The sequence below is a fragment of the Glandiceps talaboti genome, chromosome 4 (assembly GCF_964340395.1).
Source record: "Glandiceps talaboti chromosome 4, keGlaTala1.1, whole genome shotgun sequence".
Classification (NCBI taxonomy): domain Eukaryota; kingdom Metazoa; phylum Hemichordata; class Enteropneusta; family Spengelidae; genus Glandiceps; species Glandiceps talaboti.
The window spans coordinates 7,187,182-7,259,270 of NC_135552.1; the positions used below are offsets into that span (position 1 = coordinate 7,187,182).

The following is a 72,089-nucleotide window of genomic DNA, read 5'->3' on the forward strand; positions in this document are numbered from 1 at the left end:
AGATTTTGTTTCTTCCTTTGTTTTTCCATTGAAATTCAGTGGTACGAGCTGGAGATTGTAACGCATATGTACCTGTATGGACTACCTTCATTTCATAACGCTTTCAGACATTTCGAGTTTTGGCCACACTTGATGACATACGGGACGTTAGTACCTGACAGACTTTCGTCACAGGAACCGTGGCAGCCGTTTCGATTGTTTCCCAAACTTCCCGAGCGCATACAAAAATACACACACACACACACGCACACACACACACACACACACACACACACACACACACACACACACACACACACACACACACACACAAATGCACAAATGCGCGCACGCGCGCATGCATGGACGGATACATGCATGCATGCACGCACGCACGCACGCACGCACGCACGCACGCACAAACGGAGATCCCAACCACCCATTATTGAATGCTGAGTTTAAGACGTAGATCGAAGTCACTCTGTGGATAACATTCACAGTGATGCACAAGCTGATAAAAGTGTCATGATAATCAACATCAGAGACAGCCAATGTTGTTTGTATACCTGCTCAGTAAATATCTTGTGTTTAAATGTGCCTATGCATGAAGTCTTTCCTTAGATTCACTTCATGGAACCAACGTCAACGCTATTCAATATTGTTGTACATTGTTTCCTTAGCTCACTTTATATAAGCGAAGTCAATCCTATTTTGTCCACGTCCACAGTTTGCACATTTGCGAATAGTATTTGCTAATAACTCACCAGTAAGGAACCCAAAGTTTTCTTATTTTTTTCTTCGCCAAACCTTACTTTATTGTCAAACAGTTTGTATATTTTATCCAGTGGTTGTAGCTTCAAAAGAAAACTGTCTTCAGGTTTAAGAGACAACCACCATCCTACAAGATAGAATATAATGATACTTGGTAAACTAAGGCACCCAGTGGTTGTTGTTGTTGTTAAAGTCAACAAATGATTAATCGCACTCGAAGTCTCGTCACTGTGTTCTATATTCCTCCTTTTAAAAAAACGTCGTCTTCTTTCTCTCTCCACACCATTTTCAAATGTCTATGTCTCTGTCTATATACCTGTCTGTACATATGTAGTCTCCGAGCCCGTGTCGTATCCTATTTTGCCCGTGCGTCTGTCTGTCTGTCTTTCTGTCTGTCTGTCTGTCTGTCTGTCTGTCTGTCTGTCTATCTAGTATCTATATATCTAACTATCTGTCTGTCTGTCTGTCTGTCTATCTATCTATCTAGTATCTATATATCTGTCTGTCTGTCTGTCTGTCTGTCTGATTGTCTGTCCTCTGTATATTCGTTTGTATGTCTGTCTGCTACTATCTCTCACTTTCTGTCTGTCTCTGTCCATGTCTGTCTGTCTGTCTGTCCATGCCTGTCCCTCTGTCTGTCTGTCTGTCTGTCTGTCTGTCTATGTCTGTCTGTCTGTCTCTGTCTGTCTGTCTGTCTCTCTCTCTCTCTCTCTCTCTCTCTCTCTCTCTCTCTCTCTCTCTCTCTCTCTCTCTCTCTCTCTCTCTCTCTCTCTCTCTCTCTCTCTCTCTCTCTCTCTCTCTCTCTCTCTCTCTCCCCAGTTATGTACTCACCATCATAACAAAATATTGGATAATTAGTCAATAATCCACCGTCAACATAATAATCGTTCTTGTATGTAACAGGCCTGTAATACCCTGGAAAGTGCACATTTAATATAATATATATATATATATATATATATATATATATATATATATATATATATATATATATATATATATATATATATATATATATATATATATATATATATATATATATATGTAAATACTCCTCCGTCAACATAATAATCGTTCTCATAAGTAGCCGGCTTAAAAAATCCTGCAAATATTAATTTTTGAAAAGGTCAACATTTGAATCAAGTATTAGCATATGATGATGATGATTATAAATGTCAATCCTATCAAATCTAATTAAATCTAATCAAATCTAATTAACAGTTGATTATACATATCATTATACAAAAAAATTGCAAATGTGAGACGTCTTTTGTGCACTGGGGTATGACATTCCGGGAACGGAACTTCGGAGATCTCACGATGCAGAATTTGTGAAATTACCTTCTATGTCCCCAAGTATAGTAAAATTAAAGATAAAACCAGTTTTGCGAATGTTTCCCTTTAATATTACATTAAACTTTAAACGGTTCCCATGGTAAACTACAACATCGACTTACCAGGAAAGGAAATGGACATTCGGACAGCAAGTGCTACTGGCATATCGGGTGTTGTTTTCACATGACAGTAAACAGCGTGCATACTGTTCACATTTGTTGCCGTTATACATAGTTCTTTGCCTGTCATCTCGTAGAGCTGGATTACAAAAATAATGACCAGATATAAACCATAGATTAGTGTGTTACTACACACGTACACATTGTTGGGAAGCAAACTTCTGAGCTATAGCTATTATACATGATGTGCCCCTTAATTGGCAAATTAATAATGCCAACTTATATGAACTTTGAAGCTTGCGTAATTGCGTAAGTTTTGAAAATGATTAATTATGCAAATAAATCATTAAGATTATAAGGTACATCAGTAGGATTTAGATGACATGTGCACTTCTTTACCATCAATGCATGTGTACACCAAACTAACTGCAAGTAGTTGGAGATTGCATTTTAAAGATATTACCTAATTATAAAATGAAATTGATTAATTCTGCAGATTAGACGTTACAATTGAAAACTACATCAAAAACTATACCAAACCATAGTGCAGAATGATGAACACATGTGAATTGTCACCATCAATGCATACATCAAATTATGTGAAACTGACTCATTTAAATTACAAGGTATGTTACCAAACTTTATATAGGACATGTGTGCATTATTATGGTTGATGAACCGCCAAAGTATATGAAATTGGAAGCTTGCCTTAAAGTGTTACATTTTTACCGTGTCTGTGTCTGTGTCTGTGTCTGTGTCTGTGTCTGTGTCTGTGTGCGCATGAGTGAGTGTGTGCGTTCGTGCGTGTATGTGTATATGACTGTTTGTGTAGTCTATTTACTGAAAATCATTACTTATGCAAATTGCACGTACAAACGAAAAGCTAGGCAAACATGCGTTATGGAACATGAGCTCATTGTTATGGTTGATGTATGTATCAATTTACAATGAATTTGAAGTGTCCTTTCATGACTCAAAATTGTTAATTATGCTAATTACCTATCAAAACTGAAAGCTACATCAAAAAGCTTTGTACGACAAATGCGCTTTGTTATGGTTGATGCATGTACAAAATTATAATTTGAAGTTTGCATTCTTAGATATAGCATAATTACTGAAAACCATTACTTATACAAATGACTCGTTAATATTCAGGGACACGCACACATGTACACACATACACACACAAATGCACATACATACATACATACATACATACATACATACATACATACATACATACATAATTATTTACATAAACAAACAAACAAACAAACAAACAAACAAACAAACAAACACAAACCGATGTGATTTCGATGTGTTTAGTTTGGTTTTTTTTGGTTCTGTACTGAGTTTCAGTACACGCCAGAATTCCAATAAGTATTTGCATTGTACACTGTATGTGTACCTCAACAAGATATGTGGCCAAATCAACACTCTGTAATAACTCAATATCCATGATAACACTGATAGCATACCTGTTTGAAAGTCGTGTGTCTATTTCCTGTCTTTGCTTCTACTTTTTTCTCACAAAACTTCAACAATTTGTTGCCAGGATTCCAACCGTAGTCACCAAGGAGATTTGGTAGTAAACTGCAGTATCCACAACTATGGTCTAAGAAGACGTATGACGGTTATTATTTCTATAATACATATTGGTTCGAAAGTATATATGTTACAGCGAACACACTATTTGAATCGTTTCGTTCATTTGTATTGCGACTGAAGAGATCATATAATCTTTATGCCCTTTTGATGGCGATTGTCTACAGCGCACAAAGAATGCCAGATAACGATGACAAAAAACTGTACTTCTGACTAACATAGTATACTTTCAAGCAGCCAGCTATTCGCAAACCATAAACACGCATTCACAAAATACATTATTAATTTTTGTCTCTCTGTCTTTATCTCTGTCTCTCTGTCCAGTTGTCACATTATGAAAAGGAATTAGTTGACTGATATGTGCCCGATTTCATCTCTCTTTTTAGGAAACCTACGTCATGTAAAAATAAGGCGATGGCGTGTACAGTAACTTGTATGGTAGGTAATACAATTATATGTTATATAATATTAAAGAAAGTAGGTAAGCAAACAGGGAGTCATTGTAGACAAGTCATGCCATGGTAGAAACGAACTGTCCCATCACAACCCAACACTCAATAACCCCCCCCCCCCCCCCATTTCAAAACTGGATAACCACTACTCACAATTTCAAAAGTAGGGTTACCCCTCCGTTTATCTACCCATCGCCACTCCCCCTCTCCCACCCTGGCTGCAGAAATTGAGTAGTAACTAAATCTGACCGATCAATCAAAACTCAAAACAAAATGGCCTATTGCTCATCCGTAACAAATGTACCATTTTCTCTATGGGCTCAGCCGACCTTATTGAACCACAGACAAGGCAACGTATTTGTACTTGTTCCATAACACCAGCGGCGATAGGTTATTTTTTATGACATCGTTTACACTACAAGTTTCAAGAAAAAACTAAACTTTACCAGACGTGGCATTCAGTAACTCATTACGTCCTAATACTTCAATCATTTCATATGGAGTGTAACCAATAGCAAAGGCACAAGCCAATAAACCGCCAATGCTTGATCCAGAAAATCGTTTCAGTTTTGGTAATATTCCTGCACTGTCGAGGACCTGAAATGAGAAAGAGCAAGTTAGAAGTAGGATGGAGTGGAGTGGAGGGTAGAAGTGAAATAGAGTGGCGGATAGAAGCAGGATAGGATGGAGGAAAGGAGTAGGGAAGGGTGGAGGGTGGAAGTAGGGTAGGGTGGGGTGGAGGATAGGAGTAGGATAGAATGGAGGGTAGAAGTAGGGAAGGGTGGAGGGTGCAAGTAGGGAAGGGTGGAGGTTGGACGTATGGTAGGGTGGAGGGTGGAAGCAGGGTAGGGTGAACGGTGGATGTATGGTTGGGTGGAGGGTAGAATTATCGTATATAAGGCACAATGCTTGACAAGGATAAAACAAATCATATAATGATAGCATAATGATAGCAAAAGATTTCAGGTCAAGTTTAGATAGAACTTATTCAGTCACATTGATACTATCTCATGCAATTTGTCTGCATAGCTACAGTTAGTAAATGTATACAATTTACGGTTAAACAAATGGTGTAGTTCCTCTCACCCTCTCTTCTAAAAAATGTAAAGCCCACCAAATGAAACTCGGGCATTATTTTAGCCACCCCTTCTGTCACCTACACTACAGTGTAGATATAAAATCATATGGTACAATGATGCATAATAATATCAGTGATAGCCAACTATAATAATACTCCGAACGAGATTACTTTACACAGGATGTAGATTTCACATGCATAAGGAGATGTCTCTAATTAGCTCTAACCTTTACAGGGAGGTACTTAGCCAGACACCTTCCATCTTGTTTTGGGAGAAAGACAATTATCATCTTGATTACTACTGATTGGAAGGAGACAACTCCAAAGGTGAAAAAAAAATTGAAAATAAGACAGTGTATATTGTTACATGTACTATTCAGAAAATATAAAGAAATATCCTTAATTTTGAAAAAATGTGAAGCTCGCATGAGGATATATTGCCCATCACCAGAAAAAATATATGGGTATGTTGAACAGCTTTTTCATTTTTTTCTGGCCTAATGTCGTATCTTTCAAAGTAGTTGCCGAAAGGATGTCACATTCAAAGTATAAAAAAATGGATGGTGCTTTCTCAAATAAGTAACACTACAAAATAATCATTTTTTTTACCCAACTCCCAAAACTTTTATGGCCTCTTTTATGTCAGAACCCAAGGTGAACTTAGTGAATTCTCCTTGTCATTATCATTATAATGGAAATTGAAGTTTGGATTTTGGTTTTCGAAGGTACAGCTCTGTTTACAAATTCAAGGCCATTCTTTCCATAGCAAATTGTCGCTTCAAAATGAATTGTGGAATAACGCTAGTGTCAGTGTGCAATGAGATAATTATCTCAAACAACATTTTAACCAAAGACAACGTCAAACACAATTATTGAAAGTGGATCTTCAAAGAGTAAATCTTAAACTGCGTACCCAGTTTAATAGTTTTTCAGGGCCACCAAATATTCCAAAAAGAGATCTGCCGTTTTATCAGTATGAAATGTTTTAATATAAGGAACAAGATGTAAATGAGATCGAGCGCATATTCGGAGTCACTGCATGTAGCATAGCAGGCGACTTCACGTTGAACGACTTTTTCCGTCTTTTTTTTTTGAGTTTCACTCGCTGACATTATAATTGCGACTTGCCATCTTCAAATGAAGGAGACTTTCAAGACTACGTACTGTTACTCGCGGAAAATGCGCAGTGCATGCGCACTTCTTTTTGTACTTTCCCGCGCAAAGAATTTTTAATTTGCTGCAAAAAGTACAATGTTTACCTGAACAGTTTAACTGGACAGTTAAGCCAGCGTACAATAGAGATATAAGATACATATTAGCGAGGAGTCAGTGTACAGTCACTTTAGTGAACCATCAATTTAAATCGCGCATGCTAGGAATCGTCACGTAAATAACGATTTTAATAACATCGCTATGTATTCAAAAAGTAGCTTTTTTCTTGCTTTTTTCCAAAATCTCAGGGGGCAGCTGCCCCCCTTGCCCCCCCCCACAGGCTACTGTACTGGTGGATGGTAGAAATGGCGTACAAAGGAGGGTAAAAATAGGGTAAAAAGTACGCTAGAAGTGGGATAGAATGGAAGGTAGTGTTGGATGGAGGATTAAAGCAGGTCAGAGTGGAAGTAGGCCAGGGTAGGCTAGGTTGGAGTAAAGAATTTGGACGACCTGAATCTCCCTTCCTCAGTACTCAAAGCACATACGTTATTGAATACTTTTGTATGTAAAGTTAACTTACCTTGATGACTCCTACGTGTGCATAGCCCTTAACTCCTCCACCATCAAGGACTAGATTTTCAAAGGGAAAGTCATACTTTGCTAGATCATCGTCCGTGGCTTTAAAAGTGTCGGTGGTACGAAGGTGTCTTGTCAGTTTAGTTTCACTGTTGCCCATCTTTTTCAAAAGAAGAAATTCTAAAGTTAATTTTAGATGTATGTATGTATGTATGTATGTATGTATGTATGTATGTATGTATGTATGTGTGTATGTGTGTATGTATGTATGTATGTGTGTATGTGTGTGTATGTATGTATGTATGTATGTATGTATGTATGTATGTATGTACGTACGTACGTACGTACGTACGTTCGTATTTATTTATTTATTTATTTATTTATTTATTTATTTATTTATTACAAGTAATGCAAGCAAACATATGAAATCTCACTGGAAGTAGTTAAAACACGACGTGTGTATTTCTTCATACATAGTTTATTTATAAGAATAAAAAGTAAGCTTTCATTATTAACGCTTTCCAAAAATAATGATTAATAATGTTAATATTTTGTTGTCACTTTACCACTGCGGGACGAACCGGTACCTATTTGTTTCCTATTCCGCGAAGCTCCGACCGTGCCTGAAAGGTCAACAACGGGGTCAAATTTGACAAACAGCTAATGAATATTCATAAGGCAGTATATTACCGTCTGGTTTACAACGATTTTGTTCGTACTTGCCGCATGAAATATACATGTATGTCGACAGGCCCTATATTATTGTGCCAGTGTATTAATGTTTATGAATCAAGGAGATGCCTAAATTGCATAATTTTCTTGCAATAGTCCTTTATTTATGTCTGCCCTGCATTTTGGATTTTTGGCGCCGTTATTTTAGAGACGACAAGCCAACATGTCGCAACATTGTATCAATTTCCAGCGAAAAGAATATCGATCAATAGGTCCACTGTTGAGTTACAGTGGAAAGTTCGTGTGTATATTATTTACACTCAAGCTCCTTGATATTTTGTCGTGTTAGGACCTTATATCTTACGTATATCAGCCAACATTTGGTCGTTTTGATTTTAGGATGAAGTGCCCGTGTAATTCGTACTTTTTATAACACTTAGGGAGCGATCAGTTTTTACGGCCGGGGGGCCGGCAAATCAGAGGGGGGTCACCTTAATTTGGGACTCATAGAAGGGGGGGGGGGGTCATCATTTTTTGGAAGTGAATAAAGGGGGGGGGTCACCTTGTTTTCAACTAAACAAAATCATGAGCCACGCTCCTATACTTGAATCTCAATACATTTAATATCATAACTATGCCAAAGCCCCTAGCTCGCACAGCTGGGTAGATTCATTTGTGAGCGGCTGCCTCACGATGATATCATAGATAGTGCTCTCGGCATGGAGATTGCACATCGTACATAGAATGCGCATGCATAGTCATAGTACCGCAATGCATCATTGGGTAAAACCACCAAAAACACATCCCATAGTATATAGGATGCGCATGCATTCTAGTCATTGCATGTTGCCGCTTGCGGGCGCTGTGCACGCTATTAAACAAAAAATGTATGTGCATAAAATAAACCATAAACAAATAGCTATAAATATACATTCAAATATAACATAAACTGTATATTGATACATGGTCCAATACATATAGTATGGCACCACAACACCACCATAGATATGACCTCTCTATTGCACGCCATGAGTTGCATTATGTCATCTTGTGGTCATTAAAACATAGTTCACTCAATCTAAGAGATATCCTAGAACGTTTTGTTACTAAACCATGAATATTTTGTATGTCCGTGAATAGACAATCATACTTCTCATAGGGTTCCTATCTAAAGAGCTTTATACATGTGAAACAATGGATTTTGGTTAGCAATTTACCAGATACACTTAAAATTACTGAAAATGTAACATGTAAAATTAACTATGCAGTGTGCAGTATTATGCATTGAGAATAGAGTGTCTTTTGCAAGAACAAAAGAATGTTTCCTGTCAACAGATGGGGGGGGGGTCATTGTGTTTTTTTATTTGTCAGAGGGGGAGGTGGATTGTTCTGTGGGTGAATTGCAGGGGGGTCACTATTTTTAAGTACAACATGAACAAAAAGTCACCGTCCCAGCCCCGGCCGTAAAAACTGATCGCTCCCTTACTGGCCTATTTTCATAATTTCAAGCCTACTTTAAAGTGTACATGCAAAAAAAAAATTCGTAATTATGTTTATTTTGCCATAAAAATAAATGAAATTGCATTCACACCTCTAAATATTATGCGCATTGGCAAGAAAGTCGCAAAAATACTTGCCCCCTTTAATCCCCTATGTGCTTCGACTAACTTCGGCACCTCAACCAGCTCACGAAAGGTGTCGAGGTCCCACGTTTTACAAAAGCCTTCTAAGCCTTTGTGTAATGTTTACTTATGAATAACTAATTACGCTTGCCATATAGTATTATCTGTAACTGTACATACTGTGGTGTACCAGTTTAGTCTTCAGACAACAATGGTTCCTTGGTGTTTTGTCGTCAGCACCTGCAGTGAAACGATCACACTACACACATTTCCGAGTGACATAACTGAGTACTCATTTTGTCAGTGCTGTAGGTAATAATGGGTGAAGGCAGTTGAAACAATTCGTAAAAACCAGCCAGTGACGCCATACAGTGAAAGCCGGTAAATGTTACTGGGGCCGGGGTTCTCCTCGCCACCGGTGTTGCCATGATCAAAGCGAAAAAAAGGAAAACAAATAAAATAATTTGAAATGATGTTTTCAAGAAAGCAAGTTAGCTTCATAAAAAATTTTTTGGAAACAATGTGTAGTCCGATTGTATGTTTTGATTTCCATGTTGCTGGGAGTCAATCGTTTTCATTGTGATACATCACATGTACATACAGTCACAATCATATCAAATAAAAAAGACGCAACGCGCATTATAATGTTGCTATTTTTGTTTCCATTGTTTTGTCTACCTGAACAATTACTGTGTCATGCCAATCACGTGTCAAAAGTAAAGTACAGTCAGCACTTCACGCTCCCAGGTCAAATAACTTCCACAACATAAGACATGTCTATCTATCAAACACTCAAACAAAAATGGTCTGAGACAATACGCAATACACCACAATACGGTCGGCTACAGTGAACACGGGCCGTGCTATAAAAGAAGATGAAACCACTTCATGTCACTGTGTGGATGGTAATGAACACAGTAAAAAAATGAAATAAAGTGTGTGTACACATACATCGTAGCTTTCAAGAGGGATGGTTATCCAACAAAACGTTCTGCTCTAACGAATTTGTGGGTCTCCTTTTGCGAAGATTTTGAATGGTCATACTCGATCGAATGTACTGTTACGACACATGCTACATCTGAACAACTTGAGAGAATATTATGGGGAACTCTTGAAGCCATTCTCATCCGATCTCTGTATGTCCATGGGTACGGAAATATTAGATAATTTTCGTTTCGATTAGATTGTCTGAGGGAGCTTTTTTCCACCCATTGAATAGTTATGTCAACAAAGGACGCTGAAAACAGCCTTCACTTTATGTAAACAACACAGCTTCACTAGGACGTAAACAATAGGCTGGATGGTCTATGTTGTGGTACAAGACAGCAAGGCATAGTCAGAAAACAAACACTAAGCTTGCATGGTTGATATTTAAACACAGGTATACTATTACATATAATGTGTACTAGCCATGACGACATTTGTCTGTGAAATTTACATCAGAAAAAAACCTTATAAAGCAGAGTCATTCAGTCTCTGTGGTTGACCAGACCTTCCTCACTCATTCACTACCAGAGGAGCTATCGTTACTGCTAACAGTCGATTTGAATGAATTTGGCTAAATCACACCATCAGATGTTAATGCTAGAGTATATTGCTCTATGCTTGAGGTATCTGACCAATATTCAACGTCGGGTTCTGGCGAAAACGGGTTGTGAAGTTGACCTTCTGGTTCGACCATAATGGCTTTGCATGTAAAGATACACTGACAAAAGCTTTTGTGTTCCTGCAGTGACGTCATAAAGTTCCAAACTCTGTCCTATCCATATGCAAATGAAGGTACTTGCCTGAAGGTGCTCTGCGGCTGAGCCGAGAGTGCCTCATTTTTCGCGCAATTTCTCGTATAGAATTATATTGTATTATTACAAACCCGATTTCCTTTACTTTTATGGCAAAATAAAAAAAATACGAAAAGAATTATCAACCTTTGCATGTGCACTTTAAAGATGCGTGTTGGCTTAAATATCGTTAGTTTTGTCAATGGCTAAGAATATACTTGACGAAAAAATCATACTCAAATACAGATTACAATAATATAGAGTATTAATTCAAAATTCTAAAACGATACAAATTTTGCCTATTATACTGAGAAAATGGATGCAAAATTCGAAAATCATAAGTCGCAAATTGAAAAAATTGAACCGACGAGAAGTTCGCACCCTGTTGAATTTAGTAAACGCCATTGTGGTCTCTGGGAAATTACGCAAAGTCACGGCATCGCCGTAGATACTGGACACCTCATAAAACCCCTCGGTTTAACTATTTTATTTTTGTGTTACTTCAAGCAATATCTGAGATGACGTGTCTCACTATGTCGCCCTAAAACTCTATCGTTTTACTTTTTCGAATTTTAATCCCATTCAGGAAAAAATTTTAAGTTTTCCGTCTTTCACTGGGCGGCCGCGTATTTTAGTACGCCAGGCATATGAATGTTTACGACCCTATGAAATATTGAAATTATGTAACTATGGCTTTCATAATACCATATATTATAGTACAGAACATCATGTACATGATACACTAAGTTTGAAATTGTATTCCGGTTTGCAGTGTAGTAAATATGACCGTACTCTTCGACTATGCTAAATTTAATTTACTGAGCCGTGAGCGCGTCACGTGATTGTCCAGTGAAGGTGATGCGAGTAAAAGAAACAAATAGAGTGTTCGACCTGCAGTGTACAACGTACGCCCTTGACCGTAAGTTGAACCCTGGTTCACAATTCACTGGTTGGATCAGCCTTGACCTTAGAAGCAGCTATTCGAAACATTTCTAATGTAAAATACAATAGGTATACATGAATAGACACCGGTGGAAAGATAAACAACAAGGGGCAGCAGCCCGACAAGTTCACAGGATGGCAGGATTAGTCCATCTCACCCTTGCTAGACTAGATTAAGATAAATTACACACTGTCTCACCCCTTGCCAGGTTAGGTGATGATAATACTGAGATAAAAGTGTATACATTCAGATGGGGACACACACAGCATGCAGTGTTCACGGCGAAACAAATAAACCATACAACATTCTCCCCTTATACCTCCATGCTCATATGAAGACCTGTGTAAAATTCGTTTTTATATGTTTACCGTATCTTTTGAAAGGTATTAGTTGTGCCTTCCTTACTGTGCAGTCACTGCTCCATTTATGGGGCAGTAGTATGACCCCGGGGAGTATGATTTATTGTTAATACTACTCTCCACAACTCTTTTTCTCCGTAGTTAAGTTCTCCTCGTAATTTTGGCAAAATACTTTGGTCCGGGCCGTACTCTTGCATTTCATTTTTCAGACCAGGGAGGCTCCCCATCTATACGTCCATGTTCAGGCATACGCGTACGGTTTCTTGACTTTGCTTGCTGGACTGGTTTTAATTGAACTACAAAGGTCAACCCAATCCACAACTTCTAAATCTCCTTTTGTCTTACACTATCCAATACTGATAAGACTTCACCAGCAACTCAGACAATGAGTTGGTTATAACCCGCTACTCAAACTTTAATATTAGCTCCGGTAGAGGACTGCTAATCCTGTACATGTGAAACACCGAGTCAACATTTTGACAGCTAAAGGGTATAAATTATCATAACGAATACACCGCATGTTATTAAACAATTTTTACGACTAAATACTCGAAATATTAGCATCGTCTCTTTATGTAACATTCAACTTGATAACAAAACCTACCTTAAGTTACTAGCCTGCTGTTAAACCAGTGCTGGACTGTGTAGAGAGATTTGTTTGGTATAACGTGTAATAATGTACGGGTAAACGTATCACATGATCTAACCAGTAGCAAGGTGGCTGTTTATTCATGACGTATTCATTATTTATGCAGTTACTGTCACTAGGATACGTACACAATTCCTTCTACGTTTCACATGTGAAATCATATTTCTACTAGCGCATCCTTACTAGGGTCAAGTCCCTGTCTATTATCTGTGAAACTGAGTCAGCTATATTCACTGTGCATCACTGTGAACCCGTGTATTTATCATCATTTATGAGTCCCTTTATGTTTTATATGTGAAAGTGTGTAAGTACCCATCATGCATCACTGTGAATTGCGTATTTATCGTAGTTACATTACAGTTGTGTTCTAGTTCATTTATATTTTATCTGTGAAATTGTGTCGGCTTATATATCAACTCTCCATCACTGTGAGCCACGCATTTATCTGGGAGGGTTTTTCTGGTATTTTTCTGGCAGTGTTTTATCTGTAAAACTAGGTCAGCTAAGTCGTTAGCCACTGTGCGTCATTGTGAACTGTGTATATTGTCAATACCTTGTTGTCCCTGACAACCAATCAATGTGACCTTGTTCGTTTGTAAACGCTATTGTATATGCACTGCAGACCGAAAACTCCCTATTTTGTTTCTTTTATACACCTTCACTGGATAATCATGTCTTGACGCGCTCACGGCTCAGTAAATTTATTTTAGCATAGTCGAAGAGTACGGTCATATTTACTACACTGCAAACCGGAATACAAATTTCAAACTTAGTCTTGAACATGATGTTCAGTACTATAATATATGGTATTATCAAAGCCATAGATACATAATTTCAATATTTCATAGAGTCGTAAACATTCATCATGCCTGGCGTACTAAAATACGCAGCCGCCGAGTGAAAGACGGAAAACTTAACATTTTTCCTGAATGGGATTACAATTCGAAAAAGTAAAACGATAGAGTTTTAGGGCGACATATTTGACCCGTTGTTGAGCTTTCAGGCACGGTCGGCGCTTCGTGGAATAGAAAACAAATAGGTACCGGTTCGTCCCACAGTCTCATGGCAGTCACTCTTCTTATACTAAATAAAGGCTTAAGACCTACTTAAGCCTTTATTATGTAAACCACCGTTCCGATTGGTTCAAATCATGAGCAAAATATTTCAAATCGGAATCTGCCCAAAAATGGACATACGTGGAGCACAGAATTTTTTGAACACTAATTCCTAAATTAGTATCCTGCAAAAATTGCAGAGTGTAGCCGATTATTATTGCCCGTTATCGACCCCTTATATACTACATCCCTGGTCTGTGGACAAATAAAGAAGAATGTGCACTCACGATTGAAAAATAAAAATCAGGAGTAAGTTAAGGGGTCTAGTCCTTAGCCACAGTCCTTTAAGGCTTTATTGATGTTGAACAAAGAACGAGTTTTCATCTGTCAAAATTGTCAAACATACGTATAATATAAAGTACATCTAGCTCACCTTTTTGAATACTGCATATGCCGATACTAATAACAGCTTCAGTCTCGCAGTGTAGGTGATCGGCATATGGTAAACGATGCCAAGGCTTAGATACAACATTACTTGTCACCAAGAAAAAAATGACGATAAATTTACATAACAAGATATCAACCCATAAAATCATAACATTGATAAATGAAACTTCAAACAATACAAAATTTAAAAAATGGAAATAAGTGAAATGATATGTAACGTGTCCTTTATTCAAATTACAGTTTGTATCAAAAAGTTGTAACAATTCGAGTACGTACATAGAGGACGGAGTTTACATTAGTCACTGGACACCCTGTCCTGTTGATGCATACAAGTAGAACCGTTAACCCAAATAATCTTTCGATGTAAATGTAAAACACATCCCGTCAAAACATTTGAATGAAATAATTGAATTATCGATAAATCTCCTCTTCAAGATTTACTACCAAACCAAAGTGACTGTATAGTTTCGATAATGCCAAATAAAAAAATAGTGCGTTTCCAATAACCAAACCGACCCTAGTTTAAGCCCCCGACCCTAAACATTTTTTTTTTTGCATGCATAAAGGTAAAATGGTACTTTTATTTCTTGTACAGCTTCATGCTTTTGACTCACCTGTAGTCACGTTAAAAAATGTACTCCATAGAGAAACCAGGCCGTTTTAAACTATAACAGTACAGTCTGCATAACGTGTTTGTCTACCTAACTGTGTATAACTTATAAGTGTCTTCATTTATTTCACTTTATAAATTAACCTAACACACATTCATATTCAAAGAAATTAACAGTTATATATCATTTTCGTTAATGATTGGTCAATTCTGAAAGCAATTACTACAACTAGCCTAAAGAGAGATTTTAATGTCAAGATCAAACATTATAATAACAAAAACATTTCAATATCAACTCCAGTAGAGGATTGATAATCCCGTACATGTCAACACTGTGTGAACATTTTTGACTGACTACAATAACAAAAACAAAAGTATGTGATCACAATTGCCATGAGGGCGCGATCATGCCTGCGTACCATATGCGTGTGGCTAATGTCACAGGGAGATTTTTGCTCTCGTATAATTTCTTAAGATAAAATAGCCGTTGAGAATGTTAGAGAAATTGGGTTACGTAATAGCAACAATAGGTCTAATATGAAAAATATCGCAGGGTAACCTACTTTACAAGTTAGAGAACATTCCAAGATGTAGCCATAGCAACAAATCGTGATTTCTTCACCATTAATCCAACCCTAAACAAATTTTGCATGCCGCCATAAAGGTAAAATGCCACTATTTACTTCTATTTCCGTGTACACCTTCATGCCTTTGCCTCATCTGTAGTCACTTAAAATTCGATAATCCATAGAGAAACCGGGTCTTTTTTTAGATTATAACAGTGCAGTCTGCATAACGAGTTTGGCTACTTACACGTGTCACTTATTTATTGTCATTTACTTCACTTTAACCTAAACACACATCCATATTGACAGAATTTCACAAAGTATCTGTTAAAACGTTATACATCATTTTCGTTAATGATTAATCAATTCTGAAATCTTGTAAATAATTACTAAACCTAGACCACAGAGAGATTTTAATGTCAAGATCAAACCTCAATATCAACTCCGGTAGAGGATTAATAATCCCGTACATGTCAACACTGTATGTACGTTTTGAGTGGCTATAATAACAAAAACAAAAGTGTGTGATCACAATTGTCATGAGGGCGCGATCATGCCTGCGTATACTAAATGTCACAGGGAGATTTTTGCTCTCGTACAATTTCTTGAGAGTAAAATAGCCGTTGATAATGGTAGAGAAATTAGGTTACGTAATAGCAACACTAGGTCTAATATGAAAAATATCGCAGGGTAACCGACTTTACGAGAGAACATTCCAAGATGCATGTAGCCATAGCAACAAATCGTGATTTCTTCACCATTAACATACAATACTGATTTAAGTTCTTTTGTGTTCAGAATCAAATAGCACATCTTACAAAACGAGCGTTTTTTCTTCACCCACCCACCCACCCACCCACCCACCCACCCATCCACCCATCCATCCATCCATCCATCCACCCATCCACCCATCCATCCATCCACAATTCTCGTTTCCTTTTTACACGTTTTTCCTCTAAAAGTGTATCAAGTTGATCACGGATACACTAATTCTCGTGTATTGTAAAACCCTATGGTATCGGAGTACCAAAGTAAACCCGTTGAGTAAATCTTTCCACTTTTTCAGTACGTTAACGAAAGAAAATACAAATCTTCAGGGTCTTTATTCAAGATTAAGAAGACGGTGACTACAGAAAAAAACTATATCATTTTGTCAGCTAACGATTCGAACAGTGTACAGTGAAGACGTAACAATGTAACAATATCGTGCCTAGTATATGAAGAAATGGTATATACAAACAGTCCCTGAAGAAAGACGTTTCCAGCAATGTGCTAGTGAAGGATGATGATAATAGCTGTGCCAGCATTCAATATGGACGGCGATATCATGACCACTATGTCGATTTCGATGGAAGTGACTCCCGTGCGATATACTGGGCCAGAAAAGTTCTTGTCGCTTTCATTCCTTGCTGTACGTATATAAATCAAAATAAAAAGACGATACCATTAGAAACACATGTCGTTTTGATCTTTCCATCTTTATCTAGTTTTCTTGTTTTTTGTCAATCACTAAAGAGACACAGTCCGTAACGTTATGATTCTTTATGGGTATAGTGTTATTGTATGTTGTTTGCAGAAAATCTCCCTGGATAAATATATGAAAATGGCATTATGACTTAATTTTTTGAGAAAATTCGAAAAAAAATTCAGTCTCTGTGGCACTAAACCTCTTTATTTGTACCTATATCTTGACTTTTAATGACATCCCAAACTAGCTTGGATGTGTATCATGTATGTATATTTTTGCAAACTGACTTTCATGAACTTTAGATCCTGGTTACAAGATGATACTATGCAAATACGTGAGACAGTACATCTGTTACGTCATGGTGCTATTTTTTGTACTAGCAATGGTACTATGTACTAGCAATGGTACCATGACTTGTACTAGCAATGTTACTATGTCTTGTACTAGCAATGGTTCCATGGCTTGTACTAGCAACGGTACTATGTCTTGTACTAGCAGCGGTACGATGACTTGTCTAATACTAGCAATGGTTCCATGGATTGTACTAGCAACGGTACTATGTTTTGTACTAGCAGCAGTACTATGGCTTGTCTAATACTAGCAATGGTTCCATGGCTTGCACTAGTAATGGTACAATGTCTTGTACTAGCAATGGTACTATGTCTTGTACTAGCAATGGTACACTGTCTTGTACTAGCAATGGTACACTGTCTTGTACTAGCATGGTACTATGTCTTGTACTAGCAATGGTACCGTGTCTTGTACTAGCAATGGTACTATGTCTTGTACTAGCAATGGTACTATGTCTTGTACTAGCAATGGTACCATGTCTTGTACTAGCAATGGTACTATGTCTTGTACTAGCAATGGTACCATGTCTTGTACTAGCAATGGTACAATGTCTTGTACTAGCAATGGTACTATGTCTTGTACTAGCAATGGTACTATGTCTTGTACTAGCAATGGTACAATGCCTAGTACTAGCAGTGACACAATGTTTTGTACTAGCAATGATACTGCCTTGTACTACTAGGAATGGTACAATGTTTTGTACTAGGAATTAATGGTACAATGTTTTGTATCAAGCTGTCAGTATTGTGGTAAGCAGATACTGTTTGAGTAATGGGAAAAACTGTGGCGGGAGATTTTTAAATATCTCCATATATCTCTTATATCTGTAAGTAAACACGACACCTACCTCTATTGCGAAAGCTTTATCTAACATGTCCAATTTCATATCCAGAGTATCTAGGTAATCAGCATCAACTACTATCGAACGCTCCAGGTCAGATTCCTTCGTGTTAAAAAAAATGTAAAAGTTATTACTACGGAAAACAAGCTGTAGGTAAACTAACAATTCTATTGTTGTTATATATGATAGATTACCCATTAGTGGGTGATAGCAGTGCCATGGTTATATCAAGTCAAAAGCGCCTTTAATCAAAATAGTGTAAATATTGAATGAAGGTGAATGCCCCGCCCTTTGAGGAATGGTTGCTATCAGAGGCGCCACTCTGCTGTGAATGTAATTTAGTGACTATTCATTGATAGCTTATATATAAACATCTTGGAAGAATAGTTTTAGTTTGCATCTATCTTAGTTGCCTTATTTTCTGTACTAATATTTTGTACCATACAATTGAGAATCCAGTCTACAAATTTGCTATCAGTTAGAGGACGCGATGCAAGTATGTTTATCAGCTACACCATACGCAAAGCAAGTTCACGTGTTCGAATAGAAAATAGGGTATTTATTTCAAATCCCACGTCCAAGTCATTACTTTTGTGGTGCTCGAAATGTACATACACGTTCATAACCGCCAATATTTTCTTAATGTATAGTTACGTAATTCTTAAATAACTGGTCTTTATGTAGGCAGAATATTCGTGAGAGACTGAAACTTGCGCACTAGCAGCTGTAACTGGCACATTTTTTTCATCAAATAACCAAAGATATAGTCACTGTTGGTGAATGTTACATAAAAACAATGTACCTGTAGGTAGTGTAGTGGCAAGTTTGAAACTTGAAAAAAATCTCGGTTTTGAATCTGTCGCTGCTTATTAAAAATGTACTAGTTGTAACTGTCAGAGCATCATTTTTTATTTATCTATTTATTTATTTATTTATTTATTTATTTATTTATTAAGCCTTCACAAGAAGAGAAACCAACAATGAAAAAAAAGAAAACACGATACATTACAATCATACAAAATAATATGTCAAAATGGCATCAACAACATGCTACGAATTTGACAACTCTGTGGATCCTTCGCATATAAAAGCTGTCTGACACTGTCCGTCAGCCCATCTGACATACAAGATGTTTTCAGATTTCTTAAGACAGATTTAGAGCATTGCATGTCAAACATATAGCGAAGAAATGAAACATTATTTTTGACACAAATTGCCCGAGTACGGGACAGTAAATCAGTGTGTCCCTTCAGCTTAGCACAATACTGCATATTAAACAGATGCATATAAAAAACAACGTGCACGAGAATTATTACTAAAAATCGATTTGATAAGTGTAAGGGAATTGATTTCCACTGACTTTTCAATTTTTAACACATTAATTGCATTCAGAAAGGGAGTGCTTCTACAATATTTATGAATGCCAAATGCAGCCTTAAGTAGTTTTGCCTGCATTTTTTCAGCCTCATTCAAAGATGATTTAGATACATGTACACAGTTAATACCATATCTTAAAACTGATCTGATAGCAGCATTCCACATGTAAACTAACATATTACTATTATAAGAACAATTATTAAATCCAGTACTTTTAAATCCATAACATGCCTTCCTGCATTCATTTATTCTAGTCGTAATGTGTTCGTTTGGATTAGAACAGGAAAGCGTAATGGTTACCCTAAATAATTCACGCTGTCACACTGAGCAAGTCTTACACCATCCAGTAACCAATATGGATGAGGACTAAGTGTACAACGACCGAAGATGACACATTCTGTTTTTTGAGGATTGAATCGTAAACCATGATTAGTGATATATCTCTGTGCAACGTCAATCATATTTTGAAGTCCAGTAACTGACAAACTGGCAAGCATTAAATCATCAGCATAACAGAAAACATTAAAAGACATATTGTTAATGTTGATACCACCAACACATGCAGATAATTCATTAACTAAACCTTGATAAAACATATTTAAAAGGAAGGGGGATGATAATTCCCCTTGACGGGTACCCACACGCACCGTAACTGGTTTGCTCAATCTAGCGGCCCATTTAATCTGTACTGTAATATGACTGTATCAATATACCAACATTATCCAGCAATGATCAGGAATCACATCCATAGCTTTATAAAACAAAATATCATGAGGTGCAGCATCAAATGATCCTTCTGCATCAAGAGAACAGGTGTAAACAGGTGACCCTCGTTTGGTACAATAAGAAATAACATCATTTGCAAGTGCAGCTGCAGTAGATGTTCCTCTGCCCGCAATAAAGCCGAACTGTAAATCACTAAATTCATGTTGTCCAGATACATCAAGTATATACAGTTCAAGAATCTTAGAAAAGGTACATGACAAAGTCAAAGGTCTGCAATGTTTTGGTATCGAAGGATCCAGTGTCGCTTTCTTCAACAGTACTAGTGGTACAAGCAGACCTTTAGTGAATGTTAAAGGAACAATACCAAATTTAAAACATATCGAATACATTACACTCAAGTGAAAAATAATCTTAGAGTTGATCGCATATTTCAAGTGTTCAGACATAATGCCATCTGCACCAGGCGCACAGCCAGATCTAAGTTTCTTAACATACTTAACAAGCATTGATTCGGACATAACAAAATCAGATAAAACAACATCCTTAAGGTTGTTACATTTCCTTACCTTGGCTGATGATATAACGTCGCTAGTGCAACTTGACGTACTAAATTTACTGGTGAAATGATCATAAAACTGTTTAATATCAATACAGGTATCATTATTTTGATGTAAATTACTTTTCGACTTTCGAATACAATTCCAAAAATTTCTTAAAGAACGCCAAGTATAAAGTGAACTGATCAAATGAGGTAAACCGTTCAACCTACTGTTCATTGCTCTTTTATAGGTATATCTATATGCCTTTTTTAGCTGCTTTGTAGCAAAGATAAATTTGACCTATGCCAGGTCTGTCACAAGATTTCCAAATATTAAACCAAAAACGTTGTCTATTTCACGTCATAAGACAATCATTATTCCACCAATTATTTTTCTTGACACTCCCTTTATATCGACGATTATTGCCAGACTTGACATTTTTACATGAATCGTGCATGATATTTACAACATCATTACACATAGAATCTACAACTTTATAAGCTACATCACAGTCACTGATGTCATCAATTTTTCGATTAGAATATTTTCATTGTCAGAACTAAAAATAGTTAAAATGCCAATAATTATAAATTGTACATGTTAATCATTTAATCATGTTGATATTATCCATAAGCAGCACAGAAACGGGGTGAAATCGTGCTCATCTTTGAGGGTGCTATTTTTTGGGTGCGAACCCAAAAATCAATTTGATTTCATTTTAATGTCGGGTACACAGCTACAAAAAATACGTTTAATACCGACAGGTGGAGCTAGCAATACTTTTCACACAGTACGATATTACGAATAAGTTGCTGTACCTAACAAAATATTTTTCAAAAAATGTTCCAGTTGCAGACAGTGCAGCTTTAAATTACATTTGTACTTGTCTTCGACTCATAGTGACAAGAACTTTATACCCGAATTTCGTCGGCTGAAAATCAGTTGGGACTACTATCTTAATATGCTCTCATTTACACTCTTTTTCTTGCATGGCTTCATTTTGTTGAAAATCAATATAGCTTGCTCTTGAGTGAAAGGAAATATTCTACTTACGGTCATATTTCCTCTTTGCAAATTCAACAACATTGTGTTGATAACGGCACCGGCGAAACCAAAAGCACTGTAAATGTCTGTTCGTCTATCACCGGTAAATCTTTCTAGGATATGCACACCTTTAGCTTCGGCAAACTTGACAAGTTCTTGGTATGTAATCTGCAAAAGAACACACGAAGAGTGTTTTGAATCTTAAAAATTTACTTCCGTCAGATTGAGTGCTGAGTGTTTCTCTTTCTGTTACACTGAACAACTTACAAGACATGCATTTCCGACACATCGTACCAGTAAAAACATCTTTTCCTGTCCATATTTTTTTATATTGTGAGCCTTTTGGTTTCGAAAATTGTCTAGTCTCTGTTTATTGTTCTTTCGGTTTTTTTCCTTCCGTAAGGAAGGAGACCTACATTATAATAGGGCTGAAATGTGTGTGTGTGTGTGTGTGTGTGTGTGTGTGTGTGTGTGTGTGTGTGTGTGTGTCATCGTTTTCTCCAAAACGACTGGGTCAATTAATATGAAATTTGGTACACATCTTCCTTATGGGAAAAGGAAGATCTGATTAGTTTTGGTAAACATCCAATAAATTTTAATGACTCATTTGCATAATCAACAGTTTTCAGCAATTAGTCTATATCTTATGTATTCAAGTTTCAAACTTCATGTAATTTGGTACAAATATCAAAAAACGTATATTTAAGCAATAACCCCCACCGAAGGCGGGTATGCACAAGATTTTAGTACAATTCGCGACATATAGCACGAGCCGAATGGCGAGTGCTATATGGAGCGAATTGTACCAAATTCGAGTGTATACCCGACTTTGCTATTATATTATATCAAAATATGTGTCTATTTCTTCTAAATGTGATTCTGTGGTTATTTATATGCCTGAAAAGGCGAATTTTGCACCTACAGAAAAAGATCGTCGGTAATAGATCGTCGGGAACGAGCATATTTTGATGAGTGGATACGTTCATGTCGCCCGCACAAATACACATACTGCATGAACACAAACCATACACTACATTGCATTGCATTGATAAATTACTTTATTTACATCATGATAATGCATAACGAAAACGCGTTGAATACTAGCAACAAAGAAAACGGGGCAAGAGGTCAAAGAAAGTAACAATTTTGTTTGGATATTTACATAAGAACAATACAATCTTGTACACTGCTAAAAATAGATGTCTCGGCGTTGAATCAGTTGAATCGGAGAAAGCTTGAAACAGTAATTCAGAGACGCGACGTTACACAGTCTACTTTAATGTAATGGTTAACAAATTGAACATTGACTGAACCTGAAAATGTACAGTTTTGAAATAATCCTGACGCACTTGACTGATGGTTAAAAGTTAAATTGGTGTTGCTTGATTCAGCGAGAGCAGGACGCTGAGACGGCTCGTTGCATGGGAGAACTTGTATCTTATCAGCCATGGCCAGTGATGTTGAAGCCACTGATCGATCGTTGCTTTCGATCGCAAGGTCATCAGTGGAATTATTTGGACTACTGTAACTCAAACTATTGGACATGATACCTGACATACCTTTACTCTGAAGAAGTGTTAACTTATTGGTATAAGAACGAACACTAGCTTCATTTTTGTGAGTACTATTCATATGCTAGTTTAGGGGCCCATTTTACCACGGCCAGCCGTGGTAAAATGGGATTTTTGCCACAGTTATTATCCAATCAGAATAGCGCATAGTAGCATGATATAATATAATATATATTATTATGCTTTATCAAGCTTGTTGATGTAACTTTAAGTCTTAAGGAATCATTTGCATAATTAATGAATTTAGGCAATTAGGCTATAGCTTAAGACTGCATACTTCAATTTTGATATAATTTAGTTTATTCATTAAATATAACAAAATACATTTGTCCTATAAGATTTGTTGATGTACCTGACAGTGTTAATGAATAATTTGCATAATTAATGAGTTTCGGTAATTAGGCTATAACTTAACAATACATTCTACAATTTCAATACAACTCAGTACATACGTTAACCTTAATAAATCCCATATGTCCTGTAAAGTTTATTGATGTACCTCACAGTGTTAAAGAATAATTTGCATAATTAATGAGTTTCGGTAATTAGGCTATGTCTTAAGACTGCATACTTAAATTTCAGTACCATTCGTACATACTTTAACCATAACAAATCATATGTATCCTATAATGTTTGCTGATGTACCTTACACTGTTAATAAATAATTTGCTTTATTAATGAGTTTTGGTAGTTAGGCAATATCTTTAGACTGCATACTTCAATTTCCATACAATTTAGTATATACGTTAAATGTAACAGAGTGCATATGTACTATAAAAGCCGTCGATTTCACCTAAAGATTTAGGGAACACTTTGCATAATTAATTATTGTCAATACTTAGGCTTTGTCAAAAAACGTTCATTACCATAATTTTCTTGAATATCATTTTAATGGGTAATTTGCATAATTGGGGATTCCCTTACATGAGGCATTCAATTAAGATCTCATAGATTTTCGATTAGAAGTTTAGGAAGTATGATATTAACGTCGAACTTTCTAATTTTACCTTGTTGTTTTGCAATTTCTCCCAATATCAAGCTACTGCTGTTTGGTGTGAGCCATGGGATCCTGTAATTAACGCAGTATCTCGGGAAATATACACTTTCATTGAACACATTCACCAGGTGTAATAAAGTATGATTTATAACAATATTATGAAATCTATAAGCCTACGGAAATAAATTGTTGATCTTCAACACTGTTGTTCTCGATCTAGCCTACGTACGTGTATTACTTCGCAAAATTGTAGTAATACTGGTGACCTTTACATTGACCTCTATATATTCAGTGCACAGTGAGGGCGCAATGTGTGGTTTGAACAGGGAGTTTGAAATATATTTATGATAGCAAGACGATACCCTTACGGAAGGACATTCAATTTAAATCTGGTGATAATTGTATTGTATGTTATTTCAGTTTTCGACCAATTGTATTAAATTTCCTAACACCCTTGAGCTATATATATAAGCCTGACAAAAGACAATATAGTCCACAATCTTTGGGGCCGTTTGGTTTTCTATTCTCTATCCAAAGATACAAAGATCTCAATAACTTCAATCAATATACTCGTGGCCCACGTACAAAAAATATAAAAGAAAGAAATATTATATGAACATATTCATAAACTTCATACACACCTTGCCGTCTCTGTCAAAATCTAAACCACCACTGACAGTATTGACATCCCACTTGTCGCCAAATAGACGTTTTCCATGTTCAACAGTAAATGTACCATTCTGTATGGCCTGGACAATGTGAAGACAGTGCAAATGTCAAATCATAGTACAATAATTTATTGTATCATTGATACAATACAGCAAGTCGAGCAATATCATTCCGGATCAACATTCTACTGCATCTATGCTGTAATACTTCATCACTATTACTTCGTGTACGTTGTAATTATTATATTCCAATTATATGGACGGTCTGAGGGTTGGATGGATGGGTAGATGGGTAGGTGGGTAGGTGGGTGGGTGAAGGGATATGAAAAGATAGATAGATGAATATATAATAAGAGATGGATAGATGCACATTGTACATGTCAACACACCCTGACCATTTCACTGATCCACCTAGAGAACGAACATAATTACTGGCAAGGGGGTGGGGTGCGTGTGGCCGAGGAGAGTATTTTGATGAAAATATATTTCGCAGCCCCCTCACACTCTCAACAGGTTCACCCCTCCCCCGCTCACTCCCGAAATGAACCCAAGAATTTTGGTAGCCCCGAAATCTAGGTTGAGCATATATTTTATATGTGCAATTATATTGCACTCGGTCCCCCTCCTGCATTCTACATATGTACAATTGCATGGTTCACGATATTAAAATAATAGCTAAGATAATATAGTTCAAAAAGTTGTGTTACTCGATAGATACATAGCGAGATAGATAGAGACAGACAGACAGACAGACAGACAGACAGACATACAGACAGACAGACAGACAGACAGACAGGCAGGCAGGCAGACAGACAGACAGACAGACAGACAGACAGACAGACAGACAGACAGACAGACAGACAGACAGACAGACAGACAGACAGACAGACAGACAAGAAATTTTGCAAATGTCAATCGCTCTTTAGGTTTACTTTGGTTCAAATCATTTCATGTCCCTTTCGGACTATCAAAAGCGCGTATTTACCTTTGACAGTGTACTTTCAAAGTCTTCTCTGTCGATGGTCTGGTCAGTTTGAATATTACTATCGGCAAGGACTTGTAGTAACTGGTTCATTGCACCTGCTAGTTTGCAGTAGTTGTCTCGGTGTACGACGCCGTGTTCCATGTCAAAATCAGTCTTGTTTCTATTCCAGTTGGAAGAAAAGTACAAATAAATGAACTCAGCCTGGTTGAAAAAGCAATGGAGGAGTTGATCGGGGACTATGATTTATCGTTACTTGACAAGGTGACATGTGTTATAGTAATCACCTTTAATGTCTTCGTTATTCAAATACATTATTCAAACCAGAAACGAAGCTGCAGGAAACACATATATTACTCGAGGACCATGACCAACTTCATGATCCGTTATCACTGGATATTGAATGTATAGCTATGAGAAATGAAACAATTCACAAGAACGTCTGTATAAGTACACATATTATTGTTTGAGTTTTAATACGTTTGCGTACCTTGCCAGTTTGGTATCAGGTCTATAGACTGGTGGTGAGTTACATCCCTGCATAACGTTTCTATACACTTCTTTGTCACGTTGTGATATCTGGAGAGAGAGAGAGAGAGAGAGAGAGAGAGAGAGAGAGAGAGAGAGAGAGAGAGAGAGAGAGAGAGAGAGAGAGAGAGAGAGAGAGAGAGAGAGAGAGAGACAGAGAGAGAGAGAGAGAGACAGACAGACAGACAGACAGACAGACAGACAGACAGACAGACAGAGTAAGCATTTAGTCATAATTGCTCATTTCCTGAAAGGTCCTACAGTTATATATTTTCATACATTTCATATGAATAACTCACCAGTGTGGAACCCAATGTTTTCGTATTAAGGTCTTCGCCAAACCTTACTTTATTATCATACAGTCGGTATATTGTATCCAGTGGTTGTAGCTTCAAAAGAAAACTGTCTTCAGGTTTAAGAGACAACCACCATCCTACAAGACAGAACATACTGCAATGGTTAACCGTGACACAAAATGATTCAAAATCAATCAGACAGAACGAAGATTGGGCCAATGTTTATTGAATTCACAATATGATAAACCGCACGGGGTCGTACACTTTTTCTTACCCTCCTTTTCTCTCTTCTTTGTCCCTCTCCTCCCTCTATTCCCCCCTTTTTGTGTCTCTGCCTATACGGCTGAGGTGTGTCTGTAGGTTCCTGCCTGTCTTGTCCTGTCGGTCTATCCAAGGGTCAGTCAGTCTGTCTGTCTGTCTCCCGCCCGCCCGCCCTCCCTCCCTCCCTCCCCCTCTCTCTCTGTCTCTCTGTCTCTCTCTCTCTCTCTCTCTCTCTCTCTCTCTCTCTCTCTCTCTCTCTCTCTCTCTCTCTCTCTCTCTCTCTCTCTCTCTCTCTCTCTCTCTCTCTCTCTCTCTCTCTCTCTCTCTATCAGTTATGTACTCACCATCAAAACAAAATATTGGATAATTAGCCAATACTCCACCGTCAACATAATAATCGTTCTTGTATGTAACAGGCCTGTAAAAACCTGAAAGTGCACATTTAATATATATATATACATGCATACATATTTGTATTATGTATCATCAACATGATAATTTTGTAATCATTTTTGGAATGTTCATTCCGAAGACATATTTTAGCATAACAAATCAATTTGTGACTTATTATTACTTTATTTGTTATGCATCTTTGGTGAATCAAAATAAAATACAAATCAATATACACCTAAATTCTTATTGAAAGCATTCTACATTTCACAAGCTCATCCATGGGGCCAAATGTAAATAGACAAGTTCCTTTGAAACAACTTCCAAGTAGCCATATGTGGAAGATAAATTGGTATTTAGTTGTTTTCATCCTAATTGGCAAAGCAACTTTACTGTTTTTCTACTTGAAAAAAGGTGAAACGAGTAAAAGAAAGTCCTGCAATTGCATATGTATATTCATTACTCCGAACAACAAAAAGTGTTTTAAAGATATGTAAGGGACAATCGCACAATGTCGCACAAGCTCATTAAACATCTTTCGTTTAGGACAAAACCCCCTCCCCTTCCTATCCCCCTAAAAGAACTTTCACAAGTGAGACATAGCACGTTTACATATGATGTAATCTATCACCAAAACTGCAGTGGTCACACCACTACGGTCACTCTAATGTAAAAACATGATCGTAAAAGTGAAGTTCCAACCTCATGAACCTGTTTACTGAGATGACGGTAATAAACACATCAAAATCCAGCACTGTATCTCGCATTAGTAGTAAATCTTTATAAACTTAGGCCAAATGTAAAGAAAGTTGCTTGGTTCTGGTTACCCGACCCCACCCAGTTTTTCACGCCGACCGTAAACTTCTTTTTATGTATTCGAGAAAAATAATAATAAAATCGCGAAGTCTCGCAAGAAATATTGGGTGCGGACACTAACATCAACTTAAAAGACTTCCAATCTGTAATGGCTATACATTAGATAGGAAGAAATAAACAGCACAGAAATCTTTTGGAAAACCTGAATTAGACACTCACACATGAAAAATAAATATAATAAAAAAGAAAAAAAAGTCTACCTACCCACCTATTTTAAAATTGAAAACAATCGGAACCACACAATGTTTGTTTGTTTGTTTGTTTTTTGTTTTTTTGCCTTATCAACATTTCACTTGTAAATACAGAAGCTTTTCAATGAAGGCGTGAAAGTTTTCGAAATTTGGTTTGAAGTGTGAAAATGAAGTTCAGCAATAGTATTGACGCCAGACCCCTTCCCCCTTATACAAACGAAGTTCGCTTATTAAGCTTGTGTGACATTGTGCGATCATCTCTAAAAAGGTTGTTTTTCTACGTACAGAAAGTGACTGAAAACATCATGGGTAAACGGAAGTAATCATTTTCAGTCACACGTAAACACAACTTGAATATTCAAATTATGCATGGATGGTGGTGACTCAATATGTCGTGAAATAACAGATTCATGCACGGATTGGTGGTAATGTTGTGATTATTTTTGTTCACTAAGGTTGTTTACAAATCACTTCGTGGTCTTACTTGTTTACAATAACAAACCTTCGCAGGTTTTTTAATAGACAAATATATGGACTTAGTCTAGTATGTTCTTTTACATCTACACATATTAACCTTTCCCTTCTCAGTAAACCTCTTGACAAAGTCAACCTATGGTGCAATGCGAACAAACATACAATTAATATCGAAAAAAAAACTATATGGTCATAAAGACGCCCCAAAAATCAGGCCATGTGGAAGGACGTCTTTATATTGCCGTAGAGGGCGTATTGTCAGCCACCTACTTAGACGGAGCAATTGATCCCTCCCTTACTTGGAAGTCACATATTGACCCACTCGACCCACTTTTCTGTCTACAAACGAAAATGGTTCGTCTCATAACATTCTCTGACTACCATGCACACTCTACTCCTCTCTTTAATCAACTTAATATTCTTGACATCTATAAACTTTGTAAACTTCTGACCTGCATGTTCATCACGACATCTACGACCTAAACCATAATCGCTTTACACACACTCTTGACCATTACATCACAGACCAGTTGTCCCATAGCAGCTATCCAACCAGTGCTAACATCAGGGGTAACTTTCCAATCCCTAAGGTTAACCTCTCAATTAGTCAACACAATTTCAAATACGCATCTATTAAAACCTGGAACTCTGTGCCCATGACAGTAAGAACGATAAACAATAGACATAGCTTTAAGACATATCTTCTGTGGGAATAACCTTTATCTGTTGTCTCTTTCAATTCGCCACTGTAATTTTATTTCTGTATGATAGAACTTGTGCTTACCTGTTCTTATTTTACTATTTTTTTGTTACTTTAAAGAGCCTCCATTTATTTTTGCCACCAACATATCTCTTTATTTACTAAGAATTGCATTTTTGTTGTTATTGTGAAACTCGTACCAACCCAAATTTGTATTTATTACCGCATGTACGGTCCATGGCCATTGACTAATTCATAGGAACTATTTCCATGGCCCTCACCAGAAATGTTCTTCCCATTGCTTTCAAATTTTGTGTATATATTTTTCTTTTCTGGTGGAATACATTTCAATTCAATTCAATTGTTGTTGTTTGATTTTTTTTTTATAAAAACATAATAGTAAAGAAACTGTTCTTTTATTAAAATAAAAAATACACATTTTGCCACACTGGCTACAATCTATCAAGATATGAGCATTTCCGAATGTAGCAATGCCAGTCATATTTTTTGTTGAGCAGGGCGACGGTCTATTTTAGCTGAACGGCAGTTTCTAATAATGGTAAATTATAAGTATGTCGACTTACCAGGAAAGGAAATGGACATTCGGACAGCAAGTGCTATTGGCATATCGGGTGTTGTTTTCACATGGCAGTAGACCGTGTGCATATTGTTCACATTTGTTGTTGTTATACATAGTTCTTTTCCACCGGTCATCTCATACAGCTGAGTTACAAAAAGGAAAATAAATATAATATAGACATCGCGCGATAGACTCAACGATTCTACCATTTCAAAGTAAAATGTTACAGTGTGTCATGCTATTGTCATGCCCGCATGTTGCAAAGTGTTACTTATATAATATCAGACTCTTAACTTCATCACTATGAAGACATACATATACACACATGCGGACGTACATACATTTACACATGTATGTATGTATGTATGTATGTATGTATGTATGTATGTATGTATGTGTGTGTGTGTGTGTGTGTTTGTGTGCGTGCGTGTGTGTGTGCGTGCGTGCATGCGTGCGTGTATGTATGTATGTATGTATGTATGTACGTAGGTGCGTGCATGCATGCATACATACATACATACATACATACATACATACATACATACATACATGCATGCATGCATGCATGCATGCAGACAGACAGACAGACAGACAGACAGACAGACAGACAGACAGACAGACAGACAGACAGACAGACACACACAGACACACACACACACACACAGTACACACACGGGGGCAGACGGACAGACAGACAGACACACATACACACATACATACATACACATACAGGCAAACACAAACACACATAGACAGACACAGACACACACACACAGACAAACAAACAAACAAACAGACAGACAGACAGACAGACAGACAGACAGACAGACAGACAGACAGACAGACAGACAGACAGACATCATATGCATTGTACACTGTGTGTGTATTTTATTACTAGCTGTTGAATGCCTAAACAAGATATGTGGCCAAATCAACAATCTGTAATAACTCAATATCCATGATAAAACTGATAGCATACCTGTTTGAAAGTCGTGTGTCTATCTCCTGTTTTTGCTTCTACCAATTTCTCACACCACTTCAACAATTTGTTGCCAGGATTCCAACCGTAGTCGCAAAGGAGATTTGGTAAGAAACTGCAGTATCCACAACAATGGTCTAAAGGAAAGATTCATTGTGCGAATTATTATTTCTAAATCAAAAATACGTTACAGAACTTTTTGTTGCATATAACAAATATTTACTAAAACATACATTAACACTAACTTCATCCACAATCCATTCAAACCGTTTTTATACTGAACTACTACTTTGTGTACAAAACTTCAAAACTTATTTAGCATTATTATTGGACATTGTAGATGAATGTCAAGGTCAAAGTCAAAGCTGAGCATCTGCCTCATTCGACTGACGTGTCTATTGTCTAAGAAGAAAATGGAAAACATTACGGTGATGTGATGGTGGTTTATAACATAAAGTGATATGCTCATTATTGTAAACAGATTCATGTAACTATGGTGATTTCAAAACTTCAAAGACTCGACTGTTCAATCTCCTTAGAATTTCTGCTGCTACCCGATCTCCATAATCAAAGTTGGCAAATATGCCAATGAGACTAAATATTGAATGTGAATTCCCACTAAATAATTAAACAAAGAAGTGTGAAGCCCTGAGAAATTGGGAGAGCCTTCAGTAATTACAAGTGCCGAGGAAAATCAAGCCCGGTCTGTGGCATAAAATGTTACCCTCCCCTAGTTTGTTGTGCTAAAAATGACCGCCCTCAATTTCCTTCTGTAAAATATGAACCCCCCTTTTTTTCAAATATTTCAATGAATAAAAATATTTTTTAACACCGCGCCCCCTGTGCCGTACCGTAGTTGTTAAAGCTCAAGATTAGTAGTCAGGAGGGCCTGAGTTCAAATCCCACTAAAGACGGGTTTTTTTCTGTAGTAAGTTCCCACCACATTCATAGTTTATAAAGGCATTTGCTGTTTCCCACTTTTACATATTACCACAACAGTTAGTTTGCGTTTGTATTAAATCATTGACTGCATTTGTATGTAATTGGCTGAACTGCAGGCCAAAACTCCACACATTAGATGAGCACACAACTGAAAATCTAAGGACCAAGGTCGACATCTCCACTCCACCATATTATCCCGATATCTTGCCACTCAGTTCCCCCTTTACTACTGTGAGACACTCTTCTCTCATCACACCACAACTAACAGTTAATGGACTGCATTTCAGTGATGTTATAATAGTACGTTGCAATGGTGGCCGTGGTGGTGTATGGTAGCTGTAGGATTTGGAATCGGTGGGATCATGTCAAAATCACAAAATAATGCAAAATTTAGATATAAAAAAGTTAAAGCAAAATGTGAAGCAAAGTGTGACCCTCCATGATTTCCATTTTCAAAAAATATGGTCCTCCCCAGTAGACCGGTTTATAATAAGTGACCCATCCCCTACTTCCCCAGCCCCACTTATAATTGCTGGAGGTTCCCTTACTGAAAATTCTGAAGAGGAAAAAAATATATTACAAAAAAAAAACATACATTAGTGAGTCAGTTATAAAACCACAATTGTAAAATACGTTTTGTTGGGAATTGACAAAGAAAATGCATAAATGTCGCTCGCCATCAAACTTTCCATACTGTAGTAAAACTCAAAGTCTTCTAGTGGAGTCTAAGGATAAAGTATAGAGTTTAGAGTGTAGAAATGATTACTAGACATAGTTCAGCATACATAGTTTTTTAAATGTGTCTAAATTTAGTTTGTTAGTGCATACATGGATCTTTGTCCAAAACATAACAAATTCTTGCGGTAACTGTAACCATAAGTGGTGTATCAAACTCTGTTAGGCGGTCCAATTGTTTTTAGTTATTGTGTATACACAGACAGATCTAGACAGATAGACAGACAGACAGACAGACAGACAGACAGACAGACAGACACACACACACACACACACACAGACAGATCTAGACAGACAGACAGACAGACAGACAGACAGACAGACAGACAGACAGACAGACAGACAGATTAGATTTCAAATCATGTGAACAACACAGACAAAGTCGCCATTTAATTGACAAATGACTTCTTGTAAGTACAATAAACAAGCTGGCGCTTTTTACTTGCTTTCTATTTTATTTTATTTTTATTTATTTTTTGCAATTATTGACAAGTTACAAAGTTGAACTTGGTCTATGTTGTTTCACATTGTTGTTGGCGTTTGTTTTGTTAGCAAGTAGCAAGGTCCAGTAAATCTGTTTAATTAATCAAATATCCAAAAGAAATTTCCATATCCATATATATGTGGACACAACCGAATTTATGGTTTCACATGAGAAAGAAAAATCCTTCTCCATGGCTTTCCGATAATACCAGCGATGATAGGCTATTTTTTGGCATAGCTTTTATACTACAAGTTTCAAGGAAATCAAATACGTTACCAGACGCGACATTCTGTAACTCATTGCGTCCCATTAGTTCAATACATTCATATGGAGTGTAACCAATAGCAAAGGCACAAGCTAGTAAACCACCAACGCTTGTTCCAGCAATTCGTTTCAGGTTTGCTAATATTCCTACATTATCGAGGACCTGAAATGAGGAAAAGAAAATGTTGCATAATTCTATTTCTATCCTAACTGTCGTTTGTAACCCGCTTGGGGTGGGGGGGTTAGCCATTTCGCGATTTATTTAATGTATAGAAAACAAATGTCACTCTATATCTCAACATTCAAACTCCTATTTTTGTCGCGCACTCCTTCTAGGTTAGAGGAAGGGTAGAGGTAGGGCAGGGTGCTGGATAGAGGTAGGGTAAGGTGGTGGGTAGAGGTAGGGTAGGGTGGTGGGTAGAGGTAGGGTAGGACGAAGGTTGGAAGTAGGGTAGGGTGGAGTGTAGATGTAGGATAGAGTGGAGGGTAGAAGTAAGGTAGGGTGGTGGGTAGAAGTAGGGTAGGATAGAGGGTAGACGTAGGGTAGGGTGGTGGGTAGAAGTAGGTTAGAAGGTAGAAGTAGATAAGATGGAGGATAGAGGTAGGACAGAGTGGTGGGTAGAAGAATGGTAGGATTGAAGGTAGAAGTAATAAGGTAGAGTGGTGGGTACATGTAGGGTAGGGTGAAGGGTAGAAGGAGATAGGGGTAGAGGTAGGGTGATGGGTAGAAGTAGGGTAGGTTAGCATAGAAATGAAATAGGCTGGGTATAGAAGTGGAATGAGATGAAGGGTTGAAGAAGAATAAGCTGAAGGGTAGCAGTAGAATGGGATGAAGGGTAAAAGTAGAATGGGATGGAGGGTAGAAGTAGAATGGGGTGGAGAGTAGATGTAGAATGGGATGGAGGTAGAAGTAGAATGGGATGGAGGTATAATGGGATGAAGGGTAGAAGTAGAATGGGATGGAGGGTAGAAGTAGAATGGGATGGAGGGTAGAAGTAGAATGGGATGGACGTAGAAGTAGAATGCAGTGAAGGGTAGAAGTAGAATGGGATGGAGGGTAGAAGTAGAATGAGATGGAGGGTAGAAGTAGAATGGGATGGAGGGTAGAAGTAGAACGGGGTGGAGGTAGAAGTACATTGTACAGTGGGATGAAGGGTAGAAGTAGAATGGGGTGAAGGGTAGGATGATATAATGGACGGCAGTGATCTAATGGAGAGGAGGTTAAAAGTAAGGAAACGTGGAAGGTAGAGGTTGGGTAGGATGGAAGGTAGAATTCGGAAAAGGTAGAATTGGGCGGGGTGGTGGGTAGAAGTAGGATAGAGGTGGGGTAAATGTAGAGTAGAGTTGCAGTTGGTAGAAGTAGGGTAGGGTGATGTGTGTACAAGTAGGGTAGAGTGGTGGGTAGATGTAGTGTAGAATAGTGGGTAGAAGTAGGGTAGGGTGGAGGGTAGATGTAGGGGAGAGTGGTTGGTAGGGTAGAGTGATGGATAGAGGTAGGGTAGGGTGTTGGGTAGAAGTAGGATAGAGTGGAGGGTAGAAGTAGGGTAGAGTGGTGTGTAGAAGTAGGGTAGGTTCGTGGGTAAACGTATGGTAGGATGGTGGGCAGAAGAGGGATAGGGTGGTGGGTAGAAGTAGGGTTAGGTGGTGGGTAGAGGTAGGGTAGGGTGGTGGGTAGAGGTAGGGTAGGACGAATGTTGGAAGTAGGGTAGGGTGGAGTGTAGATGTAGGATAGAGTGGAGGGTAGAAGTAAGGTAGGGTGGTGGGTAGAAGTAGGGTAGGATAGAGGGTAGACGTAGGGTAGGGTGGTGGGTAGAAGTAGGTTAGAAGGTAGAAGTAGATAAGATGGAGGATAGAGGTAGGACAGAGTGGTGGGTAGAAGAATGGTAGGATTGAAGGTAGAAGTAAGGTAGAGTGGTGGGTACATGTAGGGTAGGGTGGTGGGTAGAGCTGGGGTAGGGTGGAGGGTAGAAGGAGATAGGGGTAGAGGTAGGGTGATGGGTAGAAATAGGGTAAGTTAGCATAGAAATGAAATAGGCTGGGTATAGAAGTGGAATGAGATGAAGGGTTGAAGAAGAATAAGCTGAAGGGTAGAAGTAGAATGGGATGAAGGGTAAAAGTAGAATGGGATGGAGGGTAGAAGTAGAATGGGGTGGAGAGTAGATGTAGAATGGGATGGAGGTAGAAGTAGAATGGGATGGAGGTATAATGGGATGAAGGGTAGAAGTAGAATGGGATGGAGGTAGAAATAGAATGGGATGGAGGGTAGAAGTAGAATGGGATGGACGTAGAAGTAGAATGCAGTGAAGGGTAGAAGTAGAATGGGATGGAGGGTAGAAGTAGAATGAGATGGAGGGTAGAAGTAGAATGGGATGGAGGTAGAAGTAGAATGGGATGAAGGGTAGAAGTAGAATGAGATGGAGGGTAGAAGTAGAATGGGGTGGAGAGTAGATGTAGAATGGGATGGAGGTAGAAGTAGAATGGGATGGAGGTATAATGGGATGAAGGGTAGAAGTAGAATGGGATGGAGGGTAGAAGTAGAATGGGATGGAGGTAGAAATAGAATGGGATGGAGGGTAGAAGTAGAATGGGATGGACGTAGAAGTAGAATGCAGTGAAGGGTAGAAGTAGAATGGGATGGAGGGTAGAAGTAGAATGAGATGGAGGGTAGAAGTAGAATGGGATGGAGGTAGAAGTAGAATGGGATGAAGGGTAGAATTAGAACGGGGTGGAGGTAGAAGTAGAATAAGTGAAGGGTAGAAGTACATTGTACAATGGGATGAAGGGTAGAAGTAGAATGGGATGAAGGGTAGAAGTAGAACGGGGTGGAGGTAGAAGTAGAATAAGTGAAGGGTAGAAGTACATTGTACAATGGGATGAAGGGTAGAAGTAGAATGGGGTGAAGGGTAGGATGATATAATGGACGGCAGTGATCTAATGGAGAGGAGGTTAAAAGTAAGGAAACGTGGAAGGTAGAGGTTGGGTAGGATGGAAGGTAGAATTCGGAAAAGGTAGAATTGGGCATGGTGGTGGGTAGAAGTAGGGTAGGGTAGGGTGGTGGGTAGAAGTAGGATAGAGGTGGGGTAAATGTAGAGTAGAGTTGCAGTTGGTAGAAGTAGGGTAGGGTGATGTGTGTACAAGTAGGGTAGAGTGGTGGGTAGATGTAGTGTAGAATAGTGGGTAGAAGTAGGGTAGGGTGGAGGGTAGATGTAGGGGAGAGTGGTTGGTAGGGTAGAGTGATGGATAGCGGTAGGGTAGGGTGTTGGGTAGAAGTAGGATAGAGTGGAGGGTAGAAGTAGGGTAGAGTGGTGTGTAGAAGTAGGGTAGGTTCGTGGGTAAACGTATGGTAGGATGGTGGGCAGAAGAGGGATAGGGTGGTGGGTAGAAGTAGGGTTAGGTGGTGGTAGAAGTTGGGTAGCGTAGACGGTAAAAGTAGGATAGGGTGGTGGGTAGAAGTTGGGTAGCGTAGACGGTAAAAGTAGGATAGGGTGGTGGGTAGAAGTTGGGTAGTGTAGAGCGTAAAATAGGAAGCATGGTAGGTAGAAACCGAATAGGGTAGATGACAGAGTGTAGAAGAAGTAGGACGATTAGCAGCAAGATAGGATACATGACATTAAAGGTGGAGGGTGGAAGTGGAATAGAGTAGAGGGTATAAGTGGGAGAGGTTGCAGTTAAGAATATGGATGTACCCTCATATTCCCCCACCAACTAAAACCTGCCCTGAAGAAGTGTGTTCAAATATAGATCAGATGAACAGTTTTATTTAGTATTGTTCATATTTAAACTTACCTTGATGACTCCTACATGTGCCAAACCCTTAGCTCCTCCACCATCAAGGACTAGATTTTCAAAGGGGAATTCATACTTTGCTAGATCATCGTCCGTGGCTTTAAAAGTGTCGGTGGAACGAAGGTGTCTTGTCAGTTTAGTTTCGCTGTTGCCCATCCTTCCAATAGAAGACAAGTTCACTGTGTATGTATGTATGTATGTACGTACGTACGTACGTACGTACGTATACATACATACATACATACATACATACATACATACATACATACATACATACATACATATCAAATTCTTTTATTTGCAACTTACATGAAAATAGCATGTACAGGTAAAGTATTTACATAATTCCTTTACAGAATACACACACAATACCTTGCAGGAAATCATAGTGACTAGTGAACGAGTTTCTGTTGGTCACTTATGACAAACGTTCGCGTGATATCTGGTTGTTATAGTACCTACATCTCAATCTCCAAATTTTGTGAGAACCTATTATTGAGCTTACACTACAATATTTGGTGATGGATTTGGAATTCCTTCTATTTAAACCAGCTTTGATCAAACCACTTGTGACTTTATGATGTACATTTCTGAGTTCTGATATGGGCATCAAACATTTCAGGTTTTAACACAGTGTCTTTAAATGTCTCCTTGCCAGGATTACTGTTCGCGATTTTACCGAAGATTAAATCAACTATTCTATTGTGTCTTTGTTGGTATAGTTTCTGGAATTTCGTACCGCCATTCAAAATGTGTGATACTGTTTCAGTGGGATGATTGCATATTTTACATGATTTAGTGTACGACTCTGGATAGTACAGGGTCATGAGACTTTCGCACTGCAGGAGCTGTAAACGACCTCTCGCGACAAATGATCTCAGATTATCTCAGATTATGTATATATGTATGTACGTGCGTACGTACGTACGTACGTATATATACATACATACATACATACATACATACATACATACATACATACATACATACGTGTGTGTATGTACATGTATGTATGTATGTATGTATGTATGTATGTATGTAACTTGTAATGTAATAACTTGTAAACTTCGCTATTTTGATTAAGTTTTGCCTTACAGCTGAGTCTTGTATATCGCTGGTTATAACTAGTTACAATACAATGCCATATTGAATGTCTGGTGCTTACAGTCTGGCTACGTAAAAGTTATTATGTAAAGGTCGTGAGACGACCAAGCTGGGGGCATGGTCTTTTATATTACATCAAAGCGTTAACGTAGGTGTTTGACGGTTGCCTCGCAACAACTTTATTTTTGGCACGCTTGACGGGTTCCATACAACAGATATATAATAGTTCACGTACGTATAGTGTATACACTGAGGTAACTTGTACGTTCACTGTCTACTCGTTTGTGTAACCACGTTGGCAGATATTATATGTAAAGCTAGGAAATTTCACTGGAAGTAATTCAAACACTAAGTGTATAATTTCTGATATACAATTATAAGAAATGAAAAGTACAAAAATAAAGACTAATACGGTTATTGTTACGTTGCGACAACAATGTACGATACGATTCTATGACAGTCCACATCCCACTCAACTTTTTTTGATCAGGATTGATGTATTAACTTGGAGTACTTTCAATGTTAAATTGGGCAAACACAGTGATCACCATACCGAATATATGGAGTGTTTTAAAGTAAACACTGATTGTGATAATTTTGAGAGCTGAATCGTTAATTTGAAGTGGCACACATTGTCTGTAATCCGATACAACATTTCTGAAGTCGGTATGCAGTATATGCACTTGTCAAACCAAACCAAACCACTTTCTTCTTCCTTATATGTGACAGAACTGAAGCCAATAAGCTTATTTTTCATAAGCAAATTGGTGTCAACACAGAGAAGATTGAAACATTAACAATTTAAAGATGAAGGGGTCACTCATATTTTGACATTTTTGGAAATCAAAATATTAAGTCATAATGTCATAACTATATCATAATTTAGTAATTAATGAAAGCTGTACCGGTTAATATTCTATATGTTATTAATATATTTCAAAATGAAACAAAATATCCATTAAGTATCAAATCATAAGACTAATCTCTGCTCCTTTTAGGCATGAGTGGCCATTTCATCGCATCTACGCATAATGAAGGGCCGGATCCCAGGTCACGAGTCAGGCATCATATATTAAATCTATATACTATTTTTGAGATAAAAACAAATGAATAAATTTCGTCACTTTGATTAAGTTCTGGGCGACTAAAAGTTGAATCTGTTACCTAATAGTTTGTAACTACTACATTCTGACCCCTCTAAGTTTATTTATAGCATGTCTTTCATATCTATGTTACTCTCACTATCCCATTACTTAGCAAACATAAGTTTGGTCGTCGCACGCTTGAAAGGCCGTAGACAACGTTTTCTATAGTTCCTGTTATTTTATACCAGCATACTTGTATATGCACTGATCTTGAGGTAACTTGCGTTAAATAATGTCCTCAAATGTTTCGTGAAATATTTTTGTTGCCAAGTAGACAAGTATGGTAAACTAAAATAAAGGCAGTAAAATGGGGAAAAACACGAACAACCCATTTTTTGACAATCAAGAGGTTAAAAAAAGTATAACGTGAACGGTTAGATAAGATTGAATAGGTAAATACGTGTGATTCAATATGATTTCTGCCAATTCACTGTTTGTTAAGGCATCACCTTGGGGAACGTACTTTCAAATGAGAAAGGGTGTAAGACTTGTGTGGTTACCACCTGCAAAATAAACTGTACGTGACTGACTCTGACCATTAGGCTAGGTCTATATATAATATCGCCATTACAAGACCAAACATTTCAACTGCCATGGTAACGCATTTACATGTATCACTGAACTTGCTAACAAAACCCACCTACTTACCCTGTGGTCACACCTTTGAACTTCCTTGTATCAGTAGAGTCGTTTGATACACGTGTACGGGTTGGATTCGGCTTCAGTTATCACGACGTCACCGTGGTTTGACTTTCAATACCTATGTTTTGCTGTCACGTTGTCAGGTAAACACATTCATCATGCCCCATAACCCACGACCTCGGACACGACGGAAGTAATTCATACCCCCTGCTCTTTGCAGAAAAGATGGGATAAATATCACTTCATTTCAGAGTACGGACACGTTGATTTTTTGTTAATATAATAGCTTTCTGTGCAAAGTGACATATGGCAACTATGTGGAGGTTGTTTACTAATAATAATTATTATTTATATATCATGTGACAGTTGTATATAACTAGTGAAACTTCATAAATAAAACTTAATCAAATAATTCTTGTGCCCTGTCGGTCTCTTTTGTGTGTGAACGTTGATGTACATGTCGTTTATGTTGTGTGAGTTACCATTAGTATTTTGTTACATTTCATCGGTAGGGACTGGACAGTTTCTTCGGCCTGGGGGCGATGGATTGCTAGGGGTGTCACTCTGTTTTTGTAATTGGCAGTGTGGGGCCCGGGGTCATCCTGTTTTGAAAATTTTGGATAGGGGTCATTTTGTTTTAGATTTTGATGGAAGGAGAAATCCATTTCTACAGTGGCATGACCTTGTCTGAACTATGTTATTTATTCTTGTCCCTGTTTCTTATCTATACACTTTCACCTGGAGTGACGCTCAAACATAACTATACATAATGCATAATGTATTACCACGGGGGTAGCGATCATGTAATTGATTAATCGATCAATCGATCGATTTATTGATTGATTTATTATTTGGTTGAATGATTGAGCGATTGAATGATCATTTTTTGTGGTGCAATGTAACTTATTTTGTGTGTGATATTTATCAATTCACTCATTGAGTTTTGTGGTGATATAACACTTTTTTTCTCTATCCCTGTCTACTTTCAGCTGTATCTCAGACCACTAAAGATTCGTTAGTGGTCTGAGGCTGTATGTAATTCTCACTTTTTTGACTAAATAAAGACACCTTGTCCATTCTTCTCTTCTTATCTAAATTACAACACCCCTAATCTTATAATTGGTGAGAGATCACAGTTTGCTTTATCTGTCATCTTCTGGGAGATTATCACACTGGACACACAGTCGATCATGCATAAACAAGTAAGATTCTCTTTCATGTGACCTCATTAAATATTCAAAATGGCCACCACCACAATAAAGTTATTGAATTGTACACACATTCTTCAATTTGTATTGGTGAGAGTAAAAAATTCTCAAATTTTTGTTCCATTTTAGTCTTCAATGTCTAAAGCATATGGAATAACATGGAAACATTACAAAATATTTAAAGATTTAGATATAGAAATTTGATTTTCGGCCATAGAGTATCTGCTAAACATAAGCTTATGGTACTAGTAATTTGGTACATTTGCATGGGATTCAGGGAGTGAAGGTATCATATTACAGGATGGAGTCCAAACTGACCATGTTTGACTATATATAACTATATATTTTTGGAATCAACTTATAACAATATGATCATGTGACCTCATTAAATATTCAAAATGGCCGCCACTACAATAAAGTTATTGAATTTCTCACATTTTTCAATTTGTATTGGTGAACCTAAAAAAATCTTCATTTTTCATTGCACTTTTTTGTTCAATGTCATAAACCTGTGGAATGATCTGCAAATAATATACAATAGGTAAATATTTAGGCTCAAATTATTAGTCATCATTTTTAGTCATCATGTACATGGTAAACATATGGTAATTTGATACATTAGCATGACATTCAAAAAGTGAAAGTGTCATATTATAAGAGTGCTTGAATCCAAACTGACCAAGTTTGACCATATATAACCATATATTTTTGGAATCAACATATAACAATATGATCATGTGACCTCATGTTTTGATAAAAATGAAACACTGATCCTAAAAATATGGAAATTTATGTCACATGACCCCACTAAATATTCAAAATGGCCTTCAATACACAAAAATCATAGCTTTTATGCTAGTTTTTCTGTATTTTTGAAGGTGAAACGCAAGATGTTGAGTTTCATATCATGCCATTACTCAGTATCAATTGGTTGTGCCTTAGCATACACATATATAACAACAAATAATTGCTATGACATAAAATGATCTTTATTTTTCATTAAATACTGACTGTATGTGGTAAACGTATGGTTATCCGAAACATCTTCCAGAAATTCAAAACGTGAAAATAACATACAACTTGAGCACTGTGACCAATGTGACTTCTCATTGTCTAAAATGAGTGTACAGGTTTCCAACTCTGTGTAACACAGAGGACCAAAAAAATAAATAATTTGGTCACATGACCTCATTGCTCATTTAGAAATGGCTAACAATCACTAAAAGTTGTAAATTTGCAATATTTTTATTTTTCACTTGAAATTCCATTGGAATTGGCGATATAAGGTAAAAAAATGCAAGAAATGTGTATTGTACAATTTGATGTTGATATGTGAAACATTTTCGGCATACTTTTACTAGTACTGGTCCCTAATATAAACAACAGCACCTGGTATAAAATACATAGATATTGTATTCCCAATAGTGTTATGTGACATAATTGGCTATTCACAATGACTGTAAATCTTAGAAAGTTTGATGCCATTGACTGTATTCTTGGTTGTGTTCATCAACAGTGTGGGCAATGCATGTACCAGTAAACTTACAGGACTTCGGAAGAAAGAGTATTTTACAATGTACATGTGCTAATAGTTAGGTTATCTTTTGGTCTGTAACATATTATGTGGCATCTTATCTATTCCAACACATACATAATATAATACTTCATTGGTGAACTACATGTAAAAGTAAAACTGTAAAACCAAGTTGGTACAAGACAATAACAAACAACAAGACACTAACAACGTCATGTGTGATCCCCTCAAATACACTAGTGATACAGAAGTAGAATTTGAGATACAAACAGCTACATGTATACAGCATAACTTGTAATATGAGCGTTATACAATAACAGAAGAAAAAATATGTGGATAATAAAATAAGGTGCAAATCGTAGTTCATGCATGTGCATGTATTTTTTTACCATCTTGAGAAGAATATACATGTACTACCACTTTCAAAGCGTTTATTTGTTATTGTAAGGAGTTGTAGCTCACTGTTCAATCTATTGATGCCCCTTCCTAGTATATTGCGTTGGTAGGAAAATTGTCCATACACAGCTCATCATCAGTATTGAGTAGACCATTTCAAATAGCAATATCAATATCAATATGTTCAGGGTTACGTTATTCCTGATTTATTGTATTCTTTTCCTGAAATTCAATGAAAACAAACAATAACAAGGTGTATTATTTTCAATATTTCTTTGGTCTGTTGACTCTGGCTGAAGTCAAAATTGCAAATTATACAACACACTAAGAACAAAACAACTGTACTGAAAAAATAAAAATGAAATGAGGAAAACAAATGAAAATATGCAATATGGGATGAAATAATCCTTGGCAAACAAAAAGGAAAAGTCAACTACAAAATCTCACGTATCTAGCCCGAGGTGACGACTTTTTATCAAAGACAAATTTGTTATCTATGTAACCTGACATCAACCGAGGTATAACATTCAGATTTGCCATGTCAGTGATGTTAACATTGTTATTCAGATGATTACATGTACTTGCAGTTTGTTTGATTGCCATTGACCGCCTACCATAATTACGGAGCGCCGCCATTTTGACAGCATAGTATTAGGGGTAGACCATTTGATATCCTGGGGGGGGGCTTGGAAGATTTCGGAGAAAAAAAAAGATGCCAAATGGAGTTGCTTGAAAAAAAAATCCGATATGAGTGGGTGATTGAAAAAAAAAGATGGACCACTGCTGCTAGAAAAAAATGTCTTGGCAGGAAAATGATGCACAGGTTCGAGTATACTGTTCAAACTGCTCGTACCTCTCCAACCAGGACACTTGTCAAATCATGACAAACATTTTCAAACACATGTCAGGGACCAGTCAGTTTCGTTAGCCTGTGGTACATATACATATTTGTTTTTGTCTCTGTTTCTTTCATAAATTGTTTAAATATTACTTCATGTAAGGGTTCAAACATACCATAAAATTATACATATAATACATGTATTACCTAGCTACCACACTAGTTACAGAACATGCCATGTAAGTGTTTGACTGTTTCACAATCAGTGCTTCACTTATCTTGCACTTTGGGGCAAAAGTGAACTTGACGGTTTTGTTATCATAATCTTCATACTATTAGATAGTTTATAAAAGAACTTAATCTAAATTGTTCTAGTCTCTTCAGTATGAATTTGTCAGAATGGATGAATATACTTCCTATTTCGGACACTACGTGTATCGACACCACAACTCAAATTCAAGTTTCTATTGTACACTAGGTATGACCTCCAAAAGTGCTCTAACACATTAGTAACTTTACTATACATGCAATATCAATGCCCCTATACCAATGTTACAGGCCCACTTTTATAACATAGAAAACTTATTTAAAAAGTTATATTTACTTTAGCTTTTCGAAGCTTGGCAATATATATCTCAGAGGCTATGAATAACCTAAAAATTGCCTAAATAGAAACAAAAAACCGCAGATCTGCCAGGGGAGGGGGATCCCTTGGACTCCATCACCCCAGAGGCTACTCATTCGTTAAACCAACAATAAGATTCACCAAAATTGGTTTTAAAAAAAACTTCAAAAGCTTCTTGGGGAGACCCCGTAGGACCCCCATAAGAGGTAGACATGTCCAAGCCTCAAATCAAAGTTCTTCCCTCCACCTCTTACTGTCAAGATGCTATGAAACTTTATTTCAAAAATGTTTCAACCATGTGTAGTTGCTTTTAACAGATGTTAGAGTTGTCTTGTAACGCTTGCAAATTATTGTCTGAAGGTGTCTGTTAATAGGCTGAAAATTGGCTTTAAGAGTAAAAATCCTCCAGGGCTTGTAGGGGGAGACCCCCTAGAACCCCCCCCCCCCCACCCCCATAAGAGGTAGACATGTTCCAGTTTCAAATCAAAGTTCTTTCCTCCACCTCTTACTGCCAAGATGCTATGAAACTTTATTTCAAAAAATGTTTCAACCTTATGTAGTTGCTTTTTACATGTTAGAGTTGTCTTGTAAAGCTTGCAAATTATTGTCTGAAAATGTCTGTGAATAGCCTAAACATTGCCTTTAGAAGTAAAAAGCCTCCAGGGCTTCTAGGGGGAGACCCCCTACAACCCCCTATAAGAGGTAGACATGTTCCAGTCTCAAATCAAAGTTCTTTCCTCCACCTCTTACTGTCTAGATGCTATGAAACTTTATTTCAAAACTGTTTCAACCTTCACAGAGTTGCTTTTTACATGTTAGAGCTGTCTTGTAAAGTTTGTAAATTATTGTCTGAAAGTGTCTGTGAATAGCCTAAACATTGTCTTTAGAAGTAAAAATCCCCCAGGGCTTCTAGGGGGAGACCCCCTACAACCCCCTCCCCATTAACACACACTCACACAAGAGGTGGACATATCCCAGTCTCAAAGCTCTTCCCTCTACAGCATACTCAGATGCTATGAAACTTTATTCACGGGGTCAGTGACTTTTTGTCGGCCCAATGGAAACCCCCCCCCCCCCATCCCCCCAAGCTGGAGAAACTGACCGGTCTATCTGAATGTTTGAGCTCACCAATCAAGTTTCCGATTTGTATTTTCAGTTGTCATGGCATAAAAACTGTCAACGATGTTTATTTTATTGAAAATCAAACATGTATAAAATATGTAGTTTTCTAAATAAAATGTGTGTGATAGAACAGCATCTTTTTACTCTCTGTATTACCCTGTGCGAAAAGCAAACAGAAAATTGTGGCAACAAAAGTAGGTGTTCAACATTGACGTAAAAAGAAATCCAGATATCTCAAAGAAGCAAAGAAAAAAAATTGCCAGCATAGGCGAAGGAGAAAAAAATAATTCTCAGACAAGCAGGTGGGAAAAAAATAATGACTCTCCACCAATCTTCCAAGCCCCCCCCCCCCCCAGGATATCAAATGGTCTACCCCTTAGCTTGTCTTACACTTCTTTGATGACACATTGGCAATTTTACGATCGAGATCGTATTTGTTGACACTGTAATTTCCAACATGGCTGACCTTGATCCCATGTGTGTCTACACACTCAATGAGGTGTTGAACAGTGATTTTCAAGAACAACAACGTCAAAAATAGCCAAGAAACTTCCCCATCCTCCTGTGGATCTGTGCAAAACGGTCGCGTTCTCGCCATTTTTAAAAATTCATACAAGTTTTGCTCAAATTTCGTGTAAAAATCCTGGTTTTCTTGGGGCAAACACGGTCAAATATACATACTATGACAGAATCACAGGTGCTCGTGAAGTTGTTAGATCACATAGAAGTACGAAAATATGGAGAACTACAACAGTGAGGCCGTCCGGCCAAACATCGAGCCCTGCAAGGGCGAGTAGGTTTAATACGGAGCATGCCAGTTGCTCGAGAAATATTTAATAAGCATAAATTCGAATACTCGCGACCAAATATATATACATATCGATCACATACGTACCAAAGTATTTAATATCCAAGTTTAGTGGGTTTCCCATATCGTCACAAGGGCCTAGCACAGGTGATGATACACTGACAACTATCAGACGTACAGTTGCTACACATCGGCCATTTCGAATCTCACGATTCTTATCCACGGTTCATTTCTCACTGTGGCGTCTACATGTTTCATGGATGCATACACGTGTTGCGACTATGGAGGCAATTGAAAATGTTGTCATTGAAGGGCATAACCTCATCATTCATTCTTGACCAGGCAGGGACTGGTAAAACCTGTATTCTTAAACGGCTTGCCAAACTGAAAAGTAATCATGCGATGACAGCCACTACAGGAATTGCCGCCAGGCTCGGTAGAGTTGACTTCTCAGAGGTCAGAGGCCTCTGTTACAGAGGTCGCGCACAGAGCTCAGATACTACCTCAGACCCTAGATGATTTCGCCAAAATGATTCATTTTACAGTCTGAACCGATCGCAATCTTGATGGTCTTTCATTCTTTATAGTGAACATGTAGTCAGATATTAAACACATCCCATGAAGTGCACATACAGATATGCAATGCCGAAAATGGCGGACAATTCAAGGTTACCCTAATACTGAAACAAATAAACGAGAAACGACCTGTCTTTAAACACTGACGCCAAGTGACTCTTATATTTATAAAGTAGGTAAAGCACTGGCATCCCCGTAACTGCTAGAAAATTTGTAGCATGCGTAGGAACTAAGATGCTAGGTTGTGGCCATGAAAATAGTCCGTAATAGTCCATCATTACTGCGTACACACTCAACTATAGAGGGCGACCTAACACGGGGGGGGGGAGTTATGTACTGTTTAATCTGTCTTATTTTCGGCAAAACTACGTTATTCAGGCATTCTCTAAGTTTGAAATTTAGACTTAAGCAGGAATTTCAACCATACTTTACTACTGTAGATAGCACTCCTTGCAACATTACTTAGTTGTATTCAGTCCCTCTATAACTGTGTTGTATATGATGCAGACATAAGCTTGATAAGCTTAATTATCATGTAATGATTTCATTACTGGATTACTTTGCAGGGTAACAAATAAAAGATTTCAGAATTCAACGATGGCCCTGCCATGTAGACATTAATATTGAAAAACACAGAAGATAGCCCTGTCATGCAGACATTAACATTTCAGATCAAGGACAATTTAGAACGAGTGTACCTAAGATTGCCAATAGGGCCTAGGGCAATGTTGAATTTATGTGAAATCTTAAGATAAGAGACAAACAGAAAAAGCAAAAAGGGAGGCATTGAAACAAGCTGGTCATTCATAGACATGCTACACCAAGAGCTTAGTAGATGCCCTTAAATACTTTTACCAGTGAAAGAAATACTGTAGATTGTATGCCCTGCAGAAAATTTCTTTATCAATGTTTTGCATGAACATTTTATTATAGACATCTACAGAAGTCAAATTACATAGAATTTTGATTGGCATAATGAATGGAATTCCATCTCATCACAACACCAATTAGAAATTATCTGCGCAAGATTACAGTCTCATACTGTTTTTCTCTATAGTGTACCAAGTAAGCTATGAAAAGATTCCAAAAACTACTGAAATGATGTGATGTGTGAACATGACCCATCCTATCAGATGTAGGCGAACAAAGAGCAGTATGGCTAATCAAGTAACACAATCCTCTTTGTGCTGAGAAAGCTATGAGCTTATTTTGGTACAGTTGAAAGCATGTTCACCAACTCAAAACACAACTATTAAACACAAACAGCATTCACCACATCCAACAATTTAGAAAAAGAACGCAGGAAAACATAACGTAGTGAAAGACTTGTCACTCTTGTAAGTCAAACTCTGTCGTCGTCTGTCTTGTTTAACAAACTTTAATTAAATATACATGTGCTAATAAGTTTAAAATTTAATTGTAAATACGTTTTCAGTAGGGAATTACGTAGACGTGGTCACAAGTAAATGTAATAAGCATAAATATAGCGCACTACTTTGCTCTGAGCAAATATTCTTCCGCTCTGAGGTAGGCTGAGGGCTCAGTCTCAGCTCTGATTGATAAAGTCACGATTACTACAAAATCTGTTGTAGTAACCGTGATAAAGTCAAGTCTATCAGGAATATTTCGAACGGACCGTTCGTGTACATCTTCATATACATGGACGTTTTAACTCGTACATGATGAAAAGGTCATCAGGATAGCTTTAAACTTTACGAAATGATTGATTTGGACAATATCTTTTAAGCAACCTCTCAGGGTCTGATGTAGGGTCAAAGCTCTGTAGGCTCTGCGACCTCTGTGACAGATGGCCCTCTGTCTGAGAAGTCAACTCTACCGCCAGGCTCCTGTAAACTGAATCATGAGATTCAAAATCGTCAAAGTGTAGCAACTGTAAGTCCGACAGTTGTCAGTAAATCATCACCTGTGCTCGGCCCTTGCGATGATAAGTAATCCACTAAATTTGGATATTAAATACTTTGGTACGTATTTAATCGACATGCATATCTATTTAGTCTCAAGTATTTGAATTTATCCTTGTTTTGTTCCATTTTTGTGACTTGTTTTACTAGCAACTGGGATGCTCTGTGTCAAACCTTCTCGCCCTTACGGGCTCGATGTTCGGCATGACGGCCTCACTGTTGTAGTTCTCCATATTTTCGTAGTTACCTGTAATCTAACGACTTTACGAATGCCTGTGGACAGAATGGGTGTGTGGCCCCCTAGCTTACTCATAACTGATAGCTGGCCCCTCAGTAAAGGGGGCTATGTAAGCTTATTATGTTAACCTGTTTTAATTAGCTTGTGAATTACGTAATTGTGCGGATAATTCTCATCGAACGGGGCCCAAAGAATTATTAGACTCGTCTGCCACCCCACCCCACCCCCGATACAGTTGTGGGGAGGGTCAGTGGGTGTTTAACTGTTCTTATGTGCCCTCCCACTGGTGATGAAGGATATCTGCCCTCCCTCCCTCCCACCCACTGGGTTTTAACTTGCCCGCCAGCCAACTGTCCACCCAAACACGATCTACCCATTCCCACCAGGAAAACATTTGTGCTATTCACTATACCAACAATTCATTTTGACGTACATAAGGTGCAATCATTAAGACGACAGCACCTTCATTGTACACTTTATAATTTCAGCAATAAAGGTACTACCGGTAACCTAACAGAGTTCCGACTCGTCCCTGGAATCACCGTGACATACATACTGTATCAATTTCAATGTTTCACACAGCTCGCGCGTTAAGTTGCAAGCTCACATAAATTCAAATTACAAAAAAACAGCTTTGGCAATAAGATGGCACAGTCACTCGCATATTTTGAATTAAACTTCGTTCGACCATAGACCCCTGGTTTTCACGAAATATGTACCAGGAGGGATTACAAAGGCACAAGTCATTGGAGATGATGGGCACTGGTTTGATAAAAATGACTACAAAGAATAAAAAATATATTGAATTAGGCGTAATAAAAAAAATTGTGTGGCTCCGATTACATTCAATTTTAAAATAGGTGGGGTAGGTAGATTTTCTGTTTTATTTTATTGTATATTTTCTTTCATGTGTGAGTGTCTAGATCAGGTTTTCCATTGTTTTCCAAATGGTCTCTGTGTTGTTTATTATTATTTTTCTCGAATACGTAGGTGGGGGTCGGGTAACCAAACAACTTTTTTTTATTTAGCCTTATTCTAAATGTGAAAATATTATTAACGGCCTGACACTTGGTAGTATACCTTACATGCTACTGTAGGTAATTAGATATCATTCCCCAATATTTTTCTTCGTTCAGCCAAGGAAAATACGGGTGACCTAAGGGGCCTTGTCGCTAAGAGTCGCTAGACGAGTTATGACAAAACGTTTTTTTCACAGCTGAATGAAGAAAATATTGGAGAATAACATAATTATACCAGAGCCTGTGATATCAAATAAATATCGGGCAATTTTGAATGTTTTGACTCATATTTCGAACACAGCAGAACCAGTTGTCGTGACGTAGAACGACCCGGATATAAATTCTATATTTATTTGCATCGTTTAACTTGGCTTGTGCATGGGATGATAAGATATGTCCGAGGCCAAAACTGTAGTCAAACGTTGTAAGATTGTATGTGTTCAACTAGTTCTGTTACTTTGATCAGGAAAAATTCAAACCAATGTCAGTTAAAAGACAAAACCCACAAGGTCACCATGAAAATGTCTGAAATAGGTCAAAACGACACAGAGCCAATTCTACACTTTATATTCATTGCACATACTATTATTTATACATTATTTAGCCAAGTCTTGTCATTGTACTATTTTATTCGAAGGGCCCTGGATAAGAGTGACTTCGGGCAACTGGGCTACCCTCTTTAATGTTTATTGGTTGATTGATATTGTTGCTGATATATGGAAATTAGGGCTGAACATGAGAGATCAAGCGGTAGGCTGCAATATACATCGTATCATCCCGCCCTCAACGACCTTCGTTTTATAAAAAACTGGTTGGAATCTATTGAACATTGCTCAGCTTGATAAATACATGAACAGCTTCCGTATCTTACAGACCAGTGAAGTGGCTGAATTTATCTTAGGATAAGTTGTCTTCATATACATTTCTTTAATGTTCATGACTGTGCGTGTGTAATCATAATATTTGTTTTCAATTCGTCAAGTGCAGATCCTTGGTATACTAAACATATTTATTCACACAGTATATAATTTTTAGTTTAAAGGTTGTATCCAGGCATCAAGTGATACATGTATCATTTGCATGCATGTCGTGCAATTATTTTCACTTGAAGTTGAACAGCTCTGTTAAAAATATGTCATATACCCGCCAAATGGAGGTGGATACTACTGCAGAATCCCGGGAGACAACTTTAAGATATAGGCAAAGTAACGCTGTAGTTGTTCGACGTGGTAGATAACAAATGCGGGTAATAGTCGTGCCGTCCTTGTGCAGATATAATAACCTTGTAATCGAAATAGTGTGAACACTTAAATTCCCCGAAAATGAACAATTCACCCTCATAGAAGTCATCATAAATACCCTACGTACTGTGAGTACAAGTAAACAAGTGACGTTCAGTAGCGTATATTAGCATATCACAACAATACGTATACTACCATTGCAGGAATTATTTAGAAAAGCTTGTGATCAGAACATCGTTTTATCAGTGGTGGACAATGAAAAATGCCCTTGAAAGTGACGAAAATTGTCTACTTGTTATCACTGTCAAACTGACAAACATCGATACAAAACAAGAGCGGGCCCTTCTGATGTAGGTTCACTCGACTCTCGTATCAGTTTGTCTATAGCTATGAAAGTTAGTCGCTCGCCAAAGTCTGTGGTCTGTCTGGTCATAAAATTATGAAGTTTCAGTGTATTGATTAAGTTCAGTTTTTTTGGTTTGTTGTTGTCGATGTCTGGCTGATTTAAAATGCCTGGAGGCGGACCGCCATGACAACAACGGCTCAATTCACCAATTTCACAAAATGTTGTCCACACATTCTTTACTGTAGTGTCGCGGACAGACATTCTCTCCGCTACTTTTGAAAAAAAACTAAGTAGTGGACACACTCCAGTTGTTTTGTCGCATCCACAAACTTCCAATTTTGTAACTATTTGTTGACGATAGTCTTCACTTTGTTTTGTTTTTCCGTAGAACTGTGTAGAACTGGGCAAGTACGTGACAATCGGATTTGACGGCGTGAAGTACAGTGATGTTATTCGAGGCCCAGGTGACACTAATGAATATCTAAGATATTTTGTTTAGGCCGCCGAAGCTTATACTGTTGACGGACAACCAGCCCTAGTACCAAGCGACACAATTGTGGTTGGCAATGCACCTATACACGTTATGAAGGTGAACTACTTTTGGCCAATTTGGCTTGAGGACATTGGGATTGAACTTGTATTTAACCAAGGTACTCCCCAGAACTCAATCCTATTGAGGAGGCTTTTAACAAATTGCCAAGATTTCTACCACCCCATTATAAATGACAGTGTCGCAGTGGCTGTATATGAGGCTATCACAACCATCACATCACATACGATTGAGTTTGCAGAAATACCAATTACCTTGTAATTTAAGATGTGTACATGAACCCTCTAGTTCACGAAAGACATTGACGTATTTATTTATTTAGTGTTAAAAACAAATTTTAAAGCTATGTTGAAAGTAATGAATAAATATTTGTCTGGAAGGAAGCCCCATCTTTTCTGATGTTATTCGGTGCAGACTGGAATATTGCTAGTGTACTGTGTGAGTTTAATATCTTGCTGCGTGTTGTGGCCATGCATAGCTGAGAGAGAATTTGCTTTGCTCGTTGCAATCAAAAGAATGAGACAAGTTTCATGTAATAACATGATGTCCAATGCACTTATTGTACTAGTATAACTTGTCAAAGAGTACATGTACTAATTTAAAATATTGCATAAACCTACTAATGATCGAATTCGACTTTTAGCGCCAAATTCAAAAATAATCTATAAGCGTTCATTTGAATTTTATGTTGCATCATGACACTTTCACGGACATAAACAAACTGATCAGAGAGTAGCGTCAACCTACATCAGACAGACCCAGTGTTGTTTTTGTATTGATGTTTGTCAGTTCCTAGTGATAAGGAGTATACTCTTTTCGGCACCTTCAAAGCCAGTTTTCATTGTCCACCACTGATAAAACAACGTTTTGATCTCAGGTGTTTCTAAATAACTCCTGCAATGGTAGTGGTTTTAGTTTTGTGTCCTGTTAACTGAGTGTCCATTGTCTCCTACTACTAAGCACAACCGGACTGGTTATCTAGTGCCGTCTAACTGAATTGACGTAAACAAAACTCTCCTCCATTACAACCCTGCTATATGTGTTCAGCTTGAAATGCGTTTACTTCGCAAGCAAATTTACAACAACCTAAAACTTGCCAAAGCATCAGCTTTGATAAATGGATATGCCATGTACAGATTTCTGGCGAACTCTCTCTTTTCGTGTATAGAATGATTTCACATTTAAAAAGAAATATAGGTATAATGCTGAGATCATATAAGTTAATGTATAAATGATTCAATTATCGTATAGCATGGTATAGTATATGGTATAGAAAAAGTATGTTGTAATGGCTACAATTCTTTCTGAACCGACTGGCATTTCAATCCATATACCCAACTCGTTCCATGTGAATAGAATCATATAATGCTAGTATTTTAACATCACAATCTAAACACCCACGTCTTAGTTTCAATATATATTGCATCAGTGGTTAAAAGCAGCCGAATTGTATTAACTGAGAACTAAAAAACACATGTCGAAACAATAAAGTATATACCACCATTCTATTTATAATAAATGTGGGAATTTTTTCGTGAATATGGCTGTCGAAATATGAATCACTGCAAATATTTTGTTACAGTGCTCCCGTAAAATAGAGTATCGGTTGACTCTTATAATTTATACGTTAATGTATAAATGACTCAATGACGGTATAGCTGTATAGTGAAGAGAACAAAAATACACATGTATTTGTTTAGGTGATGAATATATGTGATTTTAAGTGCTTATCAAATTACAACGGTTTGCCAAAGGGTATGAACACTTTGCTGGGAACGCATACATATTTTTTTATGAACGAGACGTTAGACATTAGAAGTAATTGAACATAAGATATTATCAAAGATGACCAGTCATGTCATCCCCACTGAGTCAGCAGATACATAATTAGTTACTAAGACATACACAAAGCAACTAAAATTTTGATGCAGCCCCAAAACTGTTCTCAACATCTACATCTGTGTATATCTTAGTACCTGACTGTGTGTGTGCTACTATTGTGTCACTCAGTGGGGATGATTGGTCAGTTTTGATAGGATCTCATATCCAATTACTTCTAATCGAGTTCTAATGTTGCTTCGCTCATTAAAAAACACACTATGTGTTACCTCACTCATAAAAAAACAGTGTCCCCAGCAAAGTGTTCATACTATTTGCCAAACCGCTGTAATATACATTACATGCCTCTTAGAGGTTTTTTTCTATAGAACCCCTCTAACATTGGAACTGGAGGGAAGTTGATAGAAGTTAGAACACACACATATACCTCATGTATATAGCTGAAGGGTGAAAACATAATCTCAGACAAGCAGGGTTTAACACGCTTATATTTTGGTTACCATGGCAACAACATAATCTGAGCATGATATTATACTTGCATATACTACTTTGAGTAAGATGGACTAATGGGTCGGTATTTTTTCACACAACACATAGTCTTGTAGGCCTGACATGTAAGCTTACAATGCACTCAGTCCAATATCGATAGAATGCCAGAGTGGTCTTTTATGCCAATACATTGTTTTCGTTAGCAACCTTTTCAGTCACCTTCTTGTATAGCGCATATGGATATATTCAATCTCTGTTTCCACAGCAACCCTGATTGCAAGATAGCAACGTCATAATCGCATGGTAAGAGGACAAGTGATTGGTATAATATACAAACGAAACAACGTTCAATTCGGTCTAATGACACCGTGTTCCCTAATTGACTTATCCATATGAGATTTCTACTGGGTTTCTTGAAGGAAAAAGATCAGATGTTCCAAAATCTACGAAATTCAAACAGAGCATCAATTAATATGATCGGACACTTCACGACAAAACACACTTTTCACCTCTCTATAAATCATAGCTCTAGATCACTCAAGGGTCTCACAACGAATTCAAACAAACAATGTCTGGGACTCAGTAGCATTTATCGTAAAAAAATCATCGCATCATAAATCAATAAATTATGTTTCCTTCCTCTACTAGTAACATACTAATCTATATTCCCCAACCACAGAATAACAAATGAATTGTTTGAACTATTAAAGCAGTCATTTAAAGCAATATAGATTGTCTTTATTTGAATGACACGAAGATCCGATATCATACAACATGGACGGGAAGAATGTATACTACATCGTTCTAGCAGAAACACTCGCCAAGTCCTGTATTTATTGATAAGTGCTTGTAGGTATATTCACACATCAATCTGATTAAAAGCCGATGTAGATGTCGGCTAATCGTTCATTGCTATTTTACCTTCGTTATTTTGCCTGAATTGACCTTGGTACATGATTTCATTTTTTAGCCTGAGGATATATGTGCATATATATATATGTGTGCATATATATATATATATATATCATTCGATCATCGATATATATATATATATATATATATATATATATATATATATATATATATATATATATATATATATATATATATATATATATATATATATATATAGTTTTGGTAGTACTGGAACTCTTTCTTGGGTGTAACTCGGAGTTTCACGCATATTGCGATCATCAGACACTCTGGGCAGAGTGTCTGATGATCGCAATATGCGTGAAACTCCGAGTTACACCCAAGAAAGAGTTCCAGTACTACCAAAACTATTACGCTCTGCCACTGCGGTATAGAGCACTGTCTTAGCAGATTGATACTCACCGAGTTATATATATATATATATATATATATATATATATATATATATATATATATATATATATATATATATATATATATATATATATATATATATAAGTTTTGAAAATTTGAACCAAATTATATGCTATAGACCCTACAGAACTGTTTCGTGAGGTGCGTAGTCCTCACTCATCAGGGGTAGAATTGAATATGGACGGGAAGAATTCCACCTTACCTTATAGCATATAATTTGGTTCAAATTTTCAAAACCTGTATATAATTCTCTCTACTACCCGTATTGAACACTTTTATGTGGTTTTATCTACATCCAGTCAATTATATATATATATATATGCACACATACACACACAGCCGACGGACGGACAGACACTTCTCCATGCCTATAATACTGCTGAAACTTATACTTAAGTTGTGCTAAAAAAACACATGAAGTGATAGATACTGGTATTAGTAAATACTTCTTCATACAACACATAGACTCGTAGGCCTATCATATAAGCTTACAATGCACTCATTCGATCATCGATAAAATTCCAAAGAGATTATAGCTCCCCGTCTTTTACGTCAAAACATTGTTTTTCGTAGCAACCTTTTCTGTCACCATCCTTTTCGGCACATACGGACGTATTCAATCTCTGTTTCAACAGCAAACCACCAGTGATTGCATGGTAACCGTTTGGAGATTTCAGTGATATCCTAACATACATACATAGTGACGTGATACTGATAATCACATGTTAATAGTACACGTAATTGTATCATATGCAATTGAACCAATTTTCAATTTAGTCTAATGACAGCATGTCCTCTAATTGACCTATCCATACGCGATTTCTACTTGGTTTGTTGAAGCAAAAGATGTCAGATTTTACAAAATCTATGAAATGGAAATGGAACACCCATCCAATTGTATCATTGTACGACAAAACAGACTTTTTACCTAATCATTAAATCAGTTCATTCAAGTATCTCGCAACGAACGAAAAACATTCTGATTCGGTAGCATTGATTGACGAAAAGTCATCGAAGCATAAACCAAGCGATTGTGTTTCATTTCTCTATATTAGAAACATAGTAATTTATAACCCCTGAACACATGTACAGACTAAAAAATGAATTGTTTGAAGTATTAAAGCAGTGGTTTATAGCAATACAGATTTCATAAATTTAGTGACATGAGTTTTGACGCCATACAATAAGGACGATTGTATATGTGTACGGAAGGGGGGGGGGGTCTAATGTAAATGACGTCAGACGGACTTCCTGTTGTACTGAGTATGCAATGTTGGTCGAACATAGGGGCGAAGATTTGGAGAGATTAGTGTAAAATGGGATTATCTGACTAATGTCTTTGTCGCCTATGTATATGTAGTGTAGTGATGATAATTATATAAAAAATATTCGTTTTTCATTATTTTCATTCGTTTGATAAACATCTACGCTTTCTACCAAAGCACCATGATAGTTCATTTTTACAAGTACGTGGGTAATTTACTTTACTAAGATTGGGATATATTATAGGATGAGGTAAAAAAATAGGGGTATAATTTTAAACTCAATTGTTTTATAGAGTCTGGGGTTTAGCAACAGGATTGCCACTGGGAACCACCCCCCCCCCCTCCCACGGGTAGTAGATATGCTTAGTTGTTGCTGCAATCGACAGTCTGCATTGCCTGCCCCTTTGGTGAGAAGAGTATGTTGTCATGGCTACAATTCTTTCTGAACCGACTGGTATTTCAATCCATATACCCAACTCGTTCCATGTGAATAGAATCGTATAATGCTAGTATTTTAACATCACAATCTAAAAACCCACGTCTTTGTTTCAACATATAATGCATTAGTGGTTAAAAGCAGCCGAATTGTATTAATTGAGAACTAAAAAACACATGTCGAAACAATAAAGTATACACCACCATATTTACAAGAAATGTGTGAATTATTTGTGTGAATAGGGCTGTCGAAATATGATTCACCGCAAATATTTTGTTAAACCGCTTCCGTATAATAGACTATTGGTTGACACTTTTTTGTTTCAAACGTAAGCAATAAACACATAGTTAGCCCTATAATCTGTCAATCAAATGTTCTGTTTATTCAAAACAACTCAATGAAATTCTAAATATAACAAGGTGTTTTAGGCACTCTGGATTTCATTCTGACGTTACTTGCTAGGAGTTGACATCGAAGAGCCGCGTTGCTGATACTTCACACACAACAGGTAGAAGTGGGTTTCTTTCTTGTTTTCGTTGTTTTCGATTTAAAGTCTACTTTGCTAGCGAGTATTTGCAAGTGTATTTGAAATTTTAAAAAATTGGTATATTTTGGAAGTTGTAATTCATCCTATTTTCGACATAAACGTTTTAGCTTCGAACGGATATTTTGGCAAAAAAATAAGATGTTTACTACATAACCATCAATAATGTCCGATGCTTGTTTTTAAGTTTACATGGAACAACGTGTTTCATAATGTCGGGAAATAACTGAGAGTGTCGTACCGTTCGTAAAAGTTTCGTATTTATAACTCTATTTCAGAGTTTGATATCGAGAGAGGCATGATCCGACTGTTGGTGTTCCTGACTGTCGTGTTTACGGCCACAGCTACCCAAAAGGTAAGCGCGTTGTCCTTCCTAATTACGTGGGAAAACAAAAATTGTTGTGTTTCCACTTACATGGCCTCAGCAAATATTTACTTTATTTTATCTTTTTAATTGTTTTAATTTTCGACCAATAACAAACCAGACGTTGTTAATAAAATATAAGAATTTCTTTGTATTTCTCTTTTAAATGTTTTTAAAAATGTTAAATGTCAACGGCTTAAACTAGGGTCTGTCGAGTTATCCGAAACACACATTTTTTATTTAGTCTTATCTGACAAGACCAGTTTGTCTGCATAACGTAGTAATTTATGTGACTGTGTTAAAATCTGTTAGTTTCTCTGTTTACAGTACTGTGTCTGAGTCTTTGTATACGCTATGATACAGTATAGTTTAGGTACCCGATAGACAGGATTACAATCGGCGATTCGCATACACACATTAGTCGTGATTATTTCTGTTGGAAAACTGGACTAGATTTAAACTGAAAGTTTTGAGATTCTCGTTCCTACAGACAATTGTTGGAATACAACAGAACATATGCAATAAGTTATTTTTTGTCATTGATTGCTGTTTGCCCCTTGCTGTAGCAATCTCCTGGCCAACCGGAACAAGCAATGTGAAGCTTTATAGAACGTTGTAGCACAGCACTCACCATAGAAATAGTTTCAAAGGCCAAAAAAGAGAGAATTGTTTCTGGTCAGTGTGCATCACTTAAATACTCCCTGCCCCTGCCTGTGACATTTCCTGACTAGAAATAAATCTTTTCTTTTTTGTGGTCTAGCGGAAATGTGCCAATAACTTATTAAAACTAAACGCTACATTGATAATATTTTCAGGACAGGTGTGCTTTGGTATCACAAATGTATGTACCAAAATTTATATTGGATTTGAAGCATGCACTCTTGAGATATAGCGTAATTACTGAAAACCATAAATTATGTACTAAATAAAAAAACAGTAACTGCTATGAACAGTAGACTGAGTAACATTTGTTGAGAATGTAAAAAAAAAATTAAAAATCGCATCGTCACACCACTTTAGACAACATTTCCTAACCAGAAACATTTTTTTCCTTTTTGTGGTATACAGAAAATATGCCAATAACTTATTAAAATTAAATGCTACATCACTATTTTCAGGAAAAGTGCGCTTTGGTATCGCAAATGTATGAATTCTAAAAGGGCACTTCAAAAACAGTAACCTTGAGTATCTTGTAAAATAGAAAGACTATTAATCAATCCTCATCCCATTTTTAAATCAGTAGCGATTTTTAAATCGGTGGCGATTTTTAAATCAGTAGACCGATTTTTAAATCAGTAGAGCGATAATACAAACAGAAGAGTGATTTGTCGTTTTCGGCCACGGTATCTTCGGCCACGGTAATTGGATTACAGCTTCAAATATTAATAGAGCTGCCCAAATCGGTTTACAATGTCACCCTGTTGCAATTGTGGGTTCGTCAAGACACTAGCGTTTGCGTTTATAAACTGTGCATGTCTCATTATCACCACATTCCTTTTCTTTGAGGTGGTCATATCAACTTTCTTATACTGTTAACAGGTATTGGTTGCGTTGTCAATCTTTTCGTTTAATTTCCTACGGGAACTGTGTGCGATAAACAGGAACAAACTATGGTGCAATCTAATCAATCTAAGTTAAAGATACAGATTTTGCTTAGTTTATAAAAACCTGCTTTTTCGAAGACCGATTTTGTCACCTTCGTTGATTTTATGACCCGTCAATTGCCGCAAGTGCAAATTTTAGAGAATAGATGGAAATAGTCCCTTTGTGAGGACAATGATTTCAAAATTGATTTACACCGCACAGTTTCTCTCAGAAGACAACATATGTTCTGAATAACTCCATTGAATGAGTTTAAGGGCGAAATTGTTTTGATAATGATTCGTTTACGATTAAATATTTGTTTCATCCTGAGTTATGTTGAATTTATTTTGTCAAGACTTTTAGTATAAACTTTTAATGATATGCAATATTTGTATCGTGTTGGCGTGTACTTCAGGTCGTGCTGGCGCGACCGACTGTTTCCCGACATATTGCTTGAGCTAGCTACCCAAGTAATAGGTACAAGTGAATTCGATGTAAATACTGCTTATTTTTGGACAGTATGGTATCTTATTTATGACGTGTTTTCACTCATAATTTATAAGATTTGTATTCGGTTTGGTCCCTGTAAATGCTCACAGTTTGCTCATATTAGGAGAATAAAGTTTCGCGGCGTGTTCACTGCAAATCACGAAAGCCATGACGTTCCAAACTGACGACATCAGTGGTTACATTGCTACTTTTCGTAGTGCCAATAACGGTCTCCATGCCGTGGTGACAATGACGATAACTCGATACCCTAGCCCCCTTCTAATTTGTCTATGGTTTATTAGAATGAATGTACTTAACATGATGATTAGGAATGATGACCATTTATTATGTTTAAGTCTACGACTACTGTATATGCATGTAGTTATGGAGAAATTTATTTATTAGCTTATACTTAGTTTTGACAATTGGTTCCACACATGCATTTTTCACTTTTGAATATATACTCAATATTTAATCTATACTTACTCAATATAATCATTTATTCAGTATATATTTTAGATTGTAGTTCGTTAAAAACTTCGTTTACACTATTTTTGGAAGACGTAGTAAAAAAAAGTGTGTGGTTCCGATTACGCTCAATATTAGAATAGGTGGGGTAGATAGATTTTTTTTTATTTTATTATATTTTTGTTCGTGTGTGAGTGTCTAGTTTAGGTTTTCCATTGTTTTTCAAATGGTCTCTGTGTTATTTATTTCTTCCTATCAGATGCACATCCATTACAGATTGGAAGAATATTGTTATATTGTCTTTTTAAGTTGATGTCAGTTTCCGCATCCAATATTTCTCGTCAGACTTCAAATTTTGTGCGATTTTTCTCGAATACGTAAAAAAAGTTTAGGGTAGGCAGTGAAAAACTAGTTGCGGTCGGTTAACCGGAATCAAACAATTATTTTTTTAGGCCTAATCAGTATAGTTACAGTTACTTTGAATCATTTGACATTATACTCAGTTACACATCGGAATGTTCTACATATATTATGATAACCAGTATATAATCATAATTTCCCATTTATTCTCTTTTTTTCCATCATGTATGTTAACTTTGTATTTTAAACAACAAAGACAATTATTTTCTTTTTTTCACTTTTGATTTCAAGAGCCATTTATTTAGAACAATTTTATTGTATGTTTTTTCCTTATTACCAGTTACGTCATTTTATTGCGAGTTTATTCACTGAAAGTTATAAGTTTTGAATGAAATGTTTTATATGATACCATATTGCACACCAGTGCGTTTCGCCTCTACTGACTTAGGTGGAGGAAAGAAACACGAATGAATAAAAGAAGCCCGCCCTCTATCGCCACCACTGCCATTTCTTTGTTTTTGTATACCAATCCATTGCAGTGTCTCCTGGTTGCTGTTACCCTCTATGGTACATATGTAAACAGTTTTCAAGTACCAAGTAGTATAATTTCGCTTGTAATTTCGGTTTTGATTATTTTTAGCTAGAAATCTTAATTGAATGGATTCAGAGATTTTCAACAGTTTCACTATTTTTCTCTATACTCTACTAATTTGCTTGTAATCCTTATTGATATCTCCCCACATTTCATACATTTCTTGTATCTTATTTTTAGTTTAGCTGCATACTGGCAGAAAGAAAATTTGGTTTCGTCATACTCATTATGTCATCTTCTTGAATGTCAACTTCTTGAATGTCACGGCCCAATGTTTGAATATTTACTATTTCGGCAATTTCGTCTTCTTGTCTAAAAATATATTAAATTAACTTCTCAAATTGAGTTACCAGACAAATAGTGTTAACCCGGCACTTAAAGGCCAGAGAGGATTTAGAGGAAAAAATGCAACCATCTCGTTCGGAAAACCATAAATCTATGTATGTTGAGCTGTTCGCCTTACTGTGTGCTCGTGTGTTCCTGTATGTACGAGTGGAACTTGATGTAGCGTGTAGCTACCTGAATATTCCCTACAACGTTTTATGTGACCTTCGCAGATCTTGACACGTGTATACCGAACATGACTCGTCAGCACGAATTACATTGTATGTTTATGGCCATAAATTATGTTGTACAAACACAAATTGAAATGTTATAAAAACAAACTGAAATTTTACGCCCACAAATTGAAGTTTATCGACCATATATACACATTTTACTTGAGTGGCAACACGCATGTGTACCTTATGCTGTGAAGAATTAGATTAGTTACATCGGAATTTGAATCGCATATTACAAAGTTGTGAAAAGAAATATTAGAAGTTAATTGTTATTTAGAAAGTTCAGTAGTTATAATCCCTTGGTACACAGGAAGTGTACTTAAACTTGAATGACTCCATGGGGTGACATTAATGGCCCTTGGGTAGATCGTGACAAACATAACAAATAATAGCAGATAGTATATATCACAGACGAGTACTTACTTGTCAGTGTATATATTAACTCTAGGGCAGATTTACATAATGTGATATGCGGATCCAATCATAATACTTAGTGATTAATCGTGTGATGCCGGCGATCCAATGAGTAGCATTTCAATTATCTAGGGATGTGTTAGAGATTCTTAATAGGTGTAAATACTTGTGTATTCATGTGAAATGTTAGATTTGGATTTTAAGTTCATATGGAATTATAAATCAAGTCTCCTTCCAGTGAAAAGCCGGTGTGCTAGCATCTTTGCTGTATGCTGTGAGATTTGTCGCCCCTCTGTAAGTTAGAATAACACCCAGTTTCGATTCTCAAAGGTAATGTCCCGTTACGCAGCCTTGTGATCACTGACCGGTACTTATGGGGGGAATATTGAAGAGTAAATAAGGATCAGTAGTATAGGTGTGTTTAAATGTACAGTATGTTCTGAGTTTTGGTTTACTTAAACAATTAATTCTCCAATTTACCAGTTCGTTTGATGTTCAGTTTCTGTTTTGCTTGCTCTAAAATAACATTGATACTAACGTTTTGGTCATTTCTAGACTCAAAAATATGTAGGAGTCCTGCTTCTCTAAACACACATTTTGCTCGTTTCATCCATATCTGATCGTTTAAAAATACTCGTTTTGTCAATCTCGTGTCTGGTAATCTCTGTATTCGAGCCCACAATCAAATAACTTCTATTTTACGTATGTATTCACTGGACATCCATTCCATATCACCATACAGTGAAGCAATCGGGCTTGATATCCCCACTCCAAGATACGATCTCATTGCACGCTGTTGGACTTTATCGATACTGTTTATTGAACCCTTGTACCAGACAGCTGACGCATAATCAAGGATCGGGACAACCAACGTATCTTTTGTGTACATCTGGTGAGACATTCCGCCGTACATTTTACACTTTGTTATAAATGAAAGAAACTCACCACAAAGTAATGTTTGAATTTGTTATAAATGAGGAAAGAAAAGTTACACGTGTAGGAATTGAACCCACGTCCACTAAACACTAGTCAGAGCTGAGCTAACGTGCCAACTGATAGATATCGTGAATTTATTCTGATATGTACCTTCTTTCCTCGAGGCAGTGGTGAGAGGCCAACTCTTTTCATAAAGCTTAAACCTTTAACCTAAGGATATAAATATATTCACAGGTCTCCCTGCCTATATGGGGGGGGGGGGGGCAACTTAGGAATCAGTTATTAAAGCAAGGCTAGGCTTTTTAAAACAGTTGTTGGGTTTGCTATAAATGAAAGAAATATGGCCTCCATTCGGCCATTATATCGTGAAGGTTAACAATCAAACTGCCGTGTATGGTTGAAATCAGCTCATGCATTTCAGAGATACAGGTGGATGCGCACACATGCAATGCACGTCCGTTGGGGACGAACAACGCATAAGTATTTGCATAATTAAAGATTTTAGGTAAATATATGGTGGGTCATGTGTTGCAATATTCATTAAAACTCCATGCATGAAATTAAATTTTCATTCGTAAAATTCATGTTTTCATTGGTTAATTTACATATTCGTATTATTAAAATCGTTATTTTCATACTATATGTAATCTTATTTTCGTCAAAAATATATTGGTTTTCTTAAACTTACATTTGCATTCGTCATTTTCAATATTGTTATTGATAAATAATTGTTGTATGCATATCATCAACTTACTTTCATAATTGGACAAATGTTATATATAATTAAATCAGCCAATGAGATTTTAGAATATCTGTAATAGAACTTTTGTTTCTTTGTGTGTATGTCCTAATACATCATTTGCCACTTTCCATATAACCACAATGTATTCTCTCTCTGCTTTTTTACATTAGAAATCACTAACTGAAATATGGACTGATACTGGTATGTTATGCAATATAAATTTGATAATGATAAACACAGTCATCCATATATCATTCCAAATTTACCAATGATCTTGTCATGAATTGTTTGTCACCAGATGTCTTTAGAGATATCCTCATCAAACATCAGTTCAACCGGCAGTTCATGTTGCAAATAGTGTTTTGTGTTATTAAAAAAGGTTAGGTTGTTGGTTCTTTGGTCAGTAATAGTCAAGGCATAGATTGCTCTAATTTTACTCTATCAAATGGAGAGAAAAAAAACTGTTACTATTAAGAATTGTACATATGTTCTGCTGTTCAAGACAATCGTACCACGGCCAGCGGCTGGTAGAACTCTCATTGGTCTTTCAGGATTAATAACATCACATAATTCACATGCATAATACATTTATTATGATAATATATCGAAATCATTCCAGATGAATATGTATGTACATTTGTATTTCTGAATCATTTAAAACTGAAACATTCAACTAACATTATTTAATAATTTTGGACTTACGTTGTGTTTCTGTTTATCTTTGGACAGCATGCCCGGAATATTTATGTAGGAATTACCAATGTATTAAGTATTATCGACTTTGTAATACTAACGATGACTGTGATGATGGAAGTGATGAAGACATTTGCGAAGGTACAATATTTAGATTTATTTATTGATTGATGTACCTGTCATGTGTCGTCTCTAATAATCGTACAATGTAAAAGGTAAAGGTTAATGAGTATACATATCACATAATATCATGTCTTGCCACTCCTTGTATTATATTCCTGTGATGTCACCACCAGAAGGTTTCCCATAGATCCTTGCAGAAAACCCTCTCAAAGAATGAACACATATCAAGTGCACTAGGTGTTTGTTTGTTTGTTTTTGTTTTTTAAGATTTCGAGGTTGAATAACTTACCAGAGCACTATTTTATCACCCAAAATCGTAGTAGTTGATAGACGTAATTATGCAATGTACACTAAAACCGCAAATAAATGTCTACCCGCGGACTTTTACTTTGAGAAGTAACAGCGTGACAATTTACCATTTTTTGTTTCCTTCTAGATTGCACACATAAAGATCTATTCAAATGTAGCGACGGACAGTGTATTCCTGCCAGCTTTCGATGTGATTTATATCCACAATGCAACGATGGAAGTGATGAACTGGATTGCACTTGTAAGTTTTCAATGTCCAAAGATAAAAAGATATTTACGTTCAAGACATGTTAACTCACTTAATATAGAGGATTTCCGGGTTCGATATGTTCTTCTGTGACAAAGCGCACTCAGTCAACGGACGACATCGAATTCGATTGAAGTCTGGTGTTGTTTCTTCATCATTCAAATCCTATTGAAACAAAGATAAGAGGCACATCTTTTCATTCTGTAATATAGGTCTATACAATTTTCTAGCTTCATTAGAAATATAATATATCAGTTTTTCATCATTGTTTGCTAAGTCCATGTGTCTAAAAGTGTCTTTAAATGTGAATAATGAGACAATGGAAATTTCACATACCATCATTTTACCTACGCATTTTTCATTGGTCACTCTAGAAGCAAAATGAAATGTTTTAGAATTGTAATAACAATAAGATAATCCCGTCCTGGACCTTACTATTTTCTCCTCGGACGAACTTTTTTGTGTACTATTTTTATCACAGTGACTATTAAAACTTTTTATAATTCATTTGAACAAATCAAACCAAATCTAATAGTGAATATCAAAGGAAGGCTGTCATATTGAACAAATTGGCAATTGAATTTAAAATGTAGTTATGTTAGTAGTTATGTGAAATGTTGAAATATCCCTATTCCTTCCTACCCTTCAAACACTTTTTAAATAAAATATCAGTAATCTTCACTTTTGTAAATTAAATTAAATGCTATATTTGATCACACTTGCGAAAACTCATATCGTACTTTTCAAGTCATTTACCAGTTTGTTGTCAGCATATAAAGCATAAATATATTTAACATGCTTTCTATTAAGGTCATTTGTAGAAGATTTGAATATCAAACCTATACAAGAACACATGGTACACCATTCCTGTAGTAGCAAGACTGAATTCCACCCCACACTTCAATACTGTGTTTTGTCTAAGGACGCTCCATCGCATAGCTACTATTCGAACTCGGAAACTGGCTATTGCACATTGAAACTGTGCTACCTGTTAATTGGCTGGCTAAGTAGTGATACTGCTTATCGATATACCTCAACAAGGTTTTCGAATCAATTATTCAGGATCAAATTGTTTGTCATTCATTAAAATGTACTTGGTAGGTGTTTTTGTTTACGACTTAACACGCACAAAAAAAATGTGAATGTAGTGAGTATAATGTACGCAAATTGCGGCAGTAAGTTGCCGAAGGCGACTTTTTAATGAATAACAAACCCGTTCATCTGTAATACTAGTGTTACGTTCTGAGGGAGCTTAATATAACGTTTCAGTGTCTAAGTATGGTAGTTGTGGGTAGATCGGCAGAACGTAAACGATTCTCCACTCTAACTGAGTGTCTTTCTCGGGTACCAGGATCTACGAGCTTGTCTAAGTTATGAATTAGCTACACAGGTATCGTCACATACACGTACGCTCTTACACTCAGGCAGATTGTAAGAGAGACACCGCACACCAACAGTTGAGTTGTAATCAAAATCTAAGAGTCAGAATAGGAATCTGGAATCCGGAATCCAGAATCCAGAATAACTTTATTCATAGTTACATTCTCATATATAGACTGAATGACGTCATTTGTTATAAATATAAATTTGTTATGAAAGATGATCTTTGACCTATATTCATTTTTCTAGAAGACACGGTGAACTTTCCACCAGAATATTTAAGATTAAGATTCAAGATCATGTCATATGTAAATTGTTCACGTGTAACACAAATGTTAATCATGCCATTGGCAAATTAAGTATTAATTTGAATTCGGTAATCAACAAGTTATCTTGTTTACAAGAACTAATCTATGTCGTTTAATCAAAACACTTGACATTTGTTATCTAGCGATAAATGTAATTAGTATAGGATTAGTAGATAAATCAACATATTATTTGACCATGCTGTCGTTAGCTCCTGTTTGTGAGTAATTAGTATAAATGTGAATTTAACGTTAATTTAGGTAAAATATGCCAAAATTCCGAATATGGTATTTCAGGATCGTAACACTAGCTTTTTTTTCGTTCGAGGGCAGTAGTCCGGGGGGCAATCGTCGAGGGGGCAGTTGTCCTTCGGGGGCAATTGTCCGGGGGCAGTTGTCCACCGGGGGCAGTTGTCTGGGGGCAAGTAGGGACCGGTCAGTTTCTTCGGCCTGGGGGGGGGGGGGGCGGTGGATTGGTAGGGGGGGTCACTCTGTTTTTGAAATTGGCAGTAGGGGGTCATGCTGTTTTGAAAATTGTGGATAGGGGGGTCATTATGTTTTAAATTGTGATGGAAGAAAAAAATCCTTTCTACAATGGCATATAGCCTTGTCTGAAATGTGGTACATGTCAATATTTGTTCTTGTCCCTGTTTCTTACATGAATTCTTTAATATTACTTATTAGTTCAAACATAACTATCATATACATATACATGTATTACCTAGCTACCACACTAGTTACAGAACATATCATGTAAATGCTTGGCTGTTTCACAATCAATGCTTCACTTATATTGCAGTTTGGGGCAAAAGTGAACTTGTGACTTGAAGGTTTCGTAATGGCAATTTTCATAGATAGTTTATCAATGAAGTTAATCTAAATTGTTATACTCGTCATGTTATTGACACTACATTATTGACACTACAAATCACCACATCTCATCAGATTCCAGTTTCTATCATACACTAGGTATGACCACCTGAAGTTCTCTAACATACCGGTGACTTTATTATACATATATTAATGCCCCTGTACTAATGTTACATGTCTATTTTATGTGATATAGGAAACTCATTTAAAACGTACATTTAGGTTAGCTTTTCGAAGCTTGGAAATATTACATCAAAGGTTATGAATAACCTAAACATTGCCTTAGTAGCTCAAGCAAAAAAACTCCATATCTGCCAGGGGAAAACCCCAAGGACTTCCTCACCCCAGAGGTCATGCGCATTCAACTAACAATCAGATGCACCAACAACCTTTTTACTGTCATAATTTCAAAAGTATTTCAACCCTATGTACCGGTAGTTGTTTTTTACATGTTGGTGTTGTCTTGTAAGGCTTGGAAATTATTGTCTGAAAGGGTCTGAATAGTCTCAAAATTGACTTTTCAGGGAAAAAACCTCCAGGACTTCTAGGGGGAGATCCCCTAGGACCCCCCCCCCCCCCACCATGAGGTGTACACATCCCAGTCTCAAGATCTCTCCCCTACCTCTTACTGTCAAGATCCTATCAAACTATATTTCAAAAATATTTCAACCTTATGTAGTTGCTTTTTACATGTTGGTGCTGTCTTGTAAAGCTTGGAAATGATTTTCTAAAAATGTCTAAATAGTCTCAAATTGACTTTTCAGAGTTAAAAACCTCCTGGGCTTCTAGGGGGAGACCCCCTAGGACCCCCATGACAGCTGTACATATTCCCTTCTCAAGCTTTCCCCCTACCTTTCACTCTCAAGATGCTATTAAACTCCTTTTCAAATATATTTACCCTGTGTAGTCATTAATTATAATTATGATAGTGCTAACCCGGGATCTTATAAAGTAGATGCAAGACAGTCAAGCAGTCCACACTGAGTCACGATCAAAAAATACCTGTCACTCATGCAAATATTATATATATGGGGGGGGTCAGAATGTTTTAGAATTAAGTGATAGGGGGGTCAGCCTGTTTTGGGTTTTACAGATAGGGGGGGTCAGTGACTTTTTGTTGGCCCGATTTAAGAATCCACCGCCCCCCCCCCCAGGCTGGAGAAACTTACCGGTCCCTTATCTGGTGGGGGCAGTTGTCCGGGGGGGGGGGGGCAGTTGTCCTGTTACCCTGGAAGTCCCATATTGAAAGTAAGAAATACTATTAGTCTAAAGGTTTACATTATTTCGCGCATTTGTCACTACATTCAAAAATCTGTCCTTACCCTTCACTACAATAGCCTAATCAAAATCTGGTGAAATAGTTATCGAACTGCTCCTGATCCACTTTTCCATCTACAAAAGAAATGGCTCGACTAATAACTTTCTCTAACTGTCAAGCCCATTCCATCCCTCTCTTTAATCAATTCAATATCCTTGGCTGGCTCAATTGTAATGGAATTTATAATGTATAATCTTTAGGGTAATAGCTAGACCTGATCAGGTTTTCAGCCAGATCTGTTAATGTGTAATTAGAGAAATTTGCATATTAATGAAATCAACTAATTACGCAATATCTTAAGACTACATACTTCAATTTCAATATAATTTAGTATATTTGTTAAACATAACAACATACATTTGTCTAAAAAGCTCGACCCTTTAACTTGCCTCTATAATTTCATTTCTGTACGTCTGCTTTTTATTTATATCTATTCATTTCATTTGCTACACCGAGAGTTTCTGTATGCTTAGTACACTTTCCACCGACATAATTTCCATCATTAGTCACAAGAGAGGTGTTTTGGTTGTTATAATCCGTACCTCTAATTTGCTTTAATTTTCATGAATGTTTGGTCCATGGACAGTTCCTGGGGAACTTTGGGGTGTAGAGGGAGAATTACCAAAAAACGGTGCTTCACAGCGATCTTCATAAGTTATTTCACGTCTTTATTTAGCATTAAAAAAGCAAACTATGACAATTATTTGAGTGAAAAGGAACAAATCAATCATACAATGCTTCTAGGTTGTGTCTGATAACTTGAGTTTCTCTTTTTCGAACAGCGTGCCCATCAGGTTTTCTATGTGACAATGGACATTGTTTGGGAAGTACTTATCTTTGCAATGGTAACGACGACTGTGTTGATGGAAGTGATGAAAGCTATTGTCTCGGTATGAAATACCTATTTTCGTTCACCTATGCACCGCCCATGTCTTTTCTCTGAAAAAGAAGACAGATTCCTAGGTATACATAGCACAGCATAAAGACTATTCCCACTCATTTTAAAGTGGCACAAGCTGAGTAGGAGTTTTATAAGCTTTGTACTCAGGTGAAAATACTAGCGCGATTAAACTATTCTAGTCAAGTGTTAATGTCAATGAATGTCTTCTATGACATTGCAGTTGTCTTCTGGCATTGTTAGAATATGTGTTTGTATAGTAGAGATTTCACAAAATATACTCACCACTTCATTACTAAATATACCAATTTATAGGACAAAACAAAATCAATGCAAAATTTGAAATAGTTGCTCTTCCTTAAGATATGACAGCTTAAAAGTCCGT

The 72,089-nt window shown here is 36.9% G+C and overlaps 1 protein-coding gene across 1 annotated transcript; it reads right to left on the bottom strand.

Annotated features, from left to right (window-relative positions):
• Positions 1–16,687: 16,687 nt before the first annotated feature.
• Positions 16,688–40,862, bottom strand: LOC144434474 (uncharacterized). Its single transcript, XM_078122927.1, has 13 exons — positions 40,716–40,862; positions 37,819–37,975; positions 34,045–34,195; positions 31,608–31,744; positions 30,633–30,771; positions 27,762–27,845; positions 27,160–27,293; positions 26,823–26,911; positions 26,336–26,495; positions 25,324–25,431; positions 22,124–22,282; positions 18,435–18,530; positions 16,688–17,177 (listed from the first exon to the last, which is right to left on the bottom strand). Exons 2-13 carry the CDS (start codon positions 37,972–37,974, stop codon positions 17,103–17,105), a joined length of 1,488 nt encoding a protein of 495 aa, XP_077979053.1. The 5' UTR covers position 37,975; positions 40,716–40,862; the 3' UTR covers positions 16,688–17,102.
• Positions 40,863–72,089: the final 31,227 nt, after the last annotated feature.

Excerpts from the sequence above, each read along its gene's own strand:
- LOC144434474 (XM_078122927.1), bottom strand. The coding sequence starts at position 37,974 with ATGGGCAACAGCGAAACTAAACTGACAAGACACCTTCGTTCCACCGAC. Across the intron at positions 26,496-26,822 it reads CCTGATACCAAACTGGCAAG|AAACAAGACTGATTTTGACA; the intron begins GTACGCAAACGT and ends CAACTGGAATAG. Across the intron at positions 22,283-25,323 it reads ATTTTGACAGAGACGGCAAG|ATTACATACCAAGAACTTGT; the intron begins GTGTGTATGAAG and ends GTTCTTTTGCAG.